The 69318-nt window shown below is 51.2% G+C and overlaps 2 protein-coding genes across 8 annotated transcripts in view; one reads left to right on the forward strand and one right to left on the reverse strand.

Moving 5' to 3' along the window:
• Window positions 1–5796: 5796 nt before the first annotated feature.
• Window positions 5797–33067, forward strand: POLD3 (DNA polymerase delta 3, accessory subunit). Of its 3 annotated transcripts, none has more exons than XR_014685100.1 (13): window positions 5797–6008; window positions 7299–7354; window positions 9241–9343; window positions 11680–11719; window positions 13317–13449; window positions 16183–16447; window positions 17783–17855; window positions 20242–20404; window positions 21666–21778; window positions 26880–26980; window positions 27715–27796; window positions 31044–31357; window positions 32421–33067. XR_014685100.1 is itself a non-coding variant. In XM_084494320.1 (12 exons), exons 1-12 carry the CDS (start codon window positions 5949–5951, stop codon window positions 31247–31249), a joined length of 1395 nt encoding a protein of 464 aa, XP_084350446.1. In that variant the 5' UTR covers window positions 5797–5948; the 3' UTR covers window positions 31250–32339. The 3 variants fall into 3 exon arrangements, 1 of the variants encoding a protein (XP_084350446.1); XR_014685101.1 differs by lacking the exon at window positions 32421–33067 and adding an exon at window positions 32193–32339; XM_084494320.1 differs by lacking the exon at window positions 32421–33067 and having other exon boundaries at window positions 31044–32339.
• A 13656-nt stretch (window positions 33068–46723) lies between these two features.
• Window positions 46724–69318, reverse strand: part of CHRDL2 (chordin like 2) — a gene marked incomplete at its 5' end in the record, with an annotated part of 24445 nt that continues 1850 nt past the window's right edge. For 3 of the 5 annotated variants that reach the window (XM_084494337.1, XM_084494338.1, XM_084494339.1), the window contains 10 exons: window positions 46724–47918; window positions 49541–49633; window positions 53770–53952; window positions 56573–56767; window positions 57683–57851; window positions 59095–59150; window positions 60269–60362; window positions 63212–63354; window positions 64169–64262; window positions 64585–64697. In XM_084494337.1, the coding sequence (XP_084350463.1) occupies window positions 47839–47918; window positions 49541–49633; window positions 53770–53952; window positions 56573–56767; window positions 57683–57851; window positions 59095–59150; window positions 60269–60362; window positions 63212–63354; window positions 64169–64262; window positions 64585–64697 (1220 nt within the window). In that variant the 3' untranslated portion in view covers window positions 46724–47838. Of the gene's footprint in view, window positions 47919–49540; window positions 49634–52180; window positions 52563–53410; window positions 53686–53769; window positions 53953–56572; window positions 56768–57682; window positions 57852–59094; window positions 59151–60268; window positions 60363–63211; window positions 63355–64168; window positions 64263–64584; window positions 64698–69318 lie in introns of those variants that run through there. The other 2 variants (XM_084494340.1, XM_084494341.1) reach the window with 2 other exon arrangements.

A 69318-nucleotide genomic window follows, 5' to 3' on the forward strand; every position in this document is an offset into this window, starting at 1 on the left:
TTGACCCCAAGTCTTCCAGTTGTGCTTATGCATTTTGTCTGGTTAAGGAAGGAGGCTAAAATCCGACTCACCCACTCCTCACTAGGACTCACTCCTAGCAAAAAGACCCCATTAATTCCACCCTGCTATTTTTAAGGCAGCTTGGTATAAGAAAAGAGGGGGATCAAACTCTATTTCCTTCTGCATATCTTACAGGTTTATTTTATTGCTCAAATCCTCTACTTTTCTTCAGATGGGATGCATTGACACCCAATCTTCAGGAGCCTCTGATAGAATTAACCTGACAAGCTCCAAAAGGAAAAGGGTGTCTGTACCTAGACGAATTTTGGACAGATTCAGCTAACCGTGCATGGACACCCTTCTCTGTGTCTCTAAGATCTCCGTGTCCCTGTTCTCCCTTCAGCATTGCTCGGTTGTTCGAGTTTCCCCTCATACGATATTAATTAAAACTTCAACAGAACTCCTTTCACTCCAACTCCTCCTCAGCCAGCTGCTTGCCAGCTACTATATATAATAAATTTCCAGAGGCTCTGCCCATTCTTTTTTGCCTGTTTGGAAAGCATTTTGTGAAACAACCATTATTACGAGCCTTTGGGCTTGGTTTCTGCCGGTGCTGGTGGTTTTGGCTGGGGGAAGCTCTAAGTACAAGACATTTTGTTACACACAAGCAACGTTTGAAAGAATCTTTTATAGAGCTTGGAGAACGAAAGTTTGAGAGTCAGGATACTCGGGCTTTACACCTGGGAGTATTGAAAGCTTCTTGGACAGATCACATAACCTCTCTGTGTCTCAGCATCGTCGTCTTTGAAATGGGGATAAACCTCATCTGCTTCTTGGAAGAGGAACTCGCGTTTAACTTACATTTGTCAGAGCCTCGTATGAGAGCACTGCAAATTCCATACAAGAGAGTATTATCGGGTCTTTTAAGGGAATGCTCCCAAAGTATTTTCAGATCCTGCACTAGGATTGATGCATCTTGCCTTCGGCAACCACAAATTTAGATGTCTAAACCTGACACGGTTACACTAGGTTGATTTTCTGGGCATTGAAGAAAAACAGACTCCTCTCGGGGTCAATACCAAAACAGGTGTCCTAGGAAGGTTCACGGCAATGCCCCCTGGAAGTGCTTCAAACATCTCCAGTTATGCAACAGGAACCCCAGGCACATGCCCTTCAGCATCTATCCGTTTGCTGCATTACAATGAGAATATTTCCCTTGCTCCCATTTTTCCTTTTCTTTAAATTATTTTAAGTGTTTCATCTGTGCAGGATCATTTACAAGTGTTACTCTCCAGGACAAGGAGGCAGGGTAAGTTCGAGTCTTCAGCCCCTTGGCCCCAATTTCATGGGCCAGTCTGCAGGAACTGCTGCCCTTGTAGAGCAACCAGCTCTAATGTGATGTGTGAATTAATGTGTGAGCAGTCACCGTGCACCAGAAGGATCCCTGCAGCTCCCCTGCCAGCCAGTCCTTATGCTGTTTCCAAGATCAGTGCAGCATCCAGTAGATTTATGATGAAAGAAGAAGAAGAAGAAGAAGAAGAAGAAGAAGAAGAAGAAGAAGAAGAAGAAGAAGAAGAAGAAGAAGAAGAAGAAGAAGAAGAAGAAGAAGAAGAAGAAGAAGAAGAAGAAGAAGAAGAAGAAGAAGAAGAAGAAGAAGAAGAAGAAGAAGAAGAAGGAAAAGGAAAAGGAAAAGGAAAAGGAAAAGGAAAAGGAAAAGGAAAAGGAAAAGGAAAAGGAAAAGGAAAAGGAAAAGGAAAAGGAAAAGGAAAAGGAAAAGGAAAAGGAAAAGGAAAAGGAAAAGGAAAGAGAAAAGGAAAAGGAAAGAAAGAGAAAGAGAAAGAGAAAGAGAAAGAGAAAGAGAAAGAGAAAGAGAAAGAGAAAGAGAAAGAGAAAGAGAAAGAGAAAGAGAAAGAGAAAGAGAAAGAGAAAGAGAAAGAGAAAGAGAAAGAGAAAAAGAAGAAACAGTTATCAAAGTTGCAAGACGTTTTAAAAATTATCTTGTACCTTTACAGGTGTTGATGCTGAAAACTGGGGGGTTTGTATACTAATAAAGTTATTGCTGCACACTCAGGAGAATTTTCTGGGTCCCAAGGAGCGCAGTGCAAGGTTTGTGTGTGCCCACTGCTGCGTTTCTTTCAGGCTTTGCCATTCTGGATATTTCACAAAAATAAAGCAAACGAACAAAAAAAAATGCCCAGGTGCTCAGAGGATAAACTGGGACTCCCCAAAACACCAGGGCTGAGAGGGCACCTAATTAGTTTACAACTGAGATTGCCGCTCTCTACAGTGATGTTAGGGACATGTCCCTGGTTTACACCCTGGGTCCACTACGTGCAACCCAAAAAGGGCAATATTTGCCAGGGCCAAGTGCAACAGGAGAGATATCACAGACAAGAAGCCAGGTTTCATGTCCCTGGTAAGCTCAGCTGGAGTACGAGGACCACAAGTGTGCAGCTGCGATGCTGGCTGCCTTCAAACTACAAGGCTTGTTTGATCTCCCCTGTTGACTGCAATGTTTGTAGGGGAATCAGGGCATTTAGGGCATAAAGTCACAAATGGGATCAGCACACCTTGGTTCTTCTTCTGCTTCTAGTACTGAGCTGATGTGCATCCCCAGCGAAATCTCATTGCTTATTCCAGGTCTCCTTGCATCCATCTCTGCAGTGCTGCTTTGGGAGTTTCAGTGGCTCTGTCACATCTTCACTTCTTTTTTCTTTGAGAAAACGGTAAAAGGACGTTAATATTCAACTGTTCCATACTTTGGTTTCAGGTTGTAGTTTTCATTTCATTGTTGATCAGCTGCTGTGTTTCAAGCACCATTGGATAGGAACATTTTGCACAACGGTTCGATTCACGAGATGAAATTGCAAAATGCCTCTTTACCAGCTTTGGGCAGACCTGGGGACCTCTCATACGAATATTCAGCAAGTCCCAGAATCTGCAAAAAAATCATTGCCTTTTCATAACAAAGAGCAGTATGTGAATAATGATTTTGACCTTTCTCCTGCTCCTTTTAAAATCAGAAATAAAATGCCTGACTTCAGGGAGTTAAAGGTCCTTGCTTAGCTCTTGCTGATTAAATGTATACTTTGCAACATCATTGATATTAGGGCTGGTGTCACCACCTTGGGCACCCAAAGGAAGATTATTCCTCGAGTGTTAAGGCTAATTTTGCAATCTTTCCTTTCAAAGCAGCCAAGTCTATCTCTCTTCTTCTCCGTTACAGCTCTCAGTACCAATAAATGAATGCATTCGAGTTACAGACCTCACACACCCAAAGTTAATTTGAGATTCTCCTGCTGCATGGTTCAGTCCTGTGAGACATGGCACTCCATTTCAACCTCTCAGTTTTCTGAAGCCAGTATTCCTGGAGACATAATATAAATCAGAAAAGGACCCAATGCTCATAGAGGTGATATTTCACTCTCCATCACTTGAACTCTCCATCGGAACTTGCTTCTGGCCCTAAAAACATATTTTTCAGCTCAGTGCTGTGGCCCACCTGAAAATACTAAGAGCAGAAGGAAACACGCATCACTTCTCTCCCACAGAAACAGGTGTCGTGGCACGGTTAGATGCTGAGAAGTTCTTTCTTTTGTCTTGCTTTTAACTCTCGGTACAACAAAGAAAAGCAAGCCACCTGCATGCAGCATCGGGGCTTGCAGGTTGTGACTCTGTGCATCCCACCCATGATGGTTTTATTTTCCCAGCAAAAGGTCTATGGAGTTGGTTCAGGGTGGTTTGATGCGTTATAGTTTATTCCTGACTACTTAAATCATAGACTCAATTTACAGGTAACAGTTTACTAACCTAAGTAGCTGGTATATAGAAAAGAAGTGGTTCAGGAGGATTAAATGGGCTGACAAAGGTGCCAGAGACAGGGGGATTCAGGTAAATGGGATGCAGGGAAGGTGGGAGAAGCCAGACGTCCCTTTCCTTGCAGCAGCAATCGCCCAGACCCAGTTAATCCACGTGTGGGGCCATGCTATAACCCAGCCAGGAGAGATAAATAAGAAGCATAGCAAATAAAATTGAGTATAATCCACGTGGGAAGGAGGAAAAAAAAAAAAAAAAAAAAAAAAGTAAAAAAAGTAAAAACCAAAACAAACAAACAAAAACACTCTGTAGACTTTATGAGTTTTTAAATTAACTGCATCAGCTATGGAGAAGCCCTTGGAAATCAGAATTGGTGTATTGATAAAGTCCTTGGCTTCCTGTGACGGTGGATTACAAAAGGGATGTAAATGCAGTGGGATGGGGAACCTTGTCTTCCTGCATTTGGTATTTATTGCAAAAAAATAAATAAAAATAAAAGAAACCACAGAGTAAATTTAGCACGTGTTATGAGAAGTGCTGGACATCAGCACCAAGCTAGAAGTTCCCCAGTGGAAACTTGGGGAGGGTTTATCCTGGATTAAGAACAGTTTTAAGCCGCCAACACGAGGCATCTCCATCAAGTAACGCCTCGCCCTGCCCTTCAGCGCTGACATTTCCCTGGGGCAGGGAGCAGAAGGACTCCAGACTCCAATTTGTTTCCCCCCTGGCATTCCAGCAAGGATCAGGCAAGCCCCAGGCAGGGCTGATAAAAAAGGAAAATGGGTAATTTCCAACAAGTTTGTGGTTCACTTTTCCCTGCCCTGGGTGTCTTCTACATGACCAAGAGCAAGGATGGGGACAGGACTGCTGGGTGACAAGGAAAGGGGTGGCAAGAAGGATGCAGGTGACATGGTGGGGATGCATGAGGGGACAGCATGAGGCTGTGGGGACAAGGAGGGGACACTGTGGGGACACGAAGGGATGATGTGGGAACATGTGGGGGGACACAGCAGGGCTATGGGGATGTGAGGGGACATCATGGGGATGGATGTGCCAGGGGAGGCTCAGGTTGGCAATGAGGAGACATTTCTGCTCAGCAAAAGCGGTCAGGCCTTGGGATGGGTTGCCCAGGGATGTGGGGGAGTCCCCGTCCCTGGGGGTGTTCAAGGAGAGGTTGGACGTGGTGCTTGGGGACAGGGTCTGGTGGTGACATTGATGGTAGGGGGATGGTTGGACCAGATGATCCTGGAGGGCTTCTCCAACCCCAATGATTCTGGGATTCTATGAGTGAGGGGACAGTGTGAGTCTGTGGGGATGGGGGGAGATGCCATGGGGATGTGTCAGGGGTGCAAAGCTGTGGGGATGTGAGGAGACATGGAGGGGACGCGTGAGGGGACAACACGAGGCTGTGGGAATGTCAGGGAGTGCTGTGGGGGTCTGTCAGGGGCAGTGCAAGGCCACGGGGCCATAAGGGGACACTGTGGGGGTGGCACAAGGCAGCTGAGATATGAGGGGATGCCATGGGGGCATGTGAGGGGACAGTACAATGCTGTGGGAACAAAAGGGGACACAATTGGGATGTGTGAGGGGACAGCATGAGGCCGTGGGGATGTGAGGCGACACAGTGGGGACATGTGAGGGGACAGTGCAAGGCTGTGGGGATGTGAGGGAACGCTGTGGGGATCTGTCAGGGGACAGTGTGAGGCCACGGGGCCATAAGGGGACATTGTGTAGATGGCATGAGGCAGATGGGACACCATGGCGATGTGTGAGAGGACAACACAACGCTGTGGGGACATAAGGGGACACAACGGAGATGTATGAGGGGACAGTACAAGGCTGTGGGGACGTAAGGGGACACAATGCGGATACGTGAGGGGACAGTACAAGTCTGTGGGGACATGAGAGAACACAGACTGGACTTGACAAGAGGGCGTAAGGCCATCTAGAACGAGAGGCGGGCACCCGCCAGGGCGGGTCGTCCCCAAGCCCCTCCCGGCGCCTCCGCGCCCGGCGCCATGTTGCTGTCCCCGCGCGGCTGCCGTCGCGTTGCCATGGCGGCGGCCCGGCCGCCTCAGCGCTGAGGTGCGCGGGAAGGGCGCGGGGAAGGGGCCGGCCCTCATCCGGCCGCCATGGAGGACGAGCTGTACCTGGAGAACATCGACGAGTTCGTCACCGACCAGAACCGCGTGGTGAGTCCCGATACCTGCGGCTGGGGGGTCCCTCCGTGCCCTATTTCAGCTCCCCCAGCCGAATATCTGCCGGTGGAGGGGGTGGTGGCGGAGTTTTTCCACAGGTCGCCGCTCCACAGGTTGCCATGAGTGCTGATTTCCACTCGTACGGGGCCAAAAATGCTTTTTTTAATCATTTTTTTTTCACCCCCTGTAATAGTTTAGGGTCTCTGAAGGGAATCAGTGATGGCATTATTCCCATCATAGGAAAAGCAGCTCTCCCCAGCCTACTTATCCTCCATAACCTGCCATAACCTGTTTGTTGTTTTTTTTTTTTTTTTTTTTTTTTCTCCATAAACAAACCCAAATCCCTGTGGTGACAGCAAAATTTTACCTCAAAAAATAAAACTCAGAGGAGTGCCTGGAACCAGGAAGGGATTGAGGCGGCCCTGCCCACCCTTTCAGCTACTGCCGGGTCAGCCTAAAAACAATTACCATTTATCACCTGTAGCATCTTGAAGCCTTGTTACTTGTAGGAAGGTTCAGAAACACAGTACTCAAGTGTGTCTGGTTTTATTTCAAAATAAAAACTTAGCCCGGAAACCCATCCAGTAAAGTTGCTGCATCCTTGCGGCTGTCAAAGGATTTGTCGTAACACGAGCTGCCTCTGTCATTATAATTTATTTCCATAAAGTGGTAGACTAACAACAACTCAATTAACAGTTGTGCTTGAGGCAGGAGAGGCCCTAGCCTGAGGTTTGATGTAAAAAAGAAGGCAGAAAGGGAGGAGAAGGAGGTATAAGGATGTGCCCTGTTCAAATAGAGCAGCAAGTCTTGGAGCTGCTGGCTCTTAGAGGGCTGTGGTGCAGCCAGAGATCCCTGGTCCCTTGTGACGGGGAAATTTGGGAAGTCCTCGGTGGTTTGGGGTGAGCAGTGAGTGCTTCTCACAGCCAGGTGTTGTGCTGTTCCAGTTCCTTCTCTGTTGTGAAGCTGAGCACTGAATGGCTTTGTCTGTGCAGTGGCAGTTCAAAAAGGTATTCACAGAAACACACCTATTAAAATGTAGTCATAAAAACGCACCTTTTAGGGTCGGGAGATCATTCAGGTCTTGGGGGTTAAATCTATTCAGTGTAGCCCAGAAGGAGGGCGGGTGTCCACATGCTCTCACTTCTAACAGGTTTTTGTGGTGAGTTTCCTGGGGAAGGGGGTCTTAAAGGGTTCGACTTACCCTCGGGAGGATGTGTGAGGTTTAACAGTCAAAAGAGTGAGGTTTTCTTAAAGTTTTTTTTCTTCTTTTTTTTTCTTTTCCAGGTGACATACAAATGGCTGAGCTATACTTTAAAAGTTCACGTCAACCAGGCTAAACAGTAGGTATTGGTATATCCTGCAAGCATTTGCTTTTGTGTCAGAGCCTTGCTATTACTGTTTCCCTGTCTGTGGTTAACATATGAAAAGGATCTCTCTGGATGATGGGGAATCAGCTGTACCGTCAGAACATCGTTTGCTTCTCCAAATTTTGCTTAAATGTGTAACTTTGGGTATATTTGGGGGAATAAAAATTATTGCAACCTTTTAAAATATTCCATAAAACAAAGTATGAGCTCTCAAGGATTCTGGGGTTGTTTTTACACAGCCAGGTAGGGCTAAGCAGAGTTAAGTATCTAAAGGTCGCATGAGCACGTCAGGTCCCATAATATAAATCCTTTTTCTCCTTGTTCCCACCCAGAGCTGGGACCTAAAGGCACGTTTGTGGCGTAGCTTCAGCTGTTTTGTCCTAACTGCTTGAACATCAGCTTGGGCATCTAATGTGCTGAAAGATGGGTCTCTTTCCTCGGTGCGTGTTGAACAATTTAGGTGATGGGTGCTGCAGTGTGCTTCGCTGCTGGTGCAGACCTGGGTGGGATGGCTCCTGTGTCGTGGGATGGAAGGACACGGGCTCTGTGGGAAGGACGGGCAGGGGAAGCGAGGAGAGGACGTCCCCTGGATGTCAGTGAGCCTCATAATCCCAAGCCCTGAGCCTCATTTGGGAGGTTTCAACCAGGAAGGTTTGATTTTCAGTCCAGGAGGCTCCAGGAATGCACTGCTGGCAGCTTCCTCCTCCAAGGGATAGAGGAGCCGATGCAACCAGGGCTGCAGTGACCATGACGTGGAGCCATTTAGGATCCTGAGGGCAGCAAGGAAGGAGCACAGCAAGCTCTCTACCCTGAGCTTTGGGAGAGAAGCCTGGCTTCCTCAGGGATCTGCTTGGTAGAGTACCACAAGACAAAGCCCTGGAGGACAGAGGGATCAAGAAACCTGCTTAATATTCAAGGATCACCTCCTCCAAGCTCAGCTTCGATGCATCCCAACAAAGAGAGAGTCAGGCAAAAATGCCAGGGGGCCTGCGTGGATGAGCAAAGAGCTCCTGGCCAAGCTCAGACAGGAAAAGGAGGCTCACAGAAGCTGGAAGTGAGAACAGAGAGACTGGGAAGAATATAGAAACGTTGTCCCAGGGGTCAGGGATCAGGTTCAGAGGAGTCTGCAAAGATGCTCAGGGGCTGGAGCTGCTCTCCTGCGGAGACAGCCTGAGGGAATTGGGGTTTAGATTAGACACAAGGAGGAAATTCTTGCCTCAGAGGGTAGTGAGGCACTGGAACAGGTTCCCAGAGGAGCTGGTAGTGTTTAAGGCCAAGCTGGATGGGGCTTTGGGCACTCTGTAGCAGTGAGGATCTTCAGGTATCTCCATCAGATATTGTACCTGGGACACTCTTCGTACACCACTGGTATTGGTGGGAGCTGGAAGCTTGATTCTCAGCTCAATCTCCTCAGCACTAGTCACGCTCTTTCCTCTTGTTGCTGATCACCGTGTCCACGGTTATGTTTGGGATTGGATGTGTGCTCCTGGCAATGTCCTCAAGCACCAAAATTCCCAGCTCCTTTGTCAGGTGGTTCGTAATGCTGGGTTGTAAAAGCGTTTTTCGAGGGGAAACTTTGGAACAGGGATTTGAGACAATCTGCAACCATCTGTTAAAGTTTTGAGAGCTCGAATTCATTTCACCTTTGGTTAATGTTGCTGTTGGACTGTGGGATTCTTCAGGGTGGCAGGGGAGGAAGGCGACCCAATAAGGTTAATTTAATCCTGGTTAAAATAACCGCGTTTATGTAAAAAGTTTCCATGTCAGATTAGCTCTGCTCTTTTTACATAAGCTTCACAGACAGGGTGGTGATGAGCTCATTCCTTTCAAGGCAATTAACACTGATTTGTTTTGTGCAGGATGCTGTATGATTACGTAGAGAGGAAACGAAAGGAGAACTCAGGAGCTCAGCTTCACGTCACCTACTTAGTAGCAGGAAACACCATCCAGAATGGACACGTTGTGAGTGTTTTATTTCTCGAAGGTGTCTCAGAGCTGCTTGTTCTTGCCTTGTTTTCTCACCTTTTGTAACCTTTGGGTCTGAAGCTGAACTTAAGAATTTATCAATTTAAGTATCGATTTCTCAATAATTTATCAGCTTAATTTATCAAATTAAGACTTTATCAATCTTAAGAATCTTATCTCTCGACCCTGTTGTTATGACCAGACAACAGATTTTAGAAAATAGTCCGGAAGGTCCCTTGTGAGATCAGCTAATCCGTTTTCCAGGATCTCCTGTGGAGTAGAATTGTGCTAAGTCACGTTTGGAGAGAACTTGGAATTCAATTAAAGTTGTCTTGTTAAATAAGGTAACTACTTATCATGGTGTACAAGAGAAAAAACGTTTTGTACTCAAAAATAATTTGGCTTGCTAAGCAGAGCAAATAAATACATTAACTCCTTGTAGTCAATGTATTTATTGTTTCTCGTTCCTGCTTGTCAGATTTTCAAAAATGTCATTCATAATTTCAGGTAGGTACCCCAGGAGGGTTTTTTTAAAGAAAATGAGCGAATTGGTTGCCTGCTCCCCTTTTCTCTCGTAAGAGTTTAATAAGATGAACACTAAGTGCTTTCAGTATTCCACCAGGTGTCTATTCATACCTTTAGGTACCCAAACATCTTTTAAAATGCAATCCACAGTCTTCATTTAGGATTAGTCCATCTCAGGGTGCCCTGGCTTTTGTCAGCAGACGGGGGAGAGAAACAGCCACCATCCTTTTCAGTTTTTCTAAGTAATTGATTCACAGGCATAGGATACTCTCTTTACATCTCCAAATTTGCCTGAAAATGAAGGTAATTCTCCATTGTGTGAGCTCCATACAATGAAATTTATTTATTTTTTTAAAGCTGTACCAATGGTGTCCAACCTACAGCTTGAGTTTAACATATTTTTCCCCTGGTTTCTTTTGGAAACAACGAGGTAGGGGCTCTTGGCTCACTAGAGTAGGTGAGAAGTTCATAAACACGCAGGTTTTAAACACCTTAGGGCAAACTTAATAATAGCAATAAGTGAATTCTGACATAGGATATGCAGGATACAGGTTTTTTATTTTTATTTTTATTTTTATTTTTTTGTACTCAGTCTTAGCAGTACTTTTAAAACAAGAAAAATTTACAAAGGTAAATGCATAGAGGCCACTTTTTCTTCCTCCCCACCTCATTTTTAAATACTTTGATTTTGAACCCTACACAGCCCCAGTGACTTCTAAGAAGGATGACCTGCAGCAGCAGTAGTTGTAGGGGCAGAGATGTAGCAATGCAAATTCAGTGCTCCCAAGACTGGGTGCCTGAGGGCTACCCGGAGCTGGAAAATCTGGCAAATGCTTCCAGAAGATGTGCAGGCATTGGAGTAGCTGATGGGTAACGTCTGGCACAAGTCAATTATGGGGAGGAAACCGATGAGAGTGCTTCGGATCCAACCCTGTGCCTGCCGAGCACCCTGCACTACTGTCTGCTGTCAGTAGGGGTAGCCACAAGGCTGTGGATTCAACTCCAAGAGCTCTCTGTCGGGAGACAGGACTAGAAATCTGTCAGAAAGAATTCTCCTCGGGGCTTAAGCACTGCTGTGTGCTTGCCACTTTATACAGCCTCAGTGGGGGACCAAGACTGCTGATCTTTCTTTATTTTTTCAGGTTGCCTGCAGTTTCTTGTCTCTTGTTCTTCTGCTGGATAGCCTGGTATCAGTTAAACACACCATTGATGGATGGATTTTGTCGAGCCTGTCTGTTTTGGATGCTCTCTGTACTCACTGCAGCCTGTTGAATGTCAGAGAGCAGGTCCGGTCCTTGAAGACTGGCAAAAGTACAGGCTGTAGAGCACATTTCTGGAAGCATTCGTTTCTGGCTGTTAAATTAATTGCTTATCTTTTTCATTGCATCTTGCTTCTCTTTTGCCCTGTCTGTGCTAGATAATGCTATGTTAAATGTCGTAGCCTGTCTTAATATATGTGGCTACTGCATCAGCTTTCCAGCAGTTGGTCTCCAGCTGCGTTCCTTTGCTTTTCTCAGCTGTGCTGCACAATTGTTTTGTTCTTCTTTCGTCCATATCTCATCTCCTGGTGTCAGGAACGGAGGACTGAGCGTTTCTTCTTATCTGTGAAGCAGTGCAGTAGGAAAGCAGGAAGATACAGCTGGGAAAACGAACTGCTGAGGGTGGTTTAAAGGCGTTGGCAGAGTTCTGTGAAGCTGCACCTACAGTCTGCAGGCTTTTTCATTCAGTAGATAACCGAAAATATTAGTCTTACAACAGATCTTTTCAAGATTTAAGGTTAAGATTAATAAAATTTATTTTTTTTACAGTGCCACAAGGTTGCAGTAGTGAGAGAGGATAAGCTGGAAGGTAAGCAGATCGTGAAAATTATGCTTTTTTTTCTTTGAAAGAACAGCAAAGTGAGTAAAGCTCAGAACTTGCCATCTGCACATAAATGCTTAGTCAAGCTCTCGGCTTCAGGTGTGTACTTTTTGTACTAGCTTTTTCTCAGAATTTTGAGTGTCTGAGCCAACAGCTGGGTAACTTTACAGGCTTGTGATTTGGGTCTGATTTCTGGGTTGCACATTTGAGTCGACAGGGATTCTTTTCCAACTCCCTGCCACTTGACAGACGGCTCCTCCTTAAAGGCAGCAGTAAAGGAGCAGGGCACAGCAGTGTCTCACGGCATTTTAGACCAACTGGGAGCATTCAGGCTTCCAAGAACACTGAAAGAGATGATTCTTGTTATTGATTAAATGCAAGATCTCGATACTAATTTAATATCCTGTGAGAACGTTCCCACTTTTGTCTGAGGTATTTGTTTTCACAGGAAAAAATGTTCAAAAAAAATCAAACCAACAAGAAAACAGCAAAACTCGCTTCTGCAACACTGCTTCCCAAACTGCTCCCCTTGTATTGTCAGTCATTTTCCTGTCTGTTTCCACGTCTGGTCCTGCTAATGAGATCCGACCTGTAGCAACTGAAACACATCTGCAGGCTCCTCATCACTTTCAAGTAACATCTTTGGCGTTTCAGAACGTACCGTGGCATTTGTCGTGACCTTTACCATCGATATTAATGAACTAACTTTGAAAGACTCGTGATATTTTCCTTTTTGAAAGCGAACCCGAAGTGGATTTCTAGCTGAGTTGTCTTCATCAGGGCAGCAGATTGTCAAGCAGTGCAACTACTGCCTGTCATGCTCGTTGAATTATGCACGCTGTGTAAGGTTCTGCTTTGCCATGGAGGAAAGGGTTGTTCGTGGTTTTTGTGCTAGAAGACAGGCCAGGGGTATGACTGAGATTTGGAAGAGGCTGAGGACTGTGATGGGAGCAGGGCTGCGTAGTCTAGGAATGGCCCCAAGAAATGATTGCCGTGTGTGTTTTTGCAGTGCCTGGAAGCTCTGCCTCAACCCAGGGCTGTGTGGAAAGAGCGATACGAGCCGTGAACAAAGAGTTCCTAAAGAACAGCTCTTGCCTCAAGGGGATTGCAGCCTAAACAGCATAGAGGAGATAAAACATTGATTTCAGCAGCTTATGAAAGAAAACACTGCAACACTAGCTGTAACAGCAGGTGCTGCTTCAGTGGCACGGGGAGCAGTTGCAGCAGGGTTGAGGTATCGCCATCTATTTTCTTCCTCAGCCTTAGGTAGTTGTATAGGATGTTCTGAATCCCAGACACTGGATGTTTTGAAGGTAAACACTAAGAGATTGGTCTTAATTCAGTTGTGTAAAAACCAGGTGTGTACAGTAGAAAACACATTTGACAGGCTCGTGGAGTCTGCGACCTTGAATTCTCAGTTAGTGATCATTAGAAGAAGTACAATTAGATGCTTTAATTTGCAGGTCCTTGCTGTCATGGGGACGGACTGTCAGTGTTCATCAGAGGCAGAGCCTAATACTGAAAGTTGCCCCTTGATTCTCTAAAAGCTGTGCTAACAGGACTTCTCTTCTTTTTCCCCTCGCAGCAATGAAGTCTAAACTGGCCACGATTGCAAGCGTGCACGTTTACAGCATCCAGAAAGCCTTGCTCAAAGACAGCGGGCCGCTCTACAACACCGACTATGACATTGTCAAAACAAACCTGCACGACTGCAGCAAGTGAGTTATGGCTCGGTTTTGCTTCTTACGCTCCGTGGTTGGAGATTGAGATGTTGTTACACAGTGCGCTTCAGCAGGAGTCAGCGGTTACCAGACATGCCTGAATTTTTAGAAAGCTAGAAGAAGTCATGCCAGACCCGTCCCTAGACAATAAATTGTATCGTTGTTTTATAAACTGAGCTATCTCCAGCTTACGGTCGGTTCGCTTGCTCTCTTACTCCAGCAGTGTTCCAGTACTTTTCTTGTCTGATGGCTAGAAACATTTTTCTTATCTCCAGGCCACGCTGAATCATGATCGTTTTTCTCCAGTTCCCTGTCATGCAGGAAGAGTAAATCGAAACAGACGTACAAAGACACGAGCGATGCGTTCAGGAAAGCACTAACCTGAGCTTGCCTTCTGTTCTGTGAGCCTGTGTCTTCATCCACTGCTCTCTTCCACCTCTAAAAGCTGACTTTCAGAAACCCGCTCTCTGTATTTCAGATAAGAGCCTGGAGTGTAAACAGACCAAGCAGCACAAGGGTCGAAATAGAGAACGGTTGTCTTAGAATTCAGAGGGACTTCGGTCTGCAGAGAGCATTGATTTGCTCTCTGAGTGGTGCCTGGCTGCTGGGGCTTTTCATTTATGTGTGTTTCCCCCCTGACGGCTTCGTCTTGATGCAATCAGTACGTACGGTGCCGTGACCAATCTGCTTTAGAAGCGAGATGCCTGAATGCTGTGTCACGGGAAGAGTATAGAATAGAGGGCTAGAAACATAGCTGCCTTACAAGAGGGTGGTTGGGAAAATAATGTTCTCGAAGCCGTATTTCAAATACGAATGTCAATACTGCAGTAAGAGCTAGAAAACCCAGCTTCAGGGAAGATGTGTGCTGTTTCTTTGGCTGTAGTTTCCTTGCTGTTTGTGCTAAGGCACCCCTGCGTGGTGATACTCGTGCCTCAGAGGAGCCTGCCTTTCAGATTTGTACACCCAGAAGGTTTAGACAACTCTGAAATCGCTTTCTGAAGCCTACCTTTAATTCTCTGGCGGGATTTGGAGCGGTGTTTCCCAAGCGAACTGAGAAAAAGGCAGCTTCTTCATTTGTGGCCTGGCTGAACTATATCCAAACCGACCACGTTCCCTCTCCCTGGGACTTGTCAGCGACGTGAATCGCCTCTTACAGCCGGGACAAGATCCCCGCAGTACCTGCGCGAGACAGAGGTCTGCCTATGTGCATGTTTACAGCAAACAGAACCTCCTGGCTTCTTCCGTTTCCTTCTCAGTCCATATATCTCCGAAGCTCTGGGGCAAGGATCTTTATTCTCTTCTGCGTCTGTATGGGACCTCTTATGCTGTGAAGACGGAGGAGGTGGCGAGCTGTACTGGGATAAACAACGGGCTTTGATGCATGTCACCAACGTCAGCTTTCCAAGCGGAAGCAGCTCCTTGCTTGCAGAGCCCAGTCCAAACATTGCTTGTTTTTCCAGCGATTATTCAGTGAATTTTGGATCGAGCCCACAGGTTGTAGCCGCGCAGCAGCAGTAGGGCAAGGTAAATTCCCAGAGGCCTGGGATGTGGAAGGTTTGCGTGTGCTAACTGCACCATCATTACAGACAGTGACAAGAAAGCATTAATTGTAATTTGGGGAGTTGGTGGTGTTGCTCATGAGTGTCTGTGGAGTAGGAGCGAGGGCCGTTTAGCATGCTGTGTTGACCATGTTGAGAACAGGCTGCAAGTAGAAAGGAAAGCAGGAATATTCCCCTTCAATGCCTCCTCTCCTTCCATTAAAGGTTTGGATGTTGAGGGATTGCTGCTGCAGAGGTGTTGTTTGCTGATCCATTTCGGTTTCTGACCCGCGCACAAGCAGGCTGCATGTTGAGCTGCTAATGCCCAGGCACGGCGATTAATTGGCAGAAAACTGATTTATGTCTTACGCAAATAAAAATTACGCTATGCAATTCACTGGCTTGGAAGGCGTGAGTCTGTGCTCTTTTGTGGCATTTCTGTAGGAAATCTGGAAAGCCTCGCCTGTGATTTGCACAGTGGGGAGCAGAATTCGGTTATTTTTGGGTACAGCTATTCCTGACTCTCCGCGAATTGTCTTGTAGCTGTGAGCACATCGTTTCATTCTTGTATCTCAGTATTCCCCAACAATCACGTTTCAGACTGCTGCAAGCTGAGATGCGTCTCTGCCTACCAGTGACTCCATGAAAATGCCTTTATATAGTTAAGTCACTGAATGTCGTGGATGTCTTCTGAGCCCTGTGAGTAGTTTACTCGCAGTTGTAATTTACTTACCTGGCTGGTGAGGTTGCAGCTGCTTGCTGCAGCAAGAGTGGACCCTGTCAAAGCATCTGAAAGTTGTGAACGTTTTAGATCATCAGACAGCAACACTATTCACGCTGTAAGCTTTGGAGAGTGTAACCAGTTTAGGAATAAAATGCAGTTCTCTCCATCCCCACCCTGGGTGTGGAGATGGGCTCCCCCCCTCCACGAAATCCCAACAGCTTGTTTTGCATTTGAATGCTCTGGCTCTTGCTGACAGGTTCAGCTGATCTTTTCAGTCGAGGTCTCCATCGCTTTCCCTCAGCGCCAGCCTTTCTTTCTCGTCCCCATGCACAAATTAAATTGTTCTTTTTTTTTTTCCCCCATAACAGGAGAAGGCAGAACCAGCGAAGTACGGCGCTGCTGGGGAGGAAGCCGAGGTGAAAACTAAGAAGTTAAAAGGCTAATTAAATTTCTCACTCCGTCGCACAGGTTTAGTGCCATTCACTGCGCTGCCGCCGTCCCCAGGACGCCCGCCGAGGTTTCTCAAGCACAGACGTCGGCGCAGGCGGGTGCCCAGCCACCGAGTGACACGGGTGCTGCCAGCGTGCCCACGGTCAACGGCCACGGTCCCTCAGCCACCAAGCAGAGCTCGCAGCAGCCCAAGGGCATCATGGGGCTGTTCGCAGCCAAAGCCGCTTCCAAAGCCCAGGACACGAGTAAAGAAACCAAAGCAGAGCCTAAGGAGGCCCCAGGTGTAAGTTACCTCAGACCCTTCGGGTTAACAGCCTCGGGCTTTGTGCTTATTCAACCTCACTAACCTTAACCAGCCGCAGCGTGGCTTCATCCAGCGCCTCTAGTGCTAAATTTGCTGTCCCCTGGGAGCGCTCAGGCAGCGCTCTTGTAAGTATTTAACCGTATAGCGCAGTCGTGCCTCCTGTCATCAGAGGGGAGAGCGTTGTGCCACGCTCTTGACCTCGCCGCAGAAGTGTAGCTGCCGTGCCTTTGACACTTTGACGTTCCTCCTTGAGCCAGATCTCCAGCTAGTATAAACCAGCATAGCTGCATTATTGAGACAATTGTTCCATTGTCTTCAGTGATGCCAATATATACAGCAGTGGAGGATCTCGCGCTCTCTATTGTGCTTAAAAGGATTTGTTTTGAGCAATAAGTGAAATGTGAGAAGCCCAGGTCTTAAAAGTATCAAGGTGTTTAAACTTGGTCTGCGAGGGAGGTTTCAGAGCCTGACCTGTGCGAGACTAAAATGTTTATCTTCCCAGCTGCTGTTTTTTCCAGCACAGGGCTGTGTTTTAATTTTAATCAGTACGAGTGTTTTTAAAGCAGATTGGCCAGTAAATGGGTATTAAAGTGGTAATGTTCTCTGTATACGGTTTAGCCTTTTTTTTATATAACAATTGAGTACATTTTGGTTCGTTTTTCTGATTTTTATAGTGAATTGAGAACTGCCGAAACGTGCTTGTCTGAATGCTTTGGAAAGTTTAGTGTCTGGTTGCCTTTTTTGCATGAAAATAAATGGGATTAAGAGGCCAAGCTTTCAGGCTTTCTTTTTGTGTGTGATTTTTCATTTTGGTGGTGGCTCTAGTAATGGAATCGAGCAGTGATTTTTTTATTTTATTTTATTTTATTTTTTTTTTGCAAACTGCTCAGCAGAACAGCGTATGTGCCAGAGTAGCTGGATAAAGTCTTCATGGTTTGGCCAACCCGTGTTCTTTCCCCTGTCGGTTACCGTGAATTGAGGCACTGATATTTTGTAAAAAGAACAGTTCTTTACTGGGAACTGACCCAAATCCCAACCACTTATTTCAGTAACGCTGTCAGCCATCACATGGGAATGTGACCTAGGTTAGATTTGAAGGCCTAGCTTAAGGGGTGGTAACTAACTTGCTCTCAGACTTTCAATCCACGTATTATCTAGCATTTTCAAGTTCTCCCAAACAGATGTTGAAATCCAAGACACCGACTAGTCAGCTAATTATACGTATTTATTTTGTTTGTCCAGAAGCAGTGCTGCGCGTTTCGAGGGCTCTGTTTCATGAATAATTCCTGTGGTTACACCTCTGTTTGCTTCCAGGTGTCTGCAGTAAGCAGCAAACCACCAGCAAAGGGCAACATAATGAACAACTTCTTTGGAAAAGCTGCCATGAGTAAGTGCTTTATAACCTGCATCAGTTTTCAGAAACCATTGTGGTCAGGGACCAGTCCTCTGTAGTTTAAAAAAAACAAAAGTCCTGGGGGACATAGAAAATCAATTTTTTTTCCACTAAGTAACAATTAAAAATAATCAGTGCTATCAGGTGTCTTGCTATGCAGCTGTGATGGGGAGGCAGGAACAGAGATCAGGGAGTAGAACTTTCCTCTTCATTCCCCCCGAACTTCAAGACATGAGGCTTGCTGGATTTCCTTTACATCCCTTCTTTTCTTAAGATCATTCATTTGGACTCAGAGGGGTTAATTTATTTTTTATTTTTTATTTTTTTTTTATGCAGCTCTTAAGGCAAAAATTAGAGGAAAGTAGAAAAGTTGTAAGTGGAATTTTTCAGACAACAAGCTTGCTGGGTGGAGATCAATTAAAATGACGTGTTTGTGCAGACTAACCCAGGAAGGATTTTTAGTGCAGAAGAAATCTGATTTAAAGTGAGTACTTTTGGCTGGAAGATTAGCTATTGGTAAAGCGTGTGCCAAAACCTGTTAGGCAGAGCATGTTAATGGTGCTTGCTTTTCATCACAAACCACTAAGGAGCCTATAGTTAGGTTTAGAGTTAATTACTGCAAAGTGAAGAGCTAATGAGCAGCGTAGAAAAGTGAGGGGTGGGCTTCCCCTCTGAGGAGGGGTTGGAATAGATGGCCTCTGGAGGCCACTTCCAGCTGAAATTGTCCAAATCTAAGGAAAAGATGCAGAATCTTTTGAACACACATTGGAAATTATTTGAAGATGCTGTTACAAAAAGCACTAGAGAATTCAAAGAGTTACTGGGTGAGAGCAAACAGCAAAATTCACCCTCTATGAACCAACTGTTAAAGTCTGCGGGATACAGTTGTCAGAGAACACACAGGGAGCAGCTCTGCTGGACATCTTCAAGCTCCTGCTTTGTTGAAACCACACTCGCTGAGGATGCTTTCAGCGTAGGACTCAAATCTAAGGGCAGGCATTACAATTAGCTCCGTTAAATTCTTAAGATCTGAGAGGAGCCCTAGACCAAAGTTCGTATTCTAAAAACCCAGGAAATTGAAATTGCCTGCTAAAGATAACACAGTGGCAATAAAAGAAAGCTTTGGATGAGTTTCTGTGACTTCCCATGGGTCTCAGTCCTCTGCTCAGCCCTCTCAGGGAGCTGAAACTTGCTTGGTGACTGCAGGGAGGGAGCAAATTGAGCAGAACTGGAAATGATTACACGTATAGAAAATACAGGGTGATTCCAGGCGGAAGATTTATTCCCTGCACGTTGATCTGTCTCTCCTGGCTTCAAAGATTTCACCGCTGCCAGAAAGTCCTGAGTTTAACAGTAATTGGGTCCTTCAGCTCTGCGCTATTGATCATAAATACGATAGCTGTCATTCAACTTCTTCCTTCTGAGCTGTTTTCCCTCGCTCGGTGAAGCAGCCAGCCTGTTTGCCAGGCGGGGTCAGAAAGGTGTTGGCAAGAAGTCCCGTAGCCCTCTCAGCAGTCCTGTAGCCCTCTCAGCAGTCCTGTAGCCCTCTCAGCAGTCTCGTAGCCCTCTCAGCAGCCTCTGTTCCTGCTGACAGTGTAGTTGGTCTCGCTGATCAATGCTTCACCCAGGCATCTCATGCTTGGGATGATGCAGATTTCTAAATTGTCTCTGCCTGTGCTAACAGCACCGCCCATCAGGTTGATAAATCTATTATTTGATGACCACTCCCCCCTGATCTCTCTCTTCTGGTACTCGATTGAGGCTTTGCCGTGGAGTTGTCCTTGTGTGTGGTGCTGTGTAGGCAAAAAGGGCTGGTTCTTGGTTGGAGTTAGGGAAGAGACAAGCTGCTACGTTGCTAAAAATACTGATTGTGGGCTCTAACCTTATGGAGGCCGCACGCAGCTCTTGTTGCTGTTCATCAGTCTCAATTCTTCTGTTCCTGGACTTTTCAATGCTTGATTAAAACTGATTTGGAAGGCAATAAAGGTGGATGTGGTGGTATGCCAAGGGGGATGTGTAGAAGATGGGCTCGCGATCCTGGTGTGGTGCCTTAGATCCTGGAGACCAGGCAAGCTTCTGCCATCGCCTCCGAGCCTTCTCTGCAGAATTTATGAGCTGCTGCAGCACACCTGGCTCGCGGTGTGTTCGGGCTGTGCCATCAGGAACAACGGAAGCAAACCAGTAAATCAGCTGGAAATGTAAACATCCCCTTCTTTCATATGTGACATAGCTTGGTCAGTGCAGATCCCTTAATGCTTCTACACATCATCTGTAGCGTTGTCGGTGCTCTTGGTGCATTGTTCTGCTTAACCAACCCCTTTTTAAGTTGTCATTTGTACTGAATGCCCAGTGTTCTTTTTTTTTACTGGTTTATTCACAGATAAACTCAAAGTCAACTCCGTGCCTGAGCAGCCAAAGGAAGAAAAAGAAGTAGTCAAGACTTCAGTTCCTGTAGCGCAACCAGAGTCATCCCCTAACGCTGTCGTAGAGAAACCTGGGAGGAAAACAGAGCCTGCTAAAACTCAACAAAAGGACAAGAAAAGGTGGGTCAGACAGTTCAGGGTCCCTGTAAGCTCTTAACCTGTGTGTTGATGGCCTGCACGAAGCTGGCTAGTCATATGATGCTGGCTTACGTGCTGTTTTCAGCTACTAAATTGCACTAAATGCGCCTAAAATTATCTTTCTTAGAATTCTTTCTCAATATTTCTTTTCCACGGAGTGCTGTAGGTGCCTCAGGGCCATTTGTGCCATCCCAAACGGGGAGGGACGCAGTCCAGGTACTCCTCAGCGGGACGGGGGTGGCGTTTCGTGAGACAACCTCGTGCTGTGAGCAGGCTTAGCGTGGACCCCGCAGGCAATCTGTGGGGGCTGGCAGGAGCACCTGTGCTGCAGGGAAGGGTAGCATATTCCCAAGCTTGTATGTACACAGCTCCCAGCACACAAAGTTCTGCTTGTTGATTTCCATAGCTAATGTGCTGCTGCTTTCAATGCCGCCGGTTTACTTTGGGCTGCGACTCCGAGGGAATTTTCAGTTCAGCCCTTTGTGTTTAATCCAACCCAAACTGACAGAGACAAAAAATCATTACAGCCTGATGGCTCTCCGGTGGCCTGGGAGTAATTAATTGGTGGTCTCGATCCGTTTTTAACCGGAGAGGTAAGCGCACCGCCCAGCCCACCATCGCAGCTGGTGCTTATTGATAGTCTTACCCAAAAAGCTGTACCAGCTCCGTGAGGATACGTGGGCCTTTAGCCTCCAGGCTTGTTAGTCTGACGCGTCTCGCCAACAGTCAAAAGAAAGAAGCTATTTTATTTTTCCAGTAGTCTTTAAAAATGGCTCCAGGATTCTGAGACACTACCTCATAGGCAGTCAGTGGCGAGCAGTCTGTCAAAAGAGCTTCTGAACGATGCTGTTGGGGACATTGGTGTTTGGGAGCCTGAGCTAGAGAGACAAGATCAGGAATGTGCTCTTGCCAGCTTGCTGTGGCCAAGCTAGGTGAGGTGCCGGGCAAAAACTGAACTGCAGAGGGGCTAAAGAAGTCCTCCTTGTTTTGGAGAACTGGATATGGGTAAGGTTGAGAGGCTTGAAAATGCTCTTGCACTTATATCTGATTGTATAGGTAAGCATACTTCAGCTTATGTGATGCTCATATGTTTCTGAGAGGGACAGAGGTGTTTGATTTCTTTGCTAGCAGTAATTCTATCAGGAACATACTTGTATAAATGCGTGCAACGTTTTCACACACACACACAGGAGGGATAGCACGTTTTCATTCCCTTTTTCTTCTCCTCATTTCTTTGTGGCAGTAAAATGAAGAGGTTGGACAAGTCGGATAACGAGGAGGAAAGAGAACCCGAAAACCAGAAGAAAAAGAGGAAGCGAATCAAACAACTTGAGTCTGACAGCAGCGATGAGGAAGGTAAAAGGCGTGTAAACAACCAGACACATAGGTCAGGCCTGATTTTGATAACATTGCTCTCCGAGGCTGTTGGTCAGGGGCCGAGGGAAGAGTTCAGAGCACTAAGGACCGTGCAAATGGCTGTAGCTCGAGTTTTCTGCTTTCCTTGTGCTGCGTGCACTTCAGCATACCATTGAGATGCCTCAGTCATTCAGTCTTTGTCTTAGCTTAGCTCAGATCTGGCCGTCTCCTCACCAAGTGTGCTGCCAGTCACCCTGACGTGTGTGCAAAGGAGGTTCTCGAATCTCCTGTGAAAGATACCGCGCCTTTCAGAGTTGTGGGGCTGGTCGTAACCAGTTGATTTAGTGAGTAAACACTTACAAAGTGACCCTCCCCGTTCTCGGGGTCATTTTTAGTATCTTTATTCGGTCTGTTTATAGAAATGGTTTGGAAGATGACAGCATTGGAAGCAAGACTTCCAAAAAAAAAAAAAAAAAAGAGAGAATAGAGAAACTGGAGGCAAACAGTTGAGCCATATCCGATGCGACTCCGCGTCTCCTCGGTGGCTGTTGGCTATGATAGGAGCAGGGTGCCCAGAACGTCGCAAAATTTGGGCTTATAATGAGGAACAGCAGAGCCAGATTCCAAAGAATTTGGATAATTGAGGTGACAAATGCCGTTCAACGTAGATAACTGGAAAACAAGTTGGGAGCCGAGCTGGGGAATACGTGCTAAGTGGAGCAGTCATCCAGCGAGCTGATCGGGAGAAGAATTTGGAGATCATTATGGACAAGTAATTGAAACCACCAGGATAGTGTAGAGCTTCAGCAAAAAAGGTGAAACAGCTCAGAGGTTGCACTAGGGAAGGGATGAGACTCCAGCAGGAGAACAGAAGCTGTTTGCTTGCTCAGTGTGGCAAGCCCACGAGAAATAACCACGAGGTGAAGAGAATCTGTAATAAAAGTTAGGGATGCGAATCCTGTTGGGCGTCGTAGCAGCCTCCATGCCACCTTAGGCCTATTTTCATGGTTTCTCTCTCGCCCGGCATAATTTCAAGTGATCTGTGTCATCAGGCATCCGTCACTTCTACTCGAACCATTCCACAGAATGATAAATCTCTCAGGAAGCCGTTCTTCACCATCGGTCTTAATTTCATCACATTCCTGTGTGCGGCTCCCTGTTTAGCCATAAAAACGACGTATGCCCACGCTCTCTGGTATTTAGTTCTTTTAAATGTTTGTCAGCTATTATCTGGTCTTTCCATTTACTCATCACCCAGCCGACTGACGAGCTGCGTTGTTTTGCTGTGAAGAGGGAAGATGGAAATCAGCCCGCTTCAGCCACTTGAAGCGCTGCTCCGTGCCGGGCTGGAATCTCTCAGCTCATCAGTTCTCTGCTAGCGAGCAGGCAGCAACGAATCCTTTGTTCCAGGCACGTGGTAGGGACGAGCAGGGGAGGCCGTTATTTGAAGGATGAAAGCTTGTTGGTTTGGCTTTCTTTTTGCTGCCAGAAGGTGCTGGTTTTGAATATCAGAGCTCTTCAGTCTCTTATTGATTACCTGTGTTACGTTAGCATAAGCTGACTAGTTAATGCCTCGTGTTTTCATTTATTTCATGGTGTGAAACTCTGTGCACACACCAAATGCTCTTAGTCATTCTCCTTCAGTTCATTTATGCTCTCAAGCTTGAGTTACCTGGTTTTGCAATCAGAAACCAGGGATCTGGGCAGGTTGGGGGCCTGCTTACCTTATTAACCTCGCTCTCTCTGTAGCTTCAGTCATCAAAAACGGTGCAGGAAGGCTTCCCTACCCGCTCCTCCGTGGGGAGAGTAGGTTTATGTTTTGCCCATTTTTAACCTACTGGAGATGTACGCAGAAAATTTGGCTTTCCATTTGGAGGATTTTCTTGTCACTGCTCTTGCTCCTCCTGCGTCATAGCCCTCTTTGTTCTTTCCAGTATGTCGAGAAATGGCTTTGTGCTACACGTTAGAATTGTAAATTTATGCAAATCATAGCCTGTGTATGCAAATTTGTGTATTACACGGATTAGCTTTGTGCTGCTCCCTCTTTCAAAAGGGAAAGATTAGAAATGAGAGAGTTTCCATCGTTCTTTTTAAGCTAATGACTCTCTAAACCACCCTGATTAGGTCTGCGTTCAGTGCTTTGGTTGCTTGCCCTCCTAAATCCATCTGGACGAAAGAAGATAGGCTGGGATTCTTTGAAATGCTCAGACTGGAGCCAAATCGATAATGTAGGCAATATTACATCCTCTAATCGAGTATAAAGACGTAAGCTGGGTAGAACAACTTCTAAAAAAACGTACGGCAGCTGGACTTTGAGAGCTTCTACCCTTGGAAGGATTGGAACGAGGTTTCTCCAGAGAGCAGGGGCAGTTTTAATCAGGAGCATTTGGAAACCGCTGCCAGCCAGGGCTTGGTTCATCCAGCACCCACAGACAATCGAGGGGTGAGTTTTAATCGTGCAAGATGGGAATCCAAACTGTCCAGGACAGTTACCAGAGGCAAAGAGCCGAGCTGCTGCTTCCACTGACACATCGAGCCTGCTGACCTCCTCTGGTCGCAGGGACGCTTTGTGGGTTTGAATCCGGGTCTGTACAACCCGTGCACAGCTCTCAGGGCAAGTCGTTTGAGCTGTTCTGTCTTAGCCTGCAATTAATGCACCGAAATTAGCCCCAAATAAGCTCTTCTTACCCGAGTGTCAGCACGTTGTACGGAGGTGAAAATGCAGAGAGCCCACAAGGCACAATCATCTCCATTTAAATGATTTTTTTATTTTTTTTTTTCATTAAAAAGTTATATTGGTTTGAGGGTGCCTTAGTCACTGCAGGTTGTTTTACTCCCAGTGCCAGAATAAACTACACAAGTGTGTCCACAGAGGACAGGAGGTTTTGGCAGCCCCAGCTATACCAACACAAGCAGACTTTCGTAGTGTTGACAAGTGTTTTACAGCCACTTTGGAGGGTGATTTCAGTGGCAGGGTGACCTACAAACTCTATCAGTTTCGGAGAGCCGCGGCAGAAGCACTAAAGCTTCTCACAGTTTTTCCAGGCAGGGTCAGAGCAAACCAAACAAAGCCAGGATTTACATCTTTGGTACATCCAATTGCCCAACTTGTATCCATTTCACGCAGCTGTTGCTGTTGAGTAAACTGTGGGCAGCAGCTCGGGGTTGACTCAGGAGTTATCACATGTCAGAGGGCTGTGCTGGCTAGGGGAGGATAATAAAGCAACAGAGATGCAGCTCCATGGCGGCCTGAAACAACGCTGCCGTGGGAAGGAGGTGCCTTCTGCCTGCCAAAGCTGGGGCAACTCATTCTAAAGAGGCTAAAAAAAATAAAAAAAACAAATTTCTCCCGAGCAAGAAGAGCCGAGTTGACCCACGGAAGGTCCCTTAGCAGGCTCTGCTATCAAGCAGAGCTGGCAGGACTTTTCCCAGCCTGGTTTTCAACCCTCTGAGCCGCTCTTTAAAATAATTTGTGATCAGCTTGGGTAAGTCCACGAAGCAGGTTCGGTGCTGCGCAGCCTCGGGGCGCTTCAGCCTGCAGTTGCTGTGAGACTGGGATAAATATTGAGCATTTTGAGCTCCCCGCAGCTCCTCGCAGGCTGCCCCAGCAGTTCGCACCTTCGAGCAGCCCCGTTGTTTAGTTTTTATCTTCGCCGAGCTGCCAGAGCCAGCCCTCTGGAGCAAGGTGAAATACCGAGTCATGTTATCCCGCTCTGTTTGCATTTCTCTGCCTCGCTTACTGAAGTAGTTAGGAGGCTGAGCCCTCGTTTGAAGAATGTAATTTATTATTTGGCGTTGGCAGCCAACCACTGTTTCGCTTGAGCCCTTCTTAACCTACGAAGGTCAGTTGGCCGCACGCCTGGCACAGTCATAACTCTTCACACTGACCTAATCGGCTGGGACAGCTACAGATCCAGAATTCGTGTTACGACGACAGCATGAATGCAGGGCCACGGCCAGCAGAGCGGGAGGAGAAGCCAAGCAGGCACTCTGTCCTCCCGGCCAGCAGCAGCGTTGTTATTGTTAAGCAATAGGTCAGCTGAGGAGTTTCTTCCCCCACGTTCCCAGCTCTCCCCCACGGCTGAGGGCCTGCGTGGCCGTGTTTTGCTCTTGGGCTCAGAAAGGATTTGTTAAAATCACTGAAATTAGTCGTGGAGCCTGCTGCGGGGTGCAAGGTGCTGCTCCTTCCCCCTCCTCGCCCTGCACTGAGTTTGTTTCGCTGTCACGGCTCCGTCCTCCTGCCAGCCCCACGGAGGAGTGACCCCAGCTTTCCTACACCCTGCTAGACTCACCGAGGCCCTGCTGACACTGCCTGAGAGCTTCCAGAGCTGGGCCTCGACCATTGTGGTCAGTTTTTGGTGTTGGATTCCAGGGTTTCAGTCACTGCATCAATCTGCAGCATGAGACGGAACGGAGATGATGACTGGACTTCTTTTTTGGGGGTGGTTTGGTTGTGGTTTTTCGTTTCTGTGGGTGTTTTTTTTCCTCAAATCAGGGGCTGGGTGTCCCTGAAAATCTTTTAGGGTGGGTAGTGTTGCACTTAATTATCGGACCGAGGTAGTTTCAAGCTAATAGCATCGATCGTTTGGGTTTTGTAGCCTTGATTGTGAAGCAGTGGCTCTGCTCTCCCAGTGGCAGCGAGGTAGAGACACTAAGGTCATCCAGGGATTTGGGAATACGCAGTCTTAACCCTCACTCTTCTAATCTCTAAACAAGTAATGATCCCTCTCTTTAACGAATGACTGACATACATGGTTAAACCATTCAAATTTCTGTGCTTTTTTTTCACGTTTTGCTTAGTGGAGCTGATGGTGGCTTCCCAAAAACGCCCTTCTCCCGTCCTTTCCCTTTCACCCTCCAGCATCCTTGCTGTGGGAACCACAGCACGTAGCACCTCTGTGCCGGGTGAGCTGCCAGGCTGGAGGCTTGGAACTCGGTGTCCTGACCTGAACTAAACAAATCTAAGTTACAAGTTGTAAACCTCGAGCTAAATACAGGTTGCAGGCAACTACTCAGGGTTAAATAGATGATCTGAGGCAACGGTAGCCACAGGGGGATCTTAGAGCAGTGTGCTATCAAGATGTTCCTCTGTCCTTCTTAGTCAACGTCCCGCTGTCTCCCTCACCTGAGGAAGAGAGAGCTCCATCTCCACCACCTCCAGCACCTGCTCTGAAGACTGAGTTGGAGCCTGCATCCAGTGAGGTAAGAGCGTTTTATCCAGCTTGAAAGAGTGTCATGTTCACAATTTTGTTTATTTTCTAGAACAGAACTTTATTTAAGGTTTGGTTTTTCTGCTGACATAGCTCAGTTTTCTTCTTTTTTACCCTGCTCATGGTTCTGTGAATTGCTGCTCGCATTTGGACCCCCTTCCTTCTAAATCTTGGCCTCGGGAGTCGAGGCAGGGCCAGAAATGAAACCAGAGAGCCTCGGCGTTCAACCTTGTATCACAGAGAAGCTGCTGCGTAAGGCCGGTGGGCTGTGGTTGGCAAGAAGTCAACCTCTGAGCTTAAAATTTACACGTAGAGTTACTGGAAGTGCAGCTGTTCATCACAGCACGTGTCCTGATACCTTGCACACCTTGTTATTTCCTCATTATTCAGAGGAATGATGAAACAAGCCCAGTGCCACCTCCTCACACAAGTAAACGCATTTCAAAAACGTCACATGCCCCAGGAGAGGAATGTGCCCCCAGGGCTGGCAGACAGGGGAGGTTGCAATCTGATTTAAGTTGTTCTGCCTCCCTAAAATTTGTCCTGGTAGGATGGGGGGGATTGTGGCATTAATAAAACTTAGACTGGAATATCCAGAGAAGGGACAGAATTTACAAATCGTGCTCAGCTTGGTTAGAGAAACCCTTGGGGTTGATGCTTTTATGACCCGAGTCTGTGCACGGGAATTTAACTCCTGATTTCTCACGGTACTGCAATGTCCTTCAGGTTTCAGCTGGAGGGAAGAAGAGGAAACGGAAGCGGGTGCTGAAATCCAAAATGTTTGTTGATGAAGAAGAAGGCTGCATGGGTAAGACTGTCCCACACACATCAGTGGGGCTAATTTTTATTGCGGTTGTGTTGAAGGTTTTTGCAGGTCAGCCTCTACCAGGCCGAGGAAGAGGTTCACAATATCACTTTATTTTGCTTCTACCTCATGCTCCCAGCCTCAATAATTCACCATTTTGGTGAAGGCCTGGTAGGGGTTTATGAAACTGTGCTTGAATCCTAATTCTTTTTGATTATTCACAGATTTTTCTTCCAGTTCTTCTCCTTTCCCTCCTGCCAGCGTGAGCACCTCCTTCATTTGCTCTTCTTTCCAAAGATAAAAGCTTTTCAAAATGATGCAGAGAGAAGTCTAAATTTTGGGATAAATTCTATCTGGGATAAGTTTGTTTGTTTTTTTTTTTTCCCCCACTTATCTTTTGAGGATAAATACAGGGCTTGTGCAACACAGCTTGATAATGTTAGTATAAATTTCAAGTATCCCAGATAAACAAGGAACAAGCTGGGGTTTAAATCCTAGGAGAGGGTGTCTGTTTGTGATAAGGATGGTTCTGCTCTCTGAAGGGGAAGAGAGTTCTTGCAAGAGTACCAAGAGCCAGAGGCTTCAAATTCCAGCCTGACTGGACGCTGCTTCCTCGTGTGACATGTAACACCACTGTGCTCTTTCCTCCTCTCTATCCTCACACTGCAGTAGAGCTGTAGGAGATCAGAATGTGTTTGGTGTGTTATTTTTTAAAGGTTTTAAAATTTTAAGAGGGTGAAATACGTTTCTTTGCAGTGCTGTTGTCAGCTAAACTGTATGAGATGCTTCACATTCTGCAGCCTTCATGATCCGAGTAAATGTTGAGGGAGTTCAGCCAGTTCCGGAAGCCCTCTTGCCATGGTGCAGGTTTCTTGTGCACAAATGTGGAGAGACTCAGGGCTGCTTGGTCCAAATCTGGAGCTGCATGAGCCAGCCTGTTTGCACCTGTCTGTATAGTTGTATCTTAAGTTTCCTCTTAGTTTTGTGCATCTCCTTTAAAGAAACAAAGCAACCAAAACCGAAACAAAGCACTCAGCAACCTCTTCTCCCAGCCCCAGAGGTTTAGCAGTCCCTTGTGAAGGCCAGACCTTTGGTTTTACACTTCATATCCACTCCCATTTTTTGAAAAGGGAAACCCAAGCCCCTGTTGTGCCTCAGGGAGACACCCCTGGGAAGGTGAGAGGGATGCAGCTGGGATGCTGAGGGACTGGGCAGGGAGAAGATTCTGCCTCCTGGACTGAAAACTCACCACTTCCCAGTCTGTTGGGCAGAAATTGCTGTCTGGTTATTGTCCAGCTTCTCCCCTCCTCTACACGCCCTTTCCGGGCACAGACCTAATCATCTGAAGGCTAGATAACTTGCAAATCTCCCAGGCTAATATAAATTGTTGTTCTTCTTGGAAATACATTTTTTTTTTCCTCTCCATGATGCCCTTTTTATTTTAAACAAGGGCTGCAGAGCTGTTAAATCCTGACGTTAGGGTTAGGCTGCACCTCGTATTTCTCCGTGACTTGAAGTGATCATTTTCACAAGAGCTGCAACAGTAAGAAATTGGTGTCAAAAAGCAAAACTAATTCAGGGATTAGCCCTGAGGGAAATTGAGCAATTAAAGTATCCGTGGAGTTTAACATGAGGCAGGTCACCATGCATCAGCAGGGATACAAGCGAGTGCATCTTCTTAGTCTATGGCAGAGAGGAATTAGTGAGGTTTAAGCTAAAGCATTTCTACCTTGCACCTTCTAAAGCCTGAAGTCCACACGGACTTCAATCCTGGAGTATGTCTACGGCGTTGCAGGCAAATTTGTTTTACATTTGCATGCCTGTGGCTGCCACAAATACAGAATTTTTAAGTTCAGTCGCAATCTCAGTAAAGAAAGTTAATCTAAGATAGATTGTGTTGTAATTGGAGGGGATTAAGCACGCGCTTCGTGTTACCAACAGTTGCCACCAGGGTGACAATGCCATAACTTTTTAAAGCTCAACAACTGGCCGGCAGTCTGTTAAAAACTGCTCCCTGAAAAGCCAGTTGCCTCTGGAGGGAAGTTTTAGCTTGGATTTATAGTCCCCATTTGAGCACCCACTACCAGCGAGGAGCAGGATTTCATACCAGTCCTCTTTCCCGTCCGATGACGTCGAAAACCCTGCGTGATTTGATGCATTAATGCAACTGAGAGCTAATTTCCCAGAAGAAGAGGCGTTAAGACGTGTGTATAAACGAGGACAGTTGCTAAAGAAGAATGGTTTACTAGAAGAATACCAGAGCAGTGCTGGGAAGGCTGATACAACGTTTACTAGTATCTAATAATGGCTTTCGTCAGTGGAGCCGACTCCAGTTTCAGCTCAGCGAGTGCTGGTTTCTGTCTCTTAGCTTTCCCTCGTGGGATGCTGACAGTAATGAGCCAGCAGTCCCATTCATTAACGCCCCTTGATGTTGGTGATGAGTTTGGTTTTATTTCTAATGGATTTCTTCTGTTGCCTGTCTGCGGAGAAAGGAGCTGCCACCTGAGTGTTGTGCTCCTTTTCTCACCTCAGAGATGGCTTCATTTTTCCCCAACCACCTGCACACAGCGCAGGAGAGGGAGGAGAAGATCTCCTCTGGGTTGCCTTGCCCTGAAGTCTGGACAATTAAAGTCTGGACAATCTGTCTGATTGCTTGGGCTCCTGCTGAAATCAGACCAAGTCAGAATTTTTGATCGTCCCATCCTCTGATGCAAAACTAAAGATTTTGATTTCATTCAGATTCATCACTTCTGGGTAGCTGCTTGTCAACCTGTGGCAAGACGAACTGATGGTAGGGACCTGCTTTAGCTGTGTTTTTTCAGCACAGTCAGCCCTCGTTTCTAGAAGAGGGCAACACTTTAATATATTTGGAACAGGAATTGTCCTCTTGAGTGCTTCCCAATGTGGAGCCTTGGGCTGCTGCTGTGTAAGGTGTACGTACAGCCCATGAATGAACATCTGTGGGGACACAAGACATTTTTAAAGAGCAGGCTGATGTTAATGCTCCCAGGTCGTTAGCCTCTCTTACATTTAAGAAAGAAGGGATGCAGCCTGACAGAAAACCAGCCCACTCATCTGGATCTAGCACGTAACCTCGAGCATTGGGCTTGGCCCCCGTACCTGGCACGTACTCCTCAAACCCAGAACTCTTGTTCCTAGAAATACAGAGGGAGAACTGCAGGGAGGAGGTCGCTGCTCTTCAATTCGCAGGCTTAACCATCTCCATTTGTTCTTCTTCTCTTTTAATCAGTGACGGAGAAGGTTTACGAGAGCGAGTCCTGTACCGACAGCGAGGATGACTTCGCCAAGACCAAGCCTCCAGCTGCGCCCAAACAACCTGCACCGCCTGTCAAGAAAGAACCAAAGGAAGAAAAGAAGAACCCGAAGAAAGGGGCAGCCACCGCCGGCAGAGCCAACAAGCAGGTCTCCATCATGGGATTTTTTCAGAAGAAATGAACTCGTTCTTTTCCCTGGTCCCTTTGGCAGCTTGGGAGCGGTGCTCGTTTTGAGTGGCTTACTGAAAGCTGCTGCACTGGAGGAGGACAACATGCAATCTTGTGTTAAGTAAGATATCTTGCTTACTGTGTAAGTAAGCCCTCTGGACTAGATTTTGTACTGGAAAAAAAAAAAGTTTTATCTGTTACTGCAATAACTCAGCCCTCTTTACTAAGCTGTATGAAAATCACCACCTAGATGGAAAATCTAGAATGAACTCTTGAAGGACTCTTCAGCTACTTCCATGACATTTTATTTTTTAATAGGGCTTTTTACCAGCTCAGTGCTGAAGGCCTGTTCCACGAGTGGTAGGTTGACTGAACGAGGAGTCAAGCTCTGGAATCATTTTTTTTTTTTTCCCCCTTTTTTTACATTCCCAGCTCTCCAGATCGATTTAAATCTTCGTGTTGGTTAGAGGCTGCAATGTAGCAGGTCTTCAGGCGCACACATACGAATATTGAACATCTGCTTCAGCTTGAACTGAATGAAATGAATTTAATTTTCCCCCTAAGACCGGTAAAATAGTTCTTGCTCTGCCTTTCATAATCCGTTTTTGGACAAAGCAGGGCATATAAAACGCTCTTACTCTTTTCTTCCTTGAACATATCCTCTGTAAATTGCTCAGATGCCTAATTATAGACGAGGACACTGTTGGTGCTCTGTCTCTGCAAAAACATCTTAGGCTTCCCACACAATTGGCTCCAGTGGAACTGGGGGAAGGCTTTGCTGGTATTGGGAAAGCAACTGCCTCTTTAACCTTGAAAGTCAACGAGTCAAAGGGGACAGTGTTCAGAGGGCTCTTCCGATAACCCCAGGCAGGTGTCCTTGTCTGTGAAGAACCACACGCAGCTTTTTCATTTGCTTTCCCTGCTGCAGGTTTGTTTTTTTTTTTTATTTTTAACAGGCACAAACCAGACACCCCAAGAGTTGTTTTCTAGGACATCCAGTCAGCTGCCTGCTGGAGGAAGCGTCGCAGCAAATGGTTCTGAGAAAAAAAAAAAAAAGTTATTGGAGGTGAATAAAGCACTGCAGTCCTGTCGGTCAGAAATAACTTCTCCTTTTGGCTGCCTTCTGCTTTTTTGGTGCTAAATTTTATAGACTATCTTATAAAAGGCCCCTTTTTTTTTTCCAGAGGAGGGATGCTCAGCACTTCTGAAGCTTGGCCTGCTGAGGGCTTTCATGTGGGCAACTGCTGTCAGCGGTGGTCACTTCTGGGTGGTGGGAGAGCAGTGTGTGTGTGTGTTGAGATGTGCTTGCAGGTTGGTATTTAGGGCATTTGTGGTTGGCACAAAGGCAGAGCAAGTCTGAAGGGTTTGAAGCAAGGAAGGAACGCCTTCAGGTGCCCAGCTGCAAGGATTCTGACCTGTGGGCAGTAAAAGGGCCAACTAATTGTGTGGACACAGTCATTCAGGCTCAGAGATCGAGTAACTCTGGGCTTTGAAGTGGAAGCTCCCAGGAAAAACAACGAGAGGAGAGGGGAGGGCAGGCAGAACTAGCACCAGCACCCACAGCCACCCTCAGCCAGAGCCTGCTGCACACCCTGAAAGAGGTTTGATGTTCTCAAGCTGTGTTTTAGCGATGTGGGCAGCAGAAAGCTGTGGTGGGAAGGTAATGAAGGACTTTTGTTTTCACTTTGCTGAAGACCACGGCCTGGTCCAAACTATAGCACTGTAGCGTGTTGGTTTTTCTTGGTAGAAGTGGGGCGCGTGTTTCAAAAGGGAATGATAAGTAACTAAATGTATTAAATACAGATTTGTCTTTTTATTTTACTGATTAAAAGATGTGCTCTGTCCTCATTTCCAAAGCTCGACACTTGACTACACCCAAGGATGGCGCCACGCTGACGTGGGCAAAGAGTTCTGCCATCAAAACGGGGGATGGAAGCACCAAACTGATTATTTTAGGTCACCGAGGGGGCAAACCCCTCCAACCACCGAGCTCTGTGTTGAATTCAGCCCGCTCCAACGCCTCCTCAGGTGCCGGTCCTCTTTTCTCTTAACGATTTTTAGCGAGGACGTGGTGTCCCAGCGTGCTGGCACCTCACCTGCTGTGGGAGAGCTCGCCGCTCCGCCCCAGCTCCCCGTAGAACCAGAGCAACGTCATGAGCAGCTTCCTCAGGAAAATGACTTAACGTCTGCAGCAGGACATAGGCGAACTTCAGCCTTCCAAAATCATGAGCTCATGCTCCCCTTCCCGCGCTTCGTGGCCTGCCAGCCCCCCAGGGGCCTCGGGTCCCTGGATGCCCCCTCGGAGAGGCTGCAGCATCCCCCAGGTGCCGCGGGGGATCCAGAAATGTGTTTTAGGACTGGGTCCACGGGCTGCTGGTTAAAGGGAGAAGGTTCCCTCTGCGTGGAGGCAGGGATCTGGCAGATCTCAGCCCCGAATCTTCCCTCCTGTGTGGGTTTTATCTACTCAGGATGCTTTGCAGTCAGATCAAGGTGAGATACCAATGCTGCTCAGGGTCTAAAACCTCGCCCTGGAGATGTGGAAGCATTGCAGATATTTCCTCTCGCCCTCCAACCACTTCTGCACCCTCAGGAGGACAAAACCCTAAGAGAGGCATGGGGAGAGGATGTTTGTTAGTTCTATTCTTTCCTAAATAGCAAATTTATCCTGTTTTTAGCTGGAAATTCTTTGGAGGTGGAGAAAAACTGACGAATTTTCACCATCCAATACTCGGGTGCAAAACCATCTTGGCCAAGGTGCCTCTGACCCAGCAGATCCCCGCGTGCCCTGCCTGGAAACGCTGCTTCTAGGGCTAAAAAAATCCCCATCCTGTACGAGAGGAGCTGTAAATCCCCTTCCCACGCTGCAAAGTGAGGCAGAGCCTGCTCGGAAAAATACCTCGGAGCCGGCCAGCCTTTATCTGGTTAAACAAACTGCACCGTGAAGGGAAAAGAAGGGCAAAGAGAGGGAGCTGAGGGCTCCCAGTCAAATAAACCTCGGGGCAGAGGCGAGCAGCGCTGCGGGGCCGTGGCACGGAGTTGTTTTGCTCTTCCAGCCCCATGCCAGCACGGCCGCGGCTCTGAGCGGGGTGCACGGAGCTGCAGGGCCTTAAAAGGAAGCAAAAAAACGGCTCAAAAAGGAAGCAAAAATCAGCTCGGCGAGGCCGAGGGGAGAGCAAGTGCTCGCTGGCTCCGGGCTGTGCGTCAGCACCTTGCCAGGGGGAAGCTCCCTTCCTCCTGCGGGGCCGTGGGGATGGCACCGGGCTGGGTATGGGGCTGCGAGGCTGTTTTCCTACTGACCCCAATCCGAGCAGGATCTTATAAAAAGCGGTGAAACCCGGGTGGGGAAATGCAGGGCGGGTTGAGGTGGTCCCTGTGGGTACCACAGCACCTCTCCTTGCCATCCCACACGGGCTTCACCGTCCTGCCTCCCCCAAATTCCCTCCGAACGGGTCCTCGTGGTGGATGCCACCGCCCGTCCCCTGTCCTTGAAGATTTAAGGGAGGTTGGGGGTGATTCTGCCTGTGCTCGGTGCCAGAGATGCGGAGATTTGGAGATGCCAACTTTCAGCACCTCTTCCTCCAGGGGTGCTTGGTGCCGTTATTTGACATTTTCATCCCCTAATTATTTAACATTTTCATCCCCTAATTATTTAACATTTTCATTCCCTAATTATTTGACGTTTTCATCCCCTAATTATTTAACATTTTCATCCCCTACCAGGAGCTCGCTGCCTCGATTTACAACTTGATTTAAGAGGTTTCCAGTTTGGGGAACTCTTTGGAGATCCTTGGGGATATCCAAAACCAACCCACAGGAGCCCTAAGCCGCAGCTCTGATTTGGGGCTGGATCCCACAGCGAAGCTGACCCGTGGGGTTGGACCAGAGACCCCGAGAAGCCCCATGCAGCCCCCACGAGCCCGAAGGCTGAGCTGGCCGTGGTGCCGATCCCAAAAATGGGGCTGAAACCCCCATTAAGGCATTCTGTAAGGTGGGCTCTGCCCTGCGGGGTGCCTGCGGGGCTGCAAGGGAAGGGCGCAATAAATAAAACCAAGGACCGAGGGATGAGCACGAGGGCACGGCCACCAACAGGGCGAGCAGGGCCAGGACCCTAAAAGTAGTTGGGTATGGGGGCAAAGCTGCAGAATAGGAGGACAAAAAGCAGCTGTGGGATTTTGGAGGCAGTTTTTCAACGCCCCCCGTGCCGTGCCGGGTACCATCCCCGTGGCACCGCTTCCTTTTTGTTGCGCGTCCTGAGCAGCCAGGGCGAGCCCACGGCACAATGGGGGGAAAAACTCAGTTTATTGCTGCATTTTGCTTTTTTTTTTGCCCTTTAAAAGCACCCCGGCACCCACCCCTGGGTGCTGAGCACCTCCGGGACGAGCCCCCCGGACCCTTTTGGGGCTGAGCATCTCCCACAGTGTTGAGCACCCCCAAGCAGTGCTGAGCATCCCCTTTTGGTGCTGAGCCTAATTCCTGGATGCTGAGCATCCTCCCTGTGTGCTGGGCACCCCTTTGGGTGCTGAGCATCCCCCCTGCGTGCTGAGCATCCCACCCTTGGGTGCTGAGCACCCCAATTCAACGCTGAGCATCCCCCTCGGGGCCGCGCATCCCCGTTTAGGGCTGAGCCTCCCCATTAGGGCTGAGCCTCCCCATTAGGGCTGAGCCTCCCCGTTGGCGCTGAGCCCCGCAGCCCCACATCTCCTGGTGGCCATGGCCATGGATTTGGTGGCCCAAAACGTCCCCATCCCCACGAGCCCCCCTCGGAGCCGTGCTCCTGCGCCGCCCGGCACGTCCCGGCTCTTGTTTACTCCTCGCGTCCCGCCGCGGCGCTTCACCCCAGCGCTTCCTGGGCTGGTGTCTGAAAATAGATATTTTTAACCTTTTAAAAATAGAAAGTCTCGCGGAACGGCGGCTCCTGTTTTTCCATTCCCTTTCTCGTTTCGTCCTTCACGGCGAGATGAGGAGCCCGGGCTGGGCGCTGCCGGGGGGGGGGTGGCGGTGGGAGCCCAGCCCCGTAAACAGGCTCCCGCAAAACGGGCGCTCGGGCTGGCGAAGGGGAGAAAAAAAATAAATAAATAAAAATCAGAGAGAACAAAATCAATAAAAAGGCCGTCCACCTTTTCGCACGGAGCCTTATTTGGTATTTTCATGAAAAGTTATATCTTCACACTGTAAAAAGTGCCACTTATTACTCATACTTTACTAGGTAAGTGTATTTTCCTTGGCATCGAGCGCGTTTGGGGTGGTTATTTTTTTTTTTTCTCTCTCTCTCTCTGCTCCCGTACAAACTATTTCGAAGGTCTCATTAGTTTTCTCCCTCAGAACTGGCGCTTTCTGCCGCTGTCTGGAGGACCCAGCCTATTAAACCCGAGACAGAACCTCTGTTTGTTCGCCCAGTCTTAGCCTTGACTTCGCGGGACTGTAAAATCGCGGCGCGGGTGTCCCGATACGGCGCGCACAGGGCAGCCTTTCAGCGCCGGCCCCGTTAAAGTGCCACTCAAACGCTGGCCAAAGGTCCGCCTCGCTGCCCGCTTGGATCGTCCAAAAAATACCTTTTGCCTTCTTTTCCTTGGTTTTGGGGATCGGCGTGGTCGGGGCAATTCGGGAAGATGTTTTTGGGTGCCGCTATAGGCTCAGGGGGCAGATCGCCACCCATCCATGCGTCCCCAGCCCTATAGCGGTGTCCCCGCTGTCCCTGCGTGCCCGTGGCCGTCACCCCATCCACGTGTGGCCGTCAGCTTGTCCCCATGGTGCTGAGCACGTGTGGATGTCACCCTCTCCCTGCTGTCCCTGCACACAGGTGGATGTCACCCGTCCCCGTGGCTCATGCACGGACATCGCCCACCCCATGGTCACTGCACGCACGTGGCCACCATCCTGTCCCCATGTACCCGTGCACAGATGTCCCCTTGTCCCCGTGGCCACTATGCACAAAAAAACATTGTCCCACCCCAGGGACCCTGCGTAGACGCAGGTGTCACCTTGTCCCCGGGGTCACCACGGACCCATGGGTGCCACCCTACCCCAGGGTCCCTAAACTTGTAGGGACATCACCTTGTCCCCGTGGCCATTACATATGTGGCCACCTCATCCCCATGGTCACTGCAGCCCCATGCACGTCACCGTGTCCCCAACAGTCCCAACACACGGCCACCGCCCTGTCCCCATGCTCATTGATGCCACCTCGTCCTGGGGTCCCCCGCGCACCTCCACGTCACCAAGACCCCCAAGGGCGCTCATAACCCTCCTGCCCTGCCCAGGCTGGCCACGGAGGTGACAATGAGGCCACCCACTCTTGTCCTGGTCCTGACGGCCACCGAGGGCCACTGACGGCCACCGAGGGCCACCGAGGGCCACCTCCCTCCGCTGCCCCGCGGCCGCCTGGCCCCGAGCCCGGGGCTGGGCGCGAGCCGCGGTTCCCAGCGGCTCTAAAAGCCAGCTTTGTGTTTTACAGCCGGGCCCTCGCTGGCATACGATTTTAATTAGAGTCTGGTTACACGGCTCGGCAGATGTGGAATGTATTTCTTAGCCCAGGTGGAATAAATCTATTGCCATAAAAACCACCGCGCGCACCGCCCCCCTCCCCGTTATTAAATTCTCCCTTCTAAAGGGCCCAGTATTGAGCTCCGCGGCTCCCCCCCCCGGCTGCCCTGGCCCCCGCCCCAACCCCCTCAATGCAACTCCTTCTCTAAGTGCTTAATGAGGTTTAATTTTATTATATTCCCCGGCTGTATGAAACGGGCTTCTGGTCCCGGCGCAGGTTCCCGGCTACCGGCCGTGCCGCGAGCGGGGGCAGGACCTCGGCGCGGGGGCCCCCACGGCAGGAGGTGGCTTTGGGGGGGCTTTGGGGGGCTTTGGGGGATGCTCAGGGATGGGGTTGGCTCCTGATGGACCATCGTGTTGTGACAGGGATGCTCTTGGGGACCGGTGTCCCATGGTTTTTTCCTCTTTTATGAGACACTGGAGCCCCCCCATGTGTTGCCAAGTGGGGAAACTGAGGCATGGAGGGTCGCTGTCCCCCTCTTGCCCATCCTGTCCCCACTGCTTCATGTGCTGCACCCCCTGGCAAAGGTGTTTTGGGGTCATTTGGGTCTGGTTCCCATGGGTTCCGCCCCTGCCCCAAATCCCATCCCTGGGGAATTAAAACTTCCCGACCTCCCCTCCACATTGTGGGTTTTTTTTCCCCAAGGGACACATGTTTGGGTGCTGATGGTCCCTGTCATGGTGCAGTGCATGTCATGGCACCTGCTCAGCCATGTCCTGAGCACCCTAAATCTGGGGTCTTGAGGACTTTGGCCCCTTTATCCAAGAGCAGACCTCATCTCCTCCTTGTCCTTGTCCATCTCCTCCTTGTCCAGCGCTTTATCAGCACTCACCGTGCCCACTTGTGCTGAACATGGGGCTGCCATTAAGGATGTTGGGAATAAATTTGGGTGGGAGGGGGCCCTAACACAGGGAGAATGTGACAGCCAAGGCAAGGACAGAAAAATTAGGAAGTGTTCTGGATGTGACCCACGTCCCCATAAGCACTGGGTGTCCCCCAGCACGTTGAGTAGGGGAGGATATCAGTGAGCACTTTGGGATGGAGGAGGACGCAGGTTCCACTGCTTGCTCCACGCTGGTGGCTGGAGGAGATAGATGGTTTGTTTTTTTTTTTTTTTTTCCTGTTTTTCCTCAATTTGGAGAGCCAAGGCAGGTGGGAGGTGTCTGCCTCCCACCCATCCAACTCACACAGCACTCGGGGTTTCAGGGACGAGCACTCCCATCCATCCTCAGCAGGGTGAGGACTGCAGGATCTGGCCCTTTCCAGCATCGCTGGTAAGCTGGATCCATCGGGATCACGGCACAGAGCTCAGAGGCAACCCCCTTCACCTGTGTGCAACCACGGGGAAGAGATAAGGGGACGAGGTGGGACCCCGTGCTGATCATCGTGGTCCAAAACACCCGATGGTGAGGGAAAGCCACGGACCTGAGATGCTCTCCCTGCCTTGCAGACCTGCCTGGAGATCTGCTTGGGATGAATTCAAAACTCACTGAAGGGGAAAAAAAATAAAAAATAAAAAAATAAACAAGGGACAGCATCTGCTCCCGAAGAGCCCACCTCACCCAGAGCATAGACCATGGGTTGGGGAGGGGAGAAGTCGTGTCCTGCCTGCACCCAAGCAAGGGCTGGAGCCCACGGTGGAGACCACAGAGCTTGATGAACAACCACAACACTACGTGGAGCTGCCAAAAAGCTGTAGAAACCCTAAAAAAGCAGAGGAGAGAGGGTAGGAGAGGAGGACACGGGAGAGGAGCACGCACAGAGGCAAGGTGCTGCCGAGTCCATCCCACGGGGCCACCAGGACCCCGTTCCCAAACCTCCCTCTGCCTTACCCGGTGGCACCATCCCAAACCAAGCTGCCTGAGGACCAAAACCTCGGGGCGTTGTGGTGGCAGGAGCTGCCTCCTCCCTAATCCTTACCTCGGAGCAAAGGGAACAAGGGCAGAAAACCACGGAAAGCGGCGGCCGAGCCCTCCCCACCGGCTCCCGGCGGGGAGACTTGGCACTGTGCTCGCCCGTGCGTTTTCCCCCAGCTGGCCTCTTTCCTGGCCTGCTGGCTGGTATTTTGCAGCCGTTTCGGTGCCAAGGAGCTGTGTTGGGCCGGATGACGTTATCCCTCTGCCCCAGGCCAGGTGTGGGGAGCACGGCCGCTCCCCGGGGCCGCAGAGCCTCGCAGGGGAGGAGGGACCGTCCCCAGGGGGAACGGCGCTGGTGGGACCTCACCCAGAGCTCATTTTGGGGTCCCAGGCAGAGATTGGGTCACTCGTCTCCTGCTCGTGTCACCGACACGAGGAGCAGATCCCAAGCTGCAAGCCCCAGCTCCCATCGCTGCTCATCTTGAAGCCCAGGACCCAACGCGTGGCCCGAGGGACCCTGAGGTGCTCGGAGGGCAGCCAGCACCTCACCAACCTGGCCATCCCCATCCCATTTCAGAGAGAAAACCTCCCTCAAAACCCTTTTTGAGTGTGTAGGGCTAAACCATGGCCAAGCCATCATGAACAGCAAAACCCCCTCTGATTCCTCAATTTTGTCCCGAGCTGCTCAGGTCTGCAGGGCAAGACCAAGGTTTGGATCCACAACCAAGCAAGAGGCACCCAAATGCCCAGGGGCATCCGATCATCTCGGGCTGGCCTGGCAACCCAACGCCAGCTGCAGATTGACGCCAGCCTGGAGAGCTTGTTCCAGCAATTTGGGATGTCTACCACCAGTAGACATCCCAAATTTGCCCCTCTCCCCTTCTGAACCCAAACGAACATTTTTGGCCACTGCAAGAGGTTGTGGTGCCCAGCCCAGCCCATGGGTTGAACTTTATCTCAACCCAACCAGGACCTGCCCCTTCCCAGGGCAGAGAAGTGAGCCGTTTTCTCTCATCCACCCCAAATCCACCCTCCCAAGCCTCCTGACCAAGAATCTGCCACACAACCCCATCTCAGGACCGTCCAGTCCATGCTGGGGAGATGTTTGGGTGTATGTTGAGCACCATCTGGTCGTGCAAGCCACTGCCCTTTGACCAGAGGAGGAAGAGGAGGCTGATGCATCCACCTGGCAAAGCTCCTGGGCTAGACCGAAGAAGACAAAGTTGAGGAGAAGGGCAGAAGGTGGACAAAAGGGGGGTGAAGGGGGTTTGGGTAGGAACAAGGATGAGAAAATAGTGAAATAAGGGGATAAACGGGCCAGCTGCATGTAAGCAGGTGGGCGGTCACCATACTTGGTCCTGGTCAGAGGGGTCTGTCCCACTAATTAAGCTCCATTTCCTCATTAAGCCAACCACCAGAGAGGTGGAGGGGCCTGGGGGCTGCCTGCTGGGAAGGTCCATGTGGGGTGTGTGTGGTCTTCCCGATGTGGCATCTCCTAAAATGTATGACCAGGGGGCCTCACTTCTCATGTGGGCACCCTGGGGGTGGACTGTACACCTCATCCCCAAATTTCTGCGGGCTCTGAATGCCTCTTGGGGTAATTTTGGACACGGCGAGTCGCTCCTCACCCTTAAAAACCCACTGGTGCCTTCCCATGCCATCAACCCAACCTGGAGAGCCCCACATCCAACCTCCAGCCCCTGCAAGAAGCTGCCCAATTTCTGAAGGGGCCCAAGCCCCTCTGGGCACCAGCTGGGACCTCTGCAAACCCCAAATCTTTCTTTGGGGTGCCTCAAGCTTCGCACTCTCCAGCTCCATCCCCAAAGCCCGAAGGGATGCGGAGCTTTGCACAATTTGGGCAGGGGGCCGAGCTCCTCACCTCTGTCCCCTCCAAGGCCACCACTTTCCCATTTGGGGACACCAAATGTGTCTCAGAGGCACATGGCCAGATACAGGGGGATGTTTGCCCTGCAGACCCTGTGTCCAATGGTCCCACTGGGTTTATTTTCATTGTCGGTGCAGCTGGGAGGCAAAACGGGGCGCCTGGGCCAAGCAATCCTTCTTACTTCATTTTCAACTGTTTTCAAAGCCCCTGATCAGACGACCCAGATGGTGCTAAATGGCCATGAACAACCTTTAAACAGTGGGTTATTGTTGTGCTCATTGAGTTAGATAATTGTGATGGGCCTGAACTAATTAATTTCTACCACCCCAAAAAAAAATAATAAAAAAAAAGGAATGAATCATGGTCTTTTGGCAGTGCTGGTGAGAAGGACTCGTAAGCAGTTTCCTTCGGATTTACAGGCAGGATTCAGCCCCTCACCAGCTCCCACGGGTGAAAAATGAGGCCAAAAAACAGAATCCTGGCATGGAGGGGCAGCAGAAGGCAGCGTGCGCGGTGCTCCTGCATCCCACCGGGCAGGAGGACCACGAGCACCACGCGATGCTCTCAGCTCCTCCAGCAGAGCCCTTTGGGAACCCCACGCTGGTGATGGCTCATGCGCAGGGCACAAAGGTGAGAGGAGGAGTCTGATATTGAGATATAGAGGCGTAGAGATAGAGAGGTATAGAGGTATAAAGATATAGAGGCATAGGGATATAGAGGTTGAGAGATATAGGGGTGTAGAGATAGATATAGGGGTGTAGAGATACAGAGGTATAGAGGCATAGAGGTATAGAGATACAGAGGTATAGAGGCAAATAGAGAGATATAAAGGTATAGAGATAAAGAGGAATAGAGATATAGATGCATAGAGATATAGAGGTATAGAGGTATAGAGATATAGAGGCGTAGAGATATAGAAGTATAGAAGCATGGAGATAACAAAATATAGAGGCATAGAAATAGATATAGAGATATAGAGGCACAGAGATGTAGAGATATTGAGGCAGAGAGATATAAAGGTATAGAGATAGAGAGGTATAGAGATAGAGAGATAGAGAGGCTCACAGGTATGGAGATAGAAAGATATAGAGGTATAGAGGTATAGAGATGTAGAGATATTGAGGCAGAGACATAGAGATATATAAAGGTATAGAGATATAGAGGTATAGAGATAGGGAGGCTCACAGATATGGAGATATAAAGGTATAGAGATATAGAGGCATAGAGATATAGAGGCATGGAGATAGAGGGAGATGGAGATAGAGGGAGATGGAGATAGAGGGAGATGGAGATAGAGGGAGATGGAGATAGAGAGATAAAAAGATGCAGAGATGCAGAGTTACTGAGATATAGAGATACAGAGATATAGTGAAATAGAGATATAAAGATACAGAGATACAGAATTATAGAGACATAGAGTTACAGAGATCCAGAGATATGGAGAAATGGAGATAAGGCGATAAGAAGATGCAGAATTATAGAGATATATTACAGAGATCTAGAGGTACGGAGATGCAGACACAGCTCTATAGCGATGCAGCTCCCTCCTGGGCGATGCTCAGAGCTGCCCCCCATGGCCCTGGGCGACCTGCTCCTGGTGGCCCTGCTGGGCTGGGAGCAGATGGACCAGCGGTGCCTCCGCCCTGTGATTTTGGGACAGGGCCCCTGCAATGTGGTCTGGCCTCGCTGCTCACGTTTCCTCCCTCTCCGATCCCTCCTCGGGCTCCAGCCCTGCCAGCTTCGCTCTCCGCGTCTCCGAGGATTTCCCTGTTTTTCTCATCACCCCTTTCTCCTCACCCCTCTCGCTGGCACCGCAGGCAGCCGGGGGCTTTTTCCAGTGTCAGCACCGTCCCAACGTGCTGGCAGAGCTTTACGGGGAGATTTTTTGCCTCCGGGTTTGGGGGTGTCGGGCTTTGACGGAGCCGGAGGCGAGGAAATGTGATCCCGCTTCCCCAGATTCGGTACAGCCTGAGCCTCTCCAGCATCCAAAAAGGTGCAGAAACCAGGGAACGGAGCGATTACAGACGTGTTTCTATGCGAGAAGAGACAGGAAATATTAGGACTGTTTAGTCTGGAGAGAGACGGGCTCGCGGTGGCAGGAGAGCAGCCTGCGGGCTGCGCAGCCTGGACGCTGCTGCTTTTCTCCATCCCTCACCCCTGGGAGAGAAAGGGATGCGCAGGGCAGCGTGGCCACGAGGACAGAGCTCCCCCAGCGAAACACGAGGGGCTGTGCCCCTGGAAAACCCCATGGAGAGCTGCTCCGGGAGAAATCCCATCCCTCTGGGGAGGGAGGAGGTGAGCTGGGAGTAGCACGGCCCCGTTCACGGGGAGATGCTTCACCTGCGAGCCGAAATTTCAACCATCCCCAGAGCCCTGGGACCCACACTGGGGTTTCACAGCAGCACCGAGCCCACCCGAGCCCTCTTTGGGGTGGCAGAGCCCCGAAAGCATCGTGACACCGGGCTCGGGAGGCAGGATTTTGGCTTCCCCTCCGCTCCCGAGCCACCGGCAGGGAAGGGGGGCTTCGTGCAGATTAAGGTGAAAGCAGAGATTTTGCATGACTGAAAACCCGATGCAATGGAAAACAGCAGGAGCCAAGGAAGTGAGCGTAGCTGGCAATTATAGAGACATATAGTTTAGAGCCGTGTTTTGACTAACCTGATAATAGAGCATGAAATAGCACGGCTCTGACGTAAAAAAAAACCCCGAGACCCCGGGGGTAGAGCCAAGATTTCTGGTGCTGACTTGCCATCGGCCCTGGAGCGCGGAGCCGCCGGGTGATTCAGGCTGGACGGGACCCCAGGAGGTCCAGCCCCAAGCAGGGTGAGCTCTGACCTTACACCGGGTTGCTCAGGGCTTTCTCCGGGCAGGGATTGAGTTTCTCCAGGGATGGAGATGCACCCACTAATTCTGGTGGTCCCTGATTGATCAGCCTGAAGCAGGACACATTTTGGGGTAACTTCCAGCTGGGATGGGTCCAGCCCGGTGCAACCTGCCTGGTACTGGGGACCCGACCTGGATCCAGTGCCCAAATTTGCCCTGAAGAGGCCAAAAATGGCCCAGCTCAGGTTGCTTTGGCCATGGCATAAGGGGATGCTCCTACTGCACACACAGGAGACCCCAATAAGAGGAGAGGGGTACAGGAGGGCCAGCAGGAGATGTGGGTCCTGACGAATAAATCCCAGGAGATGTGGGTCCTAAAGAATAAAGTGCCAGGAGATGTGGGTCCTGCCAAAGAAAACCATGCAACCACGGCTGGGTTTTCAAATCTCCTGCCCAAGGGAACCTGGCAGAGCCCCAGACACCAGCCCTGGCCTGAGCTAGGAGGAGAGGGGGACATCACCGTCCCCAGCCCTGCGAAGGAGAAGGACCTTACGTGAGGGTGGAGGTGGCACTGATGGGTTTTGACACCCTACGTGTGCTTCCTAGGACATGGAGGGATGGTTTTAAGGTAAAAAATGGCTCCACGCACCATAAGGGTGGCCTCAGTCCTGGGCACACCAGGAACGTCCCCAACCCCTCTGGTCCCCAACATGTGGACACCACGCGGTCGGGGCGGTGGGACCCACGGGATGTCCCCAGGAAACGTCCCCTGCAGACCCCAAACCACAGCACAGGCACAACCCCCCGCAGAAAACCCAGCCGTAAAATCAGCCCCATCTTGGTGGCCCAGGGTGGAAGTGGGCTGGGTCCTGCCAAGGGACACGGGGAGGTGACAAGGAGGTGACGCCACCGGCTGCGAGATGTTGGCTTTGAAGCGGCGGCTGCTGATCCTATTAAAAGTGCTAATCCCCCGCAGGAGGTACAGTCATTAGGGCATTAGGACACTGAAACCCTCGTAGGAGAGCTCCCACCTCGACCCCTTGAGCCCCTCCTCGGCCACGCTGCGTGCAGAGGCTGTCACCAGCCCTTGTGCACGTCCCCAGTGTCCCCCTGGGGTGTCTCATGGGGTCGGGTTTGTCCTGGGAGAAACGAAGATCTCCAGCAACTGGTTCGGGGGGGAGCAAGGTGATGGTGATGATGTTTTCTCCCTCCCATGTCACGGTGGGGAAAGAAAAGGGGTCAGAAAGGTAATGGATGGGAAAGGAAGGGCGGGTGGGGATGGAGGGATGGGTGGGTGGGTGGGTGGATGGATGGATGGAAAAAAGGATGGAAAAAAGGATGGATGGATGGAAAAAAGGATGGAAAAAAGGATGGATGGAAGGAAAAAAGGATGGATGGATGGATGGATGGATGGATGGATGGAAGGATAGGGAAGAGTAGATGGATGGAGAAGGGCAGATGGATGGAGGAACCCATCCATCCACGAGGAACTCCCCCAAAAAACTCATGGGTGCATCTCTGTCTTCTGCAAGGAGGGTCACTTCAGTCGGGTCAGAGCCCTTCCTGCATCACCACGGGAAGCAGTCCCCAAAAATGCCCGTGGTGAGGCCCTGGCCAGGCTGCCAGGAGCCAGCAGCTGAGATGTGGGGCTGGGCAAGCAGAGCTGCAGGCTCCTCGAGCACGCCCCGAGTTGCTGCAGCGAGCCAACACGAAAACGTTTCCTTTTTTCGTGTAAAATTTACGGGGTGCCTTTATGGCAGCATCCCAAAGCAGGGCTGGGGTAAAGGGAGGACTAAAACGCAGCAAAAAGCCTGACCCACAGCAACAGAGAGGGCATCTCCGGAGGTTTTTGGGACCTCCTTTCGTGGTGGGTACGCACGGCACCAAGCCCTGCTAGGAACGAGTTGGTCAGTGGGTTTTTTCCTGGGCAACTTGAACCAGAGCAGCCCCATAATCTGGATGATGGTGCAGGGCTCCCAGCTGCTCCAGTTATCCCCAGTTGTGTGTTTGCTGGGGCTGGAGATGCTTTGCTACCTCCCTGTGCCCTCGTGATGCTCCAGCAATGCTCCTCCGTCCAAATTTGCCTCCAGCTTGAACCCGCTGCCAGCCCTGAACCCAATTCTTAGCCCCAAAACACCATCAGCAAGCGGGGTTGGTGCTGCCCCACGGCAGGATGATGCCCCAGGTGATGCCACAGCTGCTGGGTGAGGGGTCTAAAAATCGTCTCCCCAAATCCAGGTGGCCAAAGCAGGTGGCCCCCAGGGTGGGGGATCGTGCCATGCAAGAGTGGGGCCACTTGGCTGCCCCGTGCAACCCCCTCCTGCCAAAATATGGACGTGGGAGAAAGACTGCAGGGAAAGGAGAGCCGGCACAGGAGGGTGAATCAAAAAGACGCTTTAATCAGCTTTATCCGACAGCTCCGGATCTCCAAATAAATAGATTTATCAAAACGGAATAAAACAGGAAACCGGGGATAAATACTTGTACCGAAACAACCTGAAAATCCCCCAAAGCTAGTTCCAGTCAGGGGGGAGAGCAGCGCGGCTGCACGCCCTCCTCCCCACGCTACAGCAATGGTCCTGATGGCTCTTTGGGAGATGTCCCTCCTGTGAATATAGCATGTAGGATAGGATATATATAAATACAGAGCATAGTAACACGCGTAGCAGCAACCTTAGTGCAGTGTTCGGGGTCTCGGAGCCGGTTAAGCTTACATCCTGCGGCGAGAGGGGACAGGGGACAGACGGGGGTGGCACCAGCAGTGGGGTGGCATCGCCCCCGTCCCCCCGAGCAGCAGCTGTGCTGCTGTCGGCCTTGAATTTGTGCCACCACCCTTCTTCTGTGGCCCCAGCTCCTTCTCTGCGGCGTCACCGGTGCCAGCAGGCGCGGCCTCCCGAAAATCGCATCGCTCCACGACCTGCAAAGGGAAAAATGGGAAAGTGCCCCCCCCCCCAAAAAAAAAAGGGAAAGTGCCCCCCAAAACTCTCCCAGCTGAAACAGAGGAGGAAAGACTTCTGAGGAAATACCCTGTGGGGGATATTCAGCCAAAGAAACCCTTTGCAGCTCACAGGGCCTCCGAGAAAGGAGGCAGGGAGTTTTTTTTTTCTCTCCTTGCAGGTCACCTTTACGCCGGCAGTGGTACAGAGCAGGGTCTTGCCCTGCTTGGCTGCTGGCTCCTGCTGCTCCTCAGGAGTTCCTCCTCTCTTCACATTGCACCAGGCCTCCCTCTGCTGCCTCTCCCGCTGCACACCCGGCATTTTTGGCAGCAGGGGATGGCCGTGGCCGTGTCTGCTCTCCCCCAGAGCACGGCGGCGGCGGCGGTTCGGTTGGGTTCCTCTGCTGGAGTTGCTGTCCTTTACACTAGTGTACCTCTTATTGCTGTGCCAGTCTACTGAATAATGCGAGTTTTTGGGTTTTTTTTTTCGTATATATGGGTAGGTGTGTATGTGTGTGTGGGTGTAGATAAATCGATAGCTAGGTTAAAGTTTCTCCTTTTACAAGTTCTTTGTTTCTTTCTCTGGGCTCTCTGTCATCTTCAGCTCCGACGTCTGGGCTCGGAAGATGTTCCAGTGACCTGGAGGAGCAGAGAAGGACATTCGTTAGCACCCGTTTTCAGCGTTTTTTTTTCTCAAAAAGACTTTTCCCATTCTGAAATGGGGATCATCCCCTCCACACGTGTTTTAGCTGGAGCGCAGAGGGCCAGATCCAACTCATGGCCAGTTAATGCAGCAGGCAAGCAGCCCCCCAGCATAGCTGGGTTTAGTGTGAGCCCCTTTATTTCAGGGAGAGAAGGGTTTTTGTTTGTCCTCTGACTCTTCCAGAAAGCCAAAATTCATGATTTGTGGCCCATAGTTGGGTGTGCTTCTCTGTACGCCTTGCTGGCACGGGGCAATCGCTGTCAGACCCATTTTTGGGGGGATTGCTCCGAAAAAAACACATTTACACTTGTTTTTCTGCTGCCACCCCAGCCTTAGCTCCTCTTACAGGGCTTTGCAATGACCTGCAGTGGGGAGGATGCAGCTGAAAAAGGAGGAGAAACCCCCAGGTCCCCTCTCAGCACCACCAGTGGGCTGCAAACTCCCTGCAAAGCAAACACAACCCCCCAAAAAGAGGCACCAAGCCCCCAGCCCCTCTCCTCACTCCCCCCAAACCCCAAAATTCCCGTGGACCCCCCTCAACCCCAGCGATGCTGGAGGAGGCTCAGAGCCTTCTTCGCATCCCCTCCAGGGGGTCGCCCCCGCGTAATCCCAGCAAGGATTACGCAGCCCAAACGTAGCCCTCCCTGGGGGCATATTTTCGGCCTGAATGAACCTCCTGTGGTGGAGAAATCCCCGGCCAGTCCTTTCCGAGAACATGCGGTGGCAGCAGAGGGATGGTTTCCCAACAGGGTTATTCATCACGGGAAACTGAGGCACGTGCCAGAGACCCCATCCCGGTGCAAAACCCAACCTGGGAGCGAGGGGGCTTGAAAATCCCTCAGGGCTTGGCCGAGAGATGTCAAAAACGGGCTGGAGGTGAAAATAAATCCCCACCTGCCCCAGCCAGAGGTTTTGGGCGGGCTGGTTCGACCCAAGACCCCATCCCGTGGGTGCTGAGCAACGCGGGAGTGGGCTCGATCCCAGCCTGACCCATTAAAGTCTAATCCAGCCCAGGAGAAAAGGCAGCCAGCGGGAAATAGCACGGCAGTTGCGCTCTGCACAGGCACTCTCGGCATGTGCACTGGCATTCCTGCTTTTTGTAACATTTACGCACATCCAAGAACATTAAGAATGATTTTAAAAGATATTTCAGAGTTTGTTTTTTGTTGGTTTTTTTTTTTCTTTCAAATCCTTCGCATCATTTTTTTTTTTCTCTCTCTTTCTCCCCGTAATGCCAGATGGATTAGATATAAAAATCAAACAGTTTTACGGGCTTTGGAGAGGTGCAGCCTTTGGATTTCACAAGCACGCGCGGCCACTTTTAGCAAGCTGGCTGCCCTTTCCAGTGCCATAAAGTGAAAATGTGACCGCTGACCAGGAGGGCAGGCTCTGCGTGTGAAGGGAGCTCAGCCCTGGCCCCGCTGGGTTTGCACAAATCTTCTCCCCGACGCTTTGCTCTGAATTTGGGCAGCCTCGGAGGCACGGCCAGCGCACGTCAGCAGAGCTCGGGGTGCTGGGGCCAGGCAGGAGGGGAGTTTTGGGGTTTTTTTTTCTCTACCTTCGTCCGTCCTGGTGATCAGCCTGAAGTTTTGTGCTTCTTGCTTGAATTCCTGCTTGCTGATCTTCTTGGTCTGGATCAAGTGAAATATCCCTGCAGAGGGAAATGTGAGGCGTCAGACAGAAAGGACCAGCTGGGGGCTGATGATGAGATGCTCATCTCGCCCTCCTGAGAGGCGCAGCCCAGGGACGGAGGCACCAGGGATGCACCGGGGTCCTGCCACCGAAACCTGCTGGGAATTTGGGATGTCCAGCCTCCGGGGCTGGCAGCGAGCTCATTTCCAACCAGCCATTACTCACCAAATCGGAACACGGCGTTGCAACACCACGGAGCAGGTGGAATCAATAAGATTTTTGTTGCTCTGGAAAATATCTCGCCCTGGAGGAGCTCTGATCTCCCCCAAACCACCAGGATCAACAGGATCCCAGGTCCCCCCTTTCCTCTCTGCTCGCTCTCCCCCAGTCCCCACCCGTGGGGACACCGCAGAGCCCCCTCCATCCCCGAACGCTTCCCTTTCCTCGAAGCAGCCAGCACCAAGGTTTTTCCATTCCTTTGCCCCCCAGCCCTAAAACTCCTCCGGGACAGGAAATCGGGACTGACCTCAGCGCAGACGGATGGTTCTGCCCGCGCCAGCACCGTCCCGTTAGGAGAAGGGGGGGGGTTTGACTGATTCAGAGCTCTGACCCGAGCAAAGCAGAGCGTGCATTTAGCAACGGAAGCGACCTTTCCGTGGGATTAGGGCTCGTGATATTCCTCTTCGCCCGCAGGCGTGACGAAGGGGGGGCAGGTATGCCTGGCGCATCCTTCCCCGCGTCTCGCCCAGCCTCTTCCCGTGCGCCCAGCATCTCGCCGGGGGCGGCGTGGTCCCCTCGTTTGGGTGAGAGCCCTTCCCTCTCCCTTCCCAGCAGCAATTACGCATGGAGAGGGCACGTAACGGCTGGGAAGCGATGTGTATAACTGAGATGTTGCGGGCTGTGGAAAATGAGCACAGGAAGTTAAAGTACAGCGGGAGAAATATGCGGCCGGCCGGGCTATTAATAAGCCCTTCGAGTGGGTCAGGAAAAAGGAGTCCTACCAGTAAGAAAAGAAGGTACTGGATGGGGATAATAAAACTGTTAATGACGCAAGGAAGGCACAAGTGTTCAATAAATCCTCATGGTCTATACTTAGAAAGGAGCAGGAGGGTGTGCTTGTAGCCCCCGTGGCTGATGAAGCACTTTCCAGCACATTAGTAACCAGGAGGCTATTTTAAACAAAAGCCACGGGAGATAAACATCTTTTTATCAACCGACCGAGATAATTTTCACCCGAGAGCCCCCGGAGAGCTGGCTGAGACCTTTGGCCGCCGGATGGTCACTGCTGACAAATGCCAGGAGCTGGGGAGCTGCGGAGGAATGAGGACGTGGAGCACGGAGGGTGCGAGGTGGTGAGGATCTGAAAAGCCCACCGGCCGTGGAAAAGCCAGCACAGGATGGAGCTGGTGAAGAACGAGAGCATTTTGGGGTGGTGATGGCTGGTTGGTGCCATTTCACAGCCAGAAGAAGCTGCCCAAAGACCCTGGCTCATGGGGGATGAGATGGGGAGAGGCACCGGGGCTGTCCAGCACTCACCACACTTCTTGGGGCTCTCCACCCTGCCTCAGGACCAAACCCAGATAGATCCCAGTATCAGGGAGCACGAGGAATGAATTAATGACCAGAGGCAGCAATCCATCCTTGCTAATTTTGGAGATGGAAGGGAGAGAGAGGCTCTTCCACAGAGGTGTTCTGCCCGTCCTAAAATGCGTGGATGGGACCAGTTGTTCCACGTGGGGACCACCGTGGCTGCAGAAATGCGGCACGTTGTGCCAGGCTGGGAGCGAAGTCTCAGGAAAATGGTGTCAGGACCTGCTAAATTATGAACAAAGTGGGCATTTCTACAGGGTTCAGCCTTAGAAAAACACCAGGCAGCATCCTCACCCAAACTGTGCTGGTACAAGCCATGTCTGTGCACTACAGACCTCTGAAAAGTCTGCAGGGAGAACACGGACCCGAGAGCATCAGCAGGTGGATGGAGACGTGGGTGCACGTGTGTAGGAGACCCAAACCAGGAGGATGCAGAGGAGAGAGCTTTGATCAGAGCCCCGTGCTCTGATTTGGGCTCTGCACTTAAGAAAGACACAGAGGGAGCCCAGAGCAAAGATACAGGAAGGACCAAAGGACCAGAAATTGCTGACATCAAGGGAAGACTGAAAAAAATGGAGAGGGCATGGGCAGGAGCTGGCGGCATCTTCAAATTCATCGGGGGAAAGGAGTCTGCTTTGTACCCAGAGCAAATGCGAAGAGCTGGAGCTTCAGGGAGGCTGCGTGTCAGGAGAAGCTTTCCCTACAGAAAGGGTTTGTGGCTCTGGATCCCAGAGTTTCCGTGGCAGGAGACCTTCAAGCACGCACCAGGCGTGAGGGCACGCCGGTGTGGTGAGACAGAGGAGATCGCTGGTGGCCCTGGAGCTGCAGGGTTTCAGGAGAGAAAGGAATTTTTTGGGTGTTGCCTAATGCACAGCCTGGCAGGGTAAACACGGGGAAGAGGTCCTTGGGGTTTTGCACCTCCACGTACAGCCAGGCATCCACGAGGAAGCAGATGACACAGCCTCTGAACCACGCTGATCCCATCCATTCCTTTTTTTGTCTTCTAATCCCTTCTCCAAAACATCCGAAAGTCAAATTTCAAACCCCTCCAAGCCATCCGGACCCCCTAAAAACACGGGGGAGCCCCCACCACGACCCGTGCGAGCTGGGCCAAGCTTGGGGCTGGGCGTTGCTGCCAGCTTCTCCTGCTGAGTCCTGCCCCGTGGAGGCACCGTCCCAGCACAGGAACGGAGGAGGCCACGTAGGTTTGGTACAAAGGCAGCTGGCCGGGCTCCAGGCGTGCCTCGCAGGCTCTTTTCTCCACACACGCTGCTCTGTTGGTAGAGTGATGGACCATGGAGAGGTGGAATCCATATGTGCCTGAGCTCATGCTCCTTTCCCAATAGTAACACTTCCCTCTGCCAAGCAAAAGAGCTGTGTTGGCCTCGGGGACAAGGGCCTCCCCTGTCCTTGGCTGGCAGGGCTCGGGAGCTCCGTGCAGAGGCGAAGCTTTTGGCCTGGGAAGGTGGCGAGAAGGTTTGGGTGGCGACCTCTGCCAAGCGGCGAGGAGAGGAAACGGTGGGGCCCAGACAGTGCAGGCTCAGAGCTGTCCTCCAGCTACAAGGTGCCATTGTGAGGGAGGCTTCGGCGTGGTGGGGGGAGGACGGGGAGAGGGGCAGCGTGCAGGACGGAGGAGGGCAGGGGGAGGATGGAAACGCAGTGACGGCCACGGCTCCGCATCTCTGGAGGTGATTTCTTTGATTGCTACCCACGTGTGGCCATCCTAGGAGGCTGGGAGGCCAGCCAGAGGACTCCTCTGGGAGCAAGGTGAGACACGAAAACACCCAGGAGACCCAAATCTCTGCTCACAGAGGTCCACGAGACACCCAGCTCCACGGACCTCGAGTGCCCGAGGTTTTGCAAGGGGTGGAGAACCTCCGATGGAGGCTCCGGGTTGGGTCTTGCTTTGGGCACCCAAAAACCAAGCACAAATCTCTACTGGACCACGCATCTTGGGTGGAGACAGGCTCCTCTGGGTGCTGCACAGCTGGGTGTGTGGGCAGATCGGTGTCATTTCACGGGTTACGTGCCCTGCTCTGACTGCTGGAGGACACGCCAACCTACGGGTCCAAATCCAGGCTGGGGAAAACTCATCGTCCCCGCACGCATTTTGTGGAAGCTCTGCAAGCTTTGTTCCCAGCAGTGGGAGGACTGGGAAAAAAAAAAAAAAGAAGGAGCAAAAGCTAAGACTGCAGAGTGACTGGGAGTGTTTTGGCTTGTTTGTTTTCCGTGCGTGTTTGGCATGGAAGCAGGCAGGTTTTGAGGAACAGCCCCGCAGCCCCCGCCTTGTTTGCCCACGTGCTGTGCCTCCGGGTAGTGTTACAGCGTGCCACTGGGTACACTGGGACCAAGAGTGGTTTCCAAGCCCTGGTTTGCATGCAATGACAGCAAGAGAGTGTGAAAGGGAGGGTTAGGAACGCCAGCCTGCTGTCAGCAGGTTTCGACTCACTACGCGAGGTCTGGAGCACCGCTAGAAAAAGCCTGAAAAGTTGAACAACGCTTGGAAAGCACCGCATTTCTGCACGCACTCTCGCCGTCGCTGGCTGGTTTCGTTACGGGACTCACCTTTAATCAGCTTCCAGTTGTAGATTTCCACCTCTTCAGAGGGCTCCTTCTCGATTGCGATCGTCCTCAGGACCTCCTTGGAGGTCTCGGAGCTCGGTGGCACGAACATGTACACCAGGACGCGGTTGGGGTTCTTGCCGCATTGGGCGGTGGCGATTTCATCTGTGGGTTTCACTCTGGTTTCTGGGGACAAAGGAGAGCAGAGTTTATTAATTAGGGCCGTGCAGAGGGGCAGGAAGGATGGAAGAGGCCACCTCAGCACCCAGGGGTGGCACCTTGTTGTGCCTGATGCTGTGGGACATCGCGTTGCTCCCCAGAGCTGGGAGATGGCTCAGAGCTGGGCTGGGATCCTGACAGCCCCACAACACCCACACCAGGGCTGGAAGCAAAAGGCGACGTTGCTATAGGATCCGTAGACCTGCTCACCCCCATATTTTCTATCCCCTTTAGTTTTGGGACCAGCAGGGACAGGGCAGGGTGCTGTGCTCCACCTGGATCCCCCAAACCCACCGCGGGGAGCTCGGTGCCATCGCCACGCAGCGAAAACCCAGGCTGGGTTCCCTGCTCCATGTCCCGGAGAAGCAACGTCAGCGAAGCGGAGAGGGACGAGCCCACAGCACGGGAGCCAGGGCTGCGGCTGGGCTGCCTGGGCACAGCGCCCGTCCCAGCCCCGTGGGTGGGCTCAGCCCCAGCCCCAGCCCCTTCCCCGTACCCGCGCTGAGCTCTTTCGGCCCCGGACGCCACCGCCGGGGACCCCAGGGGGATTTCTTCAACACCCCCCGTTGAAGAAGAGCCGCTAATTTTCTTGTTGTTGTTGCTTCTGGAGTAATTAAGAATCCCCCATGGTTTTGGAAGGAGATTTATTGCCTTTGGTTGTGGTCCTTGGAACGCAGAGGAGCTCAGCTCAGCTGAATTTAGCCTTGTTCTCCCAGTCATTTTGGATGCTGGAGCTTTTCACACTACTCGAAAGAAAGTTGGGCTATAAATAGACACGTGGGGTTTATTTTAGTAGGATGGTTATTTTGGGCCCGATTCTGCTCTCCCCATGCTTTCTGGGGTGGTCCTGAGCCACTCCTCGCATCCACCAGGGCAGAGGGGATGGGAATCCCAAATTAACGGGATGCAGAGTGGGATTTTTTCAGCAACCAGAAGAAAAGCACTCAACCCTGCAGCCCCAGCGTGACCCAACGCGGGATAACCACGGCGTTTGGGTGCAGGGTCTCCATCCCTGACCACCAAACCTCTCCTCATGCATGGCTGCTTGCTGCATGGCTCGAGGCAGCCCCACATCCGCATTTGGTAAGGAATTAAATGCTCTCGCAGGTACAAGAGGTGTTTAACAACCTCGGAGCTTCACGCCGGAGCCACTCGATGGCCAACGGTGTGCAGCACGTTGAGGAGGAGGAATAAAGACCCAGAAAGCAGTCGGTGTTTCTCTCCAAGCTCCCACGTACAAAGGAGCACGAGGAGGGCAGTCATGGAAAGTGCCCGGAATTAGAAGACGGGCGAAACCGCCGTGCAGTGAAGCAAGGGACAAGCATGTAGCTTGGCTGAGCGGGGTGTGTGTGTGTGATTGCTATCTGTGAGTACTGGAAAGCAAGAAAAAAAAAAAAAATCGTTTTGGCTGGGTCGGAGTGTTTAACTGGAAATAAATGAAGACTGAAGAGCAGACAAGATCCCAGCAGAGAAAGCTGTAGGCTTTAAACCGGAGAGACCTGCTATAATGGGAACGCAAGACTGGAAGGGCTCTGCTCAGTCATCACATCCCATTCCCACCAGGCACCACGTCATAAATCCTGCTCATAAACATATCACAAACCTTATTAAAACAAGCTGAGCTTCTGCCCTTCGCTCCCCAGGGGAGGCCGTCCCAGCACCTCCCTGCCTGGCAGAAGGAAAACCTCAAAAATCCCAGCTGAAATTATTTTGCAGCCTGCTTGCCCCCATTCCTTGATGTGATAACGTCCTTCGCTTGCTCTCCCTGGCGAGACCCCTCCGTGAAACCACCCCAAAAGAGCTCATCAAAGATGACCCAGCAATTCCTGCATCTGCAGCCAGGCTCGGGGAGGCTCAGGTCTCTCTAGGGAAGCAGTGGGTGGTCCATCATCTAAACACCCAATGCTGAATCATAGAATGGAGAGGGATAACCTAGAAAACATTCTCCAGTAGAGAGCAGGAGAAGATCTCATGCCCTGATCTATCTTTTCCACGACTGTGGTTGCAGATGAATGGCTTTCCAAAGACCTAGAAGCCACGGAGAGACCCAAAACCTATTAAAGATGAAAAATGAGGTCCTCCTCACCGTGTCCCAACCAGCCTGGTCCCACCGGGTACACCCCAACAGCTGTGTGTAACCCGTTCCTTCCAGGGATGGGGATTTTAACCCCAACTCAAACCAAACCATGGGTGCCACAGACACCCCGTACCTGGAGAATCCCCTTCTAATTTCCAACCTGCATTTTTTCAGCTGCCACAATTTAATCCCGTGACTTCGTGTCCCAGCTGGGACACGATCTACCTGTCTGAGGACTGCTGGCACGCACCTCTTCAGGCATCTTTCTCCGGACTACAGCCACCCAACGCACGCAACTTTTTGGGATCGGAGCAGTTCCCTCATTGTGGGGCAGCCCTCCAGGATAGCACAGCCTTTATTTCAGCGCTTGCCCTGCTGAACCTGCTCGCCCAGCCTGAATCCAAGCCTCCAGTGATGTGAAACCCTCCTCACCTCCACACCTAGGGCTTTCAACCACAGCTACACAAAGGAAACGGAAGAGACAGCAGGAGCAGGTGGGATTCCACGTACCTGGACATATTTTACAGCATTTCCCGTCCACTTTCTCGGGGTAGTCACAGGGATACTCCTTGGGGCACGAGATCTTCTGGCAGTCCTGGACACCGTCCCTGCACGTGCACAGGATGCAGGGCAGGAGGCCGTAGAGCCTGAAGACGGGGTGCCACACTTCCCCGTGGGAGTAGGTCTTCCCGTTGTAAACGCAAGCTGGAGGAGACAGAGAGAAGAGCCTGACGCCCCTGGAAATAAATCCTCCTCCTCTTGGCACGCCCAGGGCCTGCTGGAGCTCGCCACCTTCCACAACATCCCAAATTCCTCAGCCCGCCAGCAGCACACCCGGGGCACGGTGGGCGCGGGGATGTCGCAGCCACCCCGACCAGGAGGTGCCCCAGGAGCAGGGGACGAGGCTCCAGGAGGTGGAGGTGGATGGGGCCGAGCACCCCAGGGGAGGTGAGGGGTAGCTGCGGGCAGGACCTCACCTGTCTCCTGGCTTCTGTGAGCCCAGGGTCCCTCCAAGGCCATCGCCAGCCCCAAGCACAGCAAAGAGTGCCACCTGCTGACTTTTCCATGCAAATTTTTGGAGGTCCCAAAGCTTTCCTCCAGGGCTTCACCTCCAAGGGTTGGGAAGAGCCCTTCTGGAGGCACAGCGGTGGGAGAGCCCCCGGGGGGGAGAAGGAACCTGCCTTTCTCCCCTTTGGCTCCATGCAGTTGTCTCCCCATCTTGCCTTTCTGCTCTCCCCTCCAGGGGGATGACAATGGCCCCAGGACAGACCCACCCCATGGAAGGTAGGTGCAAGGAGGACCCCCCTGTCCCACTGCAGCAGGGGGGCCTGGAAGGACCACGTGAGGTCTTCCAGCTGCCCACCTCCCTTCCCAGGTCCCAAAGTCTCCAAAACACCCCAAGGACCGACCTTCCCCTACTCCTGTGGTTGGGGATTCGTCCAGGTTGTGGGACAGGGGCTGGGCCACCAGGTTGGAGATGGCTGAGTGAGGTTGGCTGTGGAGGAGTCTGGTGGCAGCCAGTGGTGGAAAACTGCTGCTGAAACAGCTTCCCTGGGGTCCCGAGGCCTGGAGAAGTCAACTCAGGCAAGGGACAGAGCACCCGGCCCCTCCATCCCTTACCTTTCTTGTGCTTCTCCTTCAAGACGATCTTCACGGTGGTGCCACCTCCTCCCTTGGGTTTGAAGCTCCTGGGAATGAACTCCAGGGAGGAGCTGAGGACGGTGGACGCCGTGGCTCCGAGGGGCTTCCTGCCCATCGCTTCCCCCGAGCACTGGTCTTGCGAGTGCCTCTGGGGACAGGCAGAGAAAAGAACAGGACTCAGACCCAGGCTGTGCTGGAAAAAAACCTCACGGTGCTCTCCGTCAGGATGGGAAGGTTTGGGGACCTTCTCAGTGCCATCTAAAGGGTCCTGAGCAGTTTGTGCCAATGCCCTACACGCTGGTGACCTCCTAGGCTGCATGTGGGTCACCTTCCCTCATCGGGACAGCACCCCAAGCCCAACACAGCACCCTCAGGGAGACATTTGGGGTCCTGAAACAGGCTGGGTTATTCTAGACACTCACTGGACAGCTGAGGATTGTCTTCTGCACGACCCACCCAGGATCAGCGAGGTGAGGACGGGACATATCCTGCCCTCTCACCTGGCTGGCACCACGAACACGGGTGAGGAGCTGCCAGCCAGCAGGACCCAAACCCCTGGAACATCCCAGGCTTCCAAGAGCAGAACGCTGGGACAAGACATGCAGCACAAAGGGTCCCCTTGTGTCTATTTTGGAGGTTTTATAGGTGGTGGAGGTGTGATGCTGGCAGCTCACCCAGCAGTATGGAAAAGGGAAGGGCCAGGAGCTGTAAGTGACCTAATCCCACAGACCTGGCGTGGGCTGCCCAGCTCTGAAATGTCACCCTGAATCAACCCTCGGCAGCCAGGAGTTGCTTTTTCCTTGCTGGGGCTGCTGATACAAACAGCCTGGGGAAGGAATCCTCATGGCCAGCTCCAGTACTGGCTGTTTTGGGAGCTACAACTTGGGGGAGACACCCCTGAGCCCATGGGGAAGAGGAAAAAAAACAACATCTAGAGAAAAAGCCCCCAAAGAGGGATTTGGGCCATCTAACTCCATGGGCAAGGATCATATCTGGCTGTTGGTCACCTCTGAAATTGCTCCATTCTCAACTCTCTTAACCCACTGGCCAAGGAGGAGGAGAAGCACCCAAGATTTCCAGTTCCCACAGGACTTTTGCTCTTCCAAAGCCATCAGAGATGCTCCAGAGGAGAGGCCAAGAGTCCTCACCTGGTGCTTTCAGGTCTCAGCCTGTGCTGGTAGCCCTCACCTAGAGTCACCCAAGCACGACTCAACTGCAAACCGAGTGTCAGTGGTTCATAGTAGAGCTACTATGGGCTTTTTTATGGCCTTTTTTTTTAATTTTTTCCTTTGGAGAAGGCTATGGCCAAGGGCAAACAGCTTTGTTTGAGCTGTATAATGGAGCTGTGTTAGAAGCAACGCTCTGGGTTTGAAAATGCAAACGTCACGTACAACACCTCTGTTTAACTGCAGGGGCTCCTCTTCCGCAGACTTCTCGTATGAGCCATCTGCAAGGAAAAAATATAGTCCAGTGAAATGCAGCAGAGCTAGAAGAGGGTTTGTTCTCTGGGGTCCAGCTGACTAAAACCAGCTCTCTGCAGGGTGCTGGACCCCTGAGAGCTTTGAATATGCAATTCACATCACTCAAAGCAAAAGGCTTCTCTGTGTCACACGCCAAAACCCCTTTTATCCCCACTGATGGTTAATGAGAGCTCAGCTCCAAAAAAAAAAAGACTTGGCCTTGTAGCCTTCTGAAATTAGGTGGCATGGAAATACCCCAGAGGTAGAGTCTGAGGTGATGGGGATGATCTGGCATTAAATTCAAAGACATTTCTCATGAAACACTGAGCAGATGGCACCGAGTGCAAGGGAAGCTCTGGTGGTGCCCACAGCTCCGTAAAAGTGGGTTTCTTGGTGTCCCACAACCAACCCAATCTGGACCAAACTCTGCTCTTCCCAATGTGCACACTGGTTGCACTGTCTGGCCCTCACCTAGGGCTTTCTGTGGGACCTGAGCTCTTCTGGAAATCTGCCTGTGCCGGAGCAAAACATTCTCCTTCTGTTTGGAGCAACCTCTTTGCTCCTGGTGAACTCAACGAGGCCATACAGACGCCATGAAAAATATTTTAAAATGTCTGTCTTGTTCATGGGGTCATCACAGTCTTAAATATATCACTCCAGACCTGAAAGTCTTTGATTCTGCAAAACCCAGCGACTTTTGTTTTACCACAAGGAAGAATCAACCCCACATGGTGCTGAGAGGCAACCCCAGCCCAGTTTTCTGTTGCTTTTTCAACAGCAGCCAGCAACCCCCCCAAAAAAAACAAAAAAAATAGGGGCTGGGGCTATGGGATGCAAGAGGGGAGAGCTTTGAGGAGGCACCACAGGTCACTCTGTGGCCATGGCCAAGGGGTCACCATTGCCTTCAAGCTTCAGATATTTCTGGTATTAAATGAGTTAGGGGAAACAGCAGCAAATTCAGGACTTTGCTTTGGAGAGCTGTGAGAGTGAAAGCTAAGCTCAATTTAGGTGGATTGGGGGTTTTCCCTAGGGTTTGACTGTTCTAGAAGCTTCCCTAGAGCACCAGCAGCATGCAACGTCCCTACGGGGTCCGTGCCCCCCTTACCTTTGCAGACCTGGCAGCAGGAGTCCGGCACCGTGAGGGGAGAGGAGCACAGCAGCTCCGGGCAGGTCACCAAGCCGCAGTAAATCTGGCCTTCCTAGGGGACAGGAGCCAAAAAAAAAAGCATTGTCAGCATTGTCAAGGTGCAGACAGGGCTGAATGGTCCCAATATCGGGGTGGCAGCACTTCAAATTGCAGACCCAGCAGGAATCATCAACACCCCAAAAAGCCATCCTCAAATATCACTGACCAATGACCAAAAGCTGAGAATCTGCCCTGCTCTTCATCCAGCATCCTACCCCAACACGGGGTAGGTAGCGCCTCGTCCTCGGGCTTCGTTAGCACCACCAGCTCTGAAACAGCCACCACAGACCTGCAAACTCTCCGTAACACCAACTCAGAGCAGCACAAGGACCCGTTCCCTAACAGATCCCAGGACGAGGACCTGCAGGAGGTAGGGGGAGAGGGGAATCGGGGTGCTGAACCCTTTGTTTTGGGCGATTCAGTAGCACCAGAAGCAAGCACAAAGGCACTGGGCCAAGAGCTGCGGGTGGATGTTCAGGTGCAGACTCTCTTCCACTGGCTTGGTGGTTGCTTTGGAGAGAATTTGTAGTGAAACCAGCTGAAAACCGTGAGCCAAGGCCAGTCTTGACCTGAGCGCATCCCAGTCCCGCTTGGGTCAGCAGATCAGCAGCCTTTTGGGTTTTGCTGCCTTGCAGAAGGGTTGGCGGGGATGTTGAGCAGTCCAGAAGCAGAGCCCAACAACGAGGCCACACAGGAATTTCCTCCAGGGTGCCACCAAGCTCTCGGTGAATGGAAAGCAAGAGGTCAACCGAGGATGTCCTTAAAAACTAAATCACAGCAGCTCCTTCTGCCACCAAAGGGCCAAGCCACCACGAAGAGGAGGCAGAAATCTGGTGGATCTCGTGGAGTTCACTGCAAACAAAACTCTTCAGGGACCTGCACGTGGGTCGGACCTGCAGGGAGCAGGGCTTGGCCAGGGAACCACGTTCTCCTTTCTCCTTCTGCCGCAGCGAAGACCTGCCCTGGGCGGGAGAGATCACGTCATAAAAAAAAAAGCAGGATTTGGGCTGGAGGCCCCGGTCTCAGGACGGTTTTCAAAGACGTTGAGCCCAGCTGTTCCCGCAGCTGTTCTAACAGCTGACAACATCAGACACAGCCCAGCAAGACCCCACTGCTGCAAGGCTCACAGTCATCCTTTTATTTTCCCCTTTGTATCCAAGGCATTATCCCAATAAACAGAGGCTGAGCGAGAGCCAGTGCCTCCGAGCGGGACCAGCAGGTCCTGGTGATGGTGGGGTTGGAAGCAGGGCCACGTGGGCACTCACAGTTGCATTTGAGGGCTCTTGAGGGCTCTTTCCATGGTATTTGTCCCCATCAGAAGGCAATCTGGCATCCAGTTGGGGTTGGTAAGAGAGGAACCAGCCTCAGAAGCTGTATAAAAGCTGTAGGAGTTGGACACCACGATCCTCGTGGGTTCAGGTCAGGTTATTCCATGATTTTCTGATAATTTCCAAGTGTAAACTCTTGCCACCTAGCTCCCAGCACCTTGCTCCCAGGCTCACACAGACCCCAAGGGCTCAGGCCAGGTGTGCCAGGTATCGCAGACACTGCAGTAAAAGCATCAGCTGACGGTAACCAGCACGTGCATGCTCCTGGCATGGAAAAATTAGGTGGTTTGGGTTCTTTCACTGCTCTTTTCTTCCCTGGCCGAGCTCAGAATAATTCTTTGCTGCAAGCAAAGCACAGCCCAGCGGAGCCTGGAACCATCAGTGCCGTCTGTGCCACCCTTTTTTTTACGGCAGCGTCCAAGTCCAGCACTTTCTGACTCCCTTTCTTGCTGCCTCCAGAGGAAAAAGAACTCCTCCAGCCATCTCCTGACACTCAGCTCCTGGCTCTCGCAGCCCACGCTCCGCACACCTTCAGCATCACCTCCGTCCAGGCTGCTTCCTTCCCCCCTCCGAGTGATTCTTGCTGCTTTTCGACAGGTTTCTGCAGGATTCCAGCCCGCGGGAGAGGGCTGGGCAGAGCAGAGCCAAGCTTCATCTCAGGAGACATCGCTGGGGGCTCAGGGAGGAGGAAAATCCCTGCAGGGCTGGTAACAGGTAGCAGAAAAGCAATCCATCACGGTGATAGATGCTGAGGGCCTCACAGCATCCCTGCCACTTTTCACAGTGACAGGGTGGCCTCCAGACCTCAGGAAGGACGGAGCAGATGAGCTGATTGGGACCAGCACTGAAAACCAGCAAGCAGCAGTCCCTGCAACGCAGGGGAAAAGGCAGATGCCTCCCGAAAATGTTTTTCAAGCCCTGGGTTCTGCTTCTGATTAAATCCGAGCGCGTGGGATGAGGATCGCCAGGAGCCTGCCCGTCGCCATCCCTGACTGCCAGGTTTTTGCAGAGGATGCCCCCACCTCTCTGCCACCACCCCCCAGCACCCAGAAGGGGCTGGGAGCCACCAAATCATTTCTGGAGCTCAGCTCAGCCCCACCAGCCCCACGCCAGGCTCAATATCCAAGATTTTCTGACGCCCAAGAGCTGTCCCTTCACATCCACGTCACCTCGCAGGCGGGCTGAGCTCTCCCAGGTCCCCCTTGCTACAAACTCATCGGCTTTGTGCAGGTGCAGAGAGGTTTCCAGCTGTCTTTTTTTTTCCTTAAGATGTCCCAGTGGGGCAGGTGGGACAGCTGGATGCTGCAGAGACCAATCTCCATCTCCTGGGACAAGGTTTTGCTCCCTACCCACCCCAAGGAGCCCTGTCTGTGCCAGCCCTGAACCCATCCATGGGATTTCCAGCAAATAAACGGTGCGACCAGATCTTCAGGCTCAGCACAGCAGAGGTTTTTAACCTAGGAGGACATCGCAGGGGTGCAGGAGAAGACCCCAAACCCCCTCCCCACCTCCCGTGGGCTCCCCGGAGGCTTACGGAGCAGCTGCACTGCACACACTGGTTGGGCTGGCGGCTGGGGAAGAGCTCGGTGGTGGTGAACATCTCGCCCTGCTGGTACGTCGTCCCGTTGTACTGGCAGGACCTGGCAGGTGCCCGGAGCCCAGAGGGAGAGTTTGGCTCTGGAAAAGAGGATGAGAGAGCAGCGGGGTGAGAGCCAGCCCCTGCCAGCACGGATACTCATCAGATCCCCCCCCCAAACCAGCCCCAAAGGACCAGGACCTTCTACACGCCCCAAAAGCTGGTGGGGAATGGGGCTGCCCTGACCACGCTGAGCTCATCACGAAGATGAAACCCAGGCAAATGTCATTCATTTTTAGTGGGATTTAATTACCCATGGGAGAAGCCCTTTAGATCTGGCTCTGGCTGATGTTGGAGGTGATCCCATTCAAGGCAGGGAAAAATTCAAGAATTTTATGCAAAATCTTCAAAAATGTTCTTTTTTTTTTTTTTTTTTTCTGCGTCCAACACATTTTGCAGCCAAATGATCCCATTAACGTGCTGGCTTCTGGTTTGTCACTGAGCTGCAAGCTGACATTTTCTCCCTACAAGGCTTCCCAGGATGGGGGGAGCTGGAGAAGGCGGTCTGTTAAAGGGTCCTTTCACATCGAAGTGACATTTTGGGGGGAAGGCAAGAGCGATGAGGGCAGTGGTCACTGCTGCTGTCCACCATGCCTCAGTTTCCCAGCTTTTTAGAGCTCGTTAGCCTGTTTCTTTGGCATAAAAACCCAGGAGGGGACAAGGATGTTGTGTGTCCATGGCCCAGCACTGGCGTGGTGACCCCAGGGAGCAACCCACCCCCAGAAGGGTTTTTTTTTGTCTCCTTTTCACAGCTACAAGCCCCAGCTGTGCCAGCTCTGGGGGATGGGATCTTCTGACCATGAAACAATTCCCCCCTGGCTCCTGTCATCCCCTTCCCAAGGGACATTCCCCTACCGAGACACCGCGGGCAGCACTGCTGCGGGTCTGTGACGGGGCTGGCGCACTGCAGAGCCGGGCACTGGATCCGATAGCACCTGGTGTTCCCGTTCTGGGGAGAGAAAAAAAAATGTGTTTTTTTTTTTTTTCCATCTACACATTCACCCCAAGAGGAAAGAAAGAGCTTCCCAAAGTTGCCCCTTTCTTGGCCTTTCTCTAGGCGGCTCAGCAGAGGAGGAGGACAACTCCCTCATGAGGTCAGGCCAACACCTACGGGGGCACGTGGGGCTTTATCCAAATGAAATATATGAATCCTATGTCCCCACGGGACTGGAAGGGGTTTCTCTGGTCAGATTAGACCCCAGAACCAGCCCGTGGTGCCCTGACGTGGTGGCACCCTGCTCATTTCTTGGGGCACCCTGCCCGGGACATACCTCGGAGCAGCTGCAGCGGATGCAGTACATCAGCCCCTGGGGCTCCAGGTAGGGGTGCCAGCTCTCTCCTGGGCTGTACTTCTTGCCGCTGAAGTCACAGAACATATCCGGCCCTAAAAAACAACGGGGAGAAGCTACATGAGAGAAGGACAGCCCCAGGGACAGCTCTCTTCCCTCTGTGATGAGCAGAGCAAGGAGGGATCGGTAGCTGCGTGCCATCACCCACGAGAAGCTGATGGTCACATCCCATCTACCAGCCCAGACCCGGAGACACTCCCCCAAAATCCATCTTTTTGCCACGTTTTTGCCTGTTTCTTTAGGCTGGGACCCCTCTGACCAAAGGGCAGCTGTGCCGTGCAAGCTGGACTGCCTTCGCAGAAATTAGTCGTCCCTCTGAAACGTTTCATTTGGAGTATAAAACATTCGGAGCATAAAACGTGCTCATTTGGAGATGGAGAGGTGTCTTCAGGGTGACACCCCAGGACTGGATTTCCCCCAGAAAGGCCAGAAGGTGGGGGAGAGAGGAGGAAGCTGAACACCAGCCCTTCAGCAGGATCTCGAGTCCTCAAGTCCTGAGGACGTGCGGCTCCATAATCACCACCACCAACCCAGGGCTTTGGCCAGAAAGCCCAATTCAGCCATCCTCAATGTCTGCACCAAAAAGCATCGCCTGGCCCTATGGGGCCAAACTCCAGCCCCATGTAGGTCAGACCTACACGAACCTGGACCCCATAAGTCCACCGCAGCCTGGTGGCTGTCCCCGTGCCGTGTCCCCAAACCCCAAAAAGCTGGGACGACACGCTGCTGCTTAGGCCCTTTGGTGAATAAGCACACGCCTGTCCGTGTGTTATGAGTGGTTTAAGTGCTTACAGCCCCACTGAAAACCGAAGGTGATTTAAAAGGTTATGTCATCGAGGGGATTTGAGGTAGTTGGGGCGATTACGTTGCTGCAAGGCAGCTGAGATGTTTACGCTCCCTGAAGTATTTACGGGCCTTTAAAACCTTACGGCGCCCTGGGGGAGAGGGCAGAGGGGAGACAGCTGTTTGCTGAGGCACGGTGCCCAGCTCCTGCTGCCGAAGCTGGAGATGTCACGTCCTTAACGCCAGCATTTCTCCCTCCGACCAGGTAAACCTCATACGAACACGTTTCGGTGGGCTGCCGTCCCTCCTGAAGCTCCTGAGCGTCCTCAGGATGAAGCCAAGGGATGCTCTGCTATGAGCAGATCCTCCGCAGCTGCTGGGAAAGGGCAAACCTAGGGGTTTCCCAGCAGCTCTGAGCTCCTCCTTGAGGTGCTGGGTTCAAGCATGAGTTTCTCCAGGTTGCACCTTCCAAGCAGGTGGCCACCAGGTGTCCAGACCGCCTGGCCCAAGCTCAGTGCGGTGGGGCCAGCACTGCATCTGGAGAGGTGGAGATTTGCAATGATTTTTAGGTGGATGCCATCAGTGTCAGGCTGGGGCACTCTCCTTTCACCTCTCTTGCCTCTACAGAGTATTCATAGCATGCTCCAAACCTCTGACAAGTCAGCAAACCCATATTCCTGGCCATCCGTGCACCGGCTTACAGCAAAGCATGCAAAAATGCAGAGTGCATGGCTGGAAACTGCAAATACCAGGGAGAGAAAAAAATATATTAAAAAAAAAAACTCATCATCACTTTGCAAAAGGGTGAGAAAATGACTTCATTTTTCCCTGCTTGCAGCATCTTCGTGAATTATGCTGAGGGTGAAGAAATCAAGTTGCCTCCATGTGACACGGCCCCACTCGGCTCGCAGGCTCCCATGCCAGTTGGCTGCTCCGTTCAAACATTTAATCACTTGCCTTTCACAAGTGGAGCCCTGGTTTGGGTCCAGCCCTCGAAAGCAGCCTGATTCATGTCTGCAAAGGGCCCGCTGGTAAAATTAAAGCCGACTGGCAGCGCTGGGCAGCAGCAGACGCTTGTCCGCATCTCAGCAGCACTATGCCGCCTATTTGGCAAGAGGCGCGCACGTGTTTGGTTAAAAGCAAGCTGGGGTGGATGGAAGGAGGAGGCTTAAAAGCTGGAGGCTCTGGATCATTTCTTCCCATGCCAGGCTAATAATTTCATTTTCAGAGGTCAAGGCTTGGCTATCTTCCCGATTCACTCGGAGGGAAAAGCCATTTGTGGCAGCGCGTCGCTCCCGTGCCTTTCAGCCTCCTCACTTACTGTGTCTTCAGCAACGGCATGCTCACTACACTCATGCTGCTTTGCTTCACAGAATCCCAGAATCCCAAAATCCCAGAATCTCAGAATCCTAGAATCCCAAAATTTCAGAATCACAGAACTGTAGGGGTTGGAAGGGATCTCCAGAGATCATCAGGTCCAATCCCCCTGCCAAAGCAGTTCCCTACAGCAGGTTGCCCAGGTGGGCATCCAGACAGGCCTTGAATATCTCCAGAGACCCCACAACCTCCCTGGGCAGCCTGTCCCAGTGCTCCGTCACCCTCACCATGAAGAATTTCTTTCCCATACTGGTGAGGAACTTCCTCTGATCCATTTTGTGGCCATTGCCCCCTGTCCTGTCCCCACAGACCACTGAAAAGAGTTTGGCCAAATCCCTCTGTCTCCCACCCCTCAGGTATTTATACACCTTGATGAGATCCCCTCTCAATCTTCCCTTCTCCAGGCTGCACAGCCCCAGGTCTCTCAGCCTCTCCTCACAGGGAAGATGCTCCAGACCCCGTATCATCTTTGTGGCCCTCCACTGGACTCTTTCCAGGAGCTCCCTGTCTTTTTTGTAGCCCAGAACTGGACACAGCACTCCAGATGAGGCTTCTCTCATTGCTTCTCACTTTCCAGGGAGGACTCCTGGGCCGTGGAGCATTTTTATGGTTGCAGGACTGAGAATCCAGGCGGAGCCATCCTCCTCCATCCACCTCCAAGACACAACCAGGCCGTGATATCCTAAACCTGGAAACCCCACACCTGGAGGGGGCCCCACGGCATCAGGGAGCATATTTAGGAAGGGGTGAGCTCCTGGTTGTGAAAACCTCATAAACAGGCCCCATTCAACCACTTTCTGACCAAATACACGAGCTCCCGATACGGGACTGCGCCCTTCAGAGCACCATCATGGGCTGTAGGCCTCCCTGGCCACCAGCCGCTTTCTGAGGTGGCTCCAGCACTGTCCTGGGTGAGGAACATCTGAATAAACCTCAAAATGCCCCAGGTGGGATCTGGGGCCAGTGGCCCAGCCCTGTTCATGTCTGGAAGCGATCTGGCACAGGCTGTCCCCAACCAGAGCCCACGCATTTGGCAGATCCCCCATAGGCACTGCCAACACCATGCTGGGGAGAGTGCCAGGAGCAGGAGCCCGACACCCCCCAGGCAATGCTTGAGGCTGTGCCCAGGCCCTGGCTTACTCTCATTATCATTAATTACCTTCAGTTATCATTAATTATCATTAATTGCATCCTGGGCAGCAAGGGCGGTGTGTGATAGATGAGAAGTCTGACAGGGGGTGAGGCAAGAGAGGGCTAGTGCAAAGATCTCTGGCCACGGCGGGGACAGAAAGAAGCAATCGGCCTGGGGAAAGCCTGGGAGGCTTAGGACAGATATTGTGGGACGTTTGCCAGCTGCCAGAAGATTTAAGCACCACATGAGGCTGTTGAGGAGGCTCTGAGATGCTGTCTGAACCCACTGGAACAGCATCTCCACGAGACCATCTAGAGACACCAGTCTGAGGTGATAAACCCGACAGCATGGAGAACCCTCTCCCAGCAGCAGGCTGGGAGGACGAGGACGTCCCCATGGGTTTTTCATCCTACTGCCTGAACATTTTGGCCGCGTTCGGCTGCCAAACCCTCCTTTGCTCAGCTGTGCTCACTTCACTCCCCTCGGGATACCGGGACTGATGCTCGGTGGAGCGTGTTTTTGTGCATTGGGCCCGTGCAAGCCCCTGCCCTCACACCCCCTGCTCCCAGATTGGGGTTTCCAGACCTGTGACGAGGATCCTGATGGGTCATGGGGGGCTAAAAGCAGTTTTTACATCCCCAAGGAACCATTCGCCTTCATACACCTATCCCCAGCATGGGCTCACAGCCTAAAGCCTGAACCGTGGCTAGAAAGGGGCAAAAACACCCACAAGACCCAAAAGCCCAGAAAACGAGGGTAAACCCACTCCACCCTGCTCACCCCCCCCAGCCTCGTGCCTCAGTTTCCCCAGCAGGGAGTTTCCCTCTGGATCCCAGCTTTCCCAGCAAGGATGCTGCCGAAAAACGCCGCAGGTTTCAGCAAAAACACGACACCTTGCTTGTCCCCATGCCTCTCCATGCCTCTCTCCCTAGCTCCAGTGCAGGATTTCCCCGTCCCCACGGCCCCCGTTGTTCCCCAGAGCCCTGCCCCACGCGGGGCACGTCTCAGACGGGCTCCTGGCCCCAGCATTTGGGATGTCAGGCACCTGCCACGCCAGGCGAGCAGTTTGTGCAAAGCAGAGCGCAAGTTTTAAGAGCAGCCATAAATAAAGAGAAAAAAAAAAAAAAAAAAAAAAAAAAGCACTGTCTGGTACAGAAAGTCCAGGCGCTCCCGTGACAGCCCGGTATTTATGAAGGGCTTAGAACGCAACTTAGCTGCGAAGGGACTGGTTAAAACACATCAGGCTCTTGACATCTTGCATCCTAACGTCTCCGCTCGTGTCCAGATCACTTCCCACACGTTTGCCTTACTCAGCCCTGGGCTGGACATCTCTTTCTCAGGGCTTTGGGAGCCCAGAAATCCCT

The sequence above is a fragment of the Aythya ferina genome (genome assembly GCF_964211825.1).
Source record: "Aythya ferina genome assembly, chromosome: 1".
Taxonomy (NCBI): Eukaryota; Metazoa; Chordata; class Aves; order Anseriformes; family Anatidae; genus Aythya; species Aythya ferina.

Coding starts and splice junctions, on each gene's coding strand:
- POLD3 (XM_084494320.1), top strand. CDS start 5,949: ATGGAGGACGAGCTGTACCTGGAGAACATCGACGAGTTCGTCACCGAC. Junction 6,009..7,298: donor TCACCGACCAGAACCGCGTG/GTGAGTCCCGAT, acceptor TTTCTTTTCCAG/GTGACATACAAATGGCTGAG. Junction 16,448..17,782: donor AGCCTAAGGAGGCCCCAGGT/GTAAGTTACCTC, acceptor GTTTGCTTCCAG/GTGTCTGCAGTAAGCAGCAA.